The sequence below is a fragment of the Cajanus cajan genome, chromosome 11 (genome assembly GCF_000230855.2).
Source record: "Cajanus cajan strain Asha chromosome 11, NIPB_CcT2T_4, whole genome shotgun sequence".
Taxonomy (NCBI): Eukaryota; Viridiplantae; Streptophyta; class Magnoliopsida; order Fabales; family Fabaceae; genus Cajanus; species Cajanus cajan.
The window spans coordinates 43,259,940-43,331,186 of NC_138527.1; the positions used below are offsets into that span (position 1 = coordinate 43,259,940).

Genomic DNA, 71,247 nt, shown 5'->3' on the forward strand with positions numbered 1-71,247 from the left:
CTTCCTTGAATTAAGGGGAAAACATATAAAATGATATCGAAGGGTGGTTCTACATTCTAAGTTGGATTATACTATCAAGGGTGCTTCATTCAAAACATTTTGCTCAAGGACTTGCAGTTTGCTAATTCAACATATATTTAATTACTAGGAAATAAATTTCATGACATCTAAGTCTAACCAACAATAATAAATTAATACATATAATGGTCCCTATTCAGTCATTCACATGTGTCTCAATGCAATCAGCTCAAGTGATAGGGAGTGACGTAGAAGCTAGCAACCATATAGCCCACCAAGTCCAAACCCATTTTTTGAAACCTGAATTTGGTTACGGTTTCGAAATATTAGATGCAATAACATGGCACCATGCAAAACAATAAAACTCTCGATAATAGAACAACAATGGTGGTGAGCAACTCAATGCGAAGTTCAGGCTTGCCAAAATTATTAGTGGCTGATTTTATAATTAATTACGTATTTGTTATTTTTATTATTATGTTTTAACTTCTCATTTAGTAGTGACCAATAATGTTTTAATTCCTCATGTTTTATATTTATTTTAAATATTTTATTAATATTTGAAAAACAATCATACATATTTATTCTAACTTCAAATTTGTCGACATCATTAAAGTTAACCACATATGAGATATTGTATATTTTGATATTCATTAAATAATAATGATTTTACACTTGAAAATACATTTTGATGGATTAATATATAGTAGAGTGTTTATAATTAGCTATATAGTCTTAACTTCAACTACTAGCAATGTTAATAGACATTCAATTGAAATATTAATAATAGAGGGTCTAAATCACTTTTGTCCATTAACTTCCATTGGATATAACTTGTTTTAATAACTTAAGAATCTCACATCTCACATCCCACATCATTTAATAGCAGTCAAAGTCAATTATAACTTATAAACATCATCCTCTTTTTGAGACATATTTTCAATGATAAAAATATAATATTTTAACAAATATTAAAGTTGACAATATAACTCTAACGATATTAATAGATGTAATGTTAAAATAATATTAAATTAAATTTTTTTAATGAACATATAGATTATTTTCACTTAATTGCGCTGATTGATAAACATTTATATAATTTATTGATAAATTTTTAATTAACTATTAGACAAAGGGCATATCTTCATAGTTTCAAAATAAAAGATGTCTGATCCGAATTTTTAAATTCAATTCTAATATTTTAAATTCAATTCTATAGCAACCTTATTTATGTTGATCCGTAATGGGACTATGTATTTTGGCAAGATTGTGTGTGTATGTTTAACTTGAAGACCATACGTAAGTTTTTTTTTCAATCATTTTTTTACTTCATAATTATACTTATAATATATATTTTTTATTGATATGAATTATTCATCAATTTTATTAATGTATAATCTTATAATATAAATGACTCACATAATAAGATTTAAATTAAGATATTAATTTGCTATCATATTTTAACATAATCTTTTTCTCATGTATAACATATCAAATCAACTTGTATCATTTAAAATATTTATAATTTAATAAAATTCGTTTGTGATTTTCTACCATGCAAATTTAACATAATATGAGAAAAATTAGTCTAAATAAATAAATATCCAAATAATTATAAAAATTATTAAAAGCTTAAGTTACTTAATTTTAGCTTTAGCTTAATTAATCTATGATAAAAAAATTTAAAATCTTTTTTTTATAAGCCAAATAATTAAAAATAAAGGAAGTACAAGGGGTACTCCAACCCATTACAAAATACTACATGTGAACTAAAATTACCGTTCCACAACAAGGAACCTAAGCTAGACCATCACAACCAGCCCACAACATTGAAATAAAAATTGTAAAATCAGATTTCTCTAATAAACTCGTTTACCACCTGAATACATTTATCTAGGTGAGGCAAGCTGCTGGATTCATGGACCAAGAAGCAAAGTCGTACCTAAAATTTTTATATCTTGTCTTTAACCAGTTCCAGGTTCTAATTTTAACCAAATCTACCATCTCCATTGCAGATATTTGAGTGGAAGAAAAGACCACTTCATTCCTAGTCAACCACACTGTCCATATGATGGCTAACCAAATAGATATCCAACAATCCTTTTTCTGAGAGTTACAAAAAGAAAGACCAAAGAATTGTTCCAAGTGCATTCCACAATTATTATGCATAACTAACACCTAACCAGTTAAAACATTCCATCCAAACTCGATAAGATTCATGACACTCAAAAAACTAACATATATTGTAAATCATATTATTTATGAATAAAAAATTATATTATTTAGATCACTTTTATCAAATTCATCCCATTTTATCTAACAAAGATTGATTTAATTGACAAGAAATAAATCCATATCTCCAAAAAGATGTGTATTTGATTTTTACTATCGGTGTAATAACTTTGTTAATATTGATTTATAAATATTCACAGTCTTGAGGTCTGTTTAATTTTGGTGAGTTTTCGAAATCTAACTCATCTAAAATTTTATGTATAAAAATTTGATCTCATTTTGACACCTTATTTCTTGTGGGCAGTGTTATTATCTTTCAGATGAAAATCAAAACAAAATTCCAAACAATGACATCTCTTTCGTGTTAGGTCTTATAATTGTAAGTACATTTTGATATCTTATTTCTTGTGGATAGTGTTGTTCTCTTTCATGAAAATCAAAACAAAATTCCAAACAATGTGACATCCCTTTCGTGTTAGGTCATATAATTGTATGTTTGACAATATAATAGATTTAAATAATTAATTTTCATTCATTTAGTCATAAATACAAGTTTGACAATCTCATTATACTATATGCCTGTATATATGGATATCTAACTTGCCCCATGTATCTCACACGGAATAGGTGTCAATTCACACGGATCGTAGCTGACACAAACGGAATAACTTAGCTTTCTTTTTGCTTCAGTTTCTATTTAAATTTAATTCCATCGTGATGATTTCTTATTGTTAAAAAAATGTTTTTTTTTTTTTGTATTAATTGGGAAAGTATTTTATTATTATAATTGATAAATGATCAACGAGTCTAACCAAAAAAAAAAAAAGAAAAGAAATACAATATTAAAAACAAAAAAAAAAAACCAAAATAATTAGAATAACTACATACCAATTTTTCCAAATTTAAATGCTAAAAGGTGCTAGAGTCAAGACGTCAACTTCAACTTGCGAATTTTTTACTGGAATAATATTTTTTTAAAAAAAATTACAAGAATGATCACTGTGCAGGATTATTTATCGAGATAGAACCATTTATTATTCAAGCTCAGAATTCGGTTCCTGGGGAACCGAATTCTGAGCATCAAAATGTAATTTTTTTTACTTTTTCAACTCAGAATTCGGTTCCCGGGGAACCGAATTCTGAGTTGGTTTTATTTTTTTATTTTTTTTCGTGTCTGGGGTAAATGTGGGCTGATGTGGGAAGCGGAACGGCCCGTTCCAAAAGCAGAACGGGCCGTTCTGCTTAAAGAAACAAAGTGCAAATTCTGCTTTTGGAACGGGCCGTTCCGCTTCCCACATCAGCCCACATTTACCCCAGACACGAAAAAAAATAAAAAAATAAAACCAACTCAGAATTCGGTTCCCCGGGAACCGAATTCTGAGTTGAAAAAGCAAAAAAAATTACATTTTGATGCTCAAAATTCGGTTCCCGGAGAACCGAATTCTGAGCTTGAACAGTAAATGGTTCTATCTTGGTAAATAATCCTGCACAGTGATCATTCTTGTAATTTTTTTAAAAAAAAAATATTATTCCAGTAAAAAATTTCAACTTGCAAGTTGATGGAAAATACGATTTTTCTTTTAACTAATGGAAGTCCGATTGGGCCAGCTTAATTATGAGCCTTTATAGGTGGGTACTTCAAGTTCAAATCCTAATTATTTTATATTTTATTAACGTTGGCAGTCAACAGTATCAGATAAATGTTAATAAATGTTTTAAAAATATTAGCTAATGATAATAGTAGTAGTAATAAATTAATAATAATACCTTCAAAAAAATTAATAATAATACAAAAACAAGTATTCATTATTTTAAAATAATAAAAATGTATTTGATATTTATTAGTTAATATTTTTTAAAGCCTAATTCACAACACTTTATTTTGTATTTATATAAAGATTTTGGGTTCGTAGAATCCTAGTTCGTACTTGATAAGGCATAGGCAAAAGCAGTAGCTGATCTGAAGCCTTTCCCTGCTCCACCTCTCCGTTTTTCAACAAAAACGAACACCTCATTTCAAGTAGTTGAGTTGACCTTTCGTAGCCACAGAAATGGATTTGGTTGCACTCTCTCTTTCTCCTCCTGCCCAGTGCGGAAGTTGTAAAAGACTCGAATAAAATAATTGAAAATTTACTATTTAGTTGAGTGTAAGCAACCTAACTCCTCCCCACTTGCCTTCCACTTTTATCGTAATCTTTTTTCTCTACGTACATATCAATTTTCTCCACAACTTGCATTTATTTAATATGTTCAAAATTGTTATATCCTTCAGTTGGATCAACCGCTACCATATAATAATATATTCTTGGAGTGTAAAGAATTTTTATATGATTTATGTCTAGTTAAGAATATAAAATTTTATAAGGTCTAGGACGTGAGCCCATATGGAAGAGGAGCAATAGTAGCATTTTGAACTTTCCGGCAATCGAATAGGTCTGAGCGCAGCGGATAGCTACCGCTGCCGGCCACCGACACGTGGCGAACAGCCTTTAGGCCCAAGCCTCTTATTGGACACAGGCAGTAGTGATTAGTGAATATTAAAACAAGGCAATAAATAAAATAATAAACAAATGGTGTGTGCGGTGAGGAACCGGGGAATAAACTAACTCCTATGCGCATTGCACACCACCTCACGACAAACGCACCGGCTCCGGCGACTTCGATGAGTGGCGGCGAGAGACAAGTTCACGCGCTCCGCTCTCTCGCGGATCGGTGCCGGAGTTTGGAGGAGAAGCAGGCCAAGCTCAGGGAGGAGTTCGATGAGCTGGTGCAGGTGAGCAACAACCTCACAGTCGGGGACGATAGCCAGGCCGTTGCAGATTCAACCGTTGGTTTTCTCTCCGGTTTCTGCTTCTCCGGAAGTCCGTATGCAACCGTGTTGAAATGCATGGGACACGCCGTTCACGTCCTCAGAGTTCCCTCCGCCGAGATCATATACTGGTATAGAACTGTGTGCATCGTAGATGCTTCATTTTTTCTTTGATTCGTTTTTTTCTTTCTCTGAGTCTGAGAATGTTCACGGTGCTTTAATTTTCGATGAAACAGTTTAACGCTGTAGAGAGGGATAGGGGAATGAATAGGATGTGTTATCTTAGAACTAGTTTCGAGTTTGATTGGATTTAGACCTGCGCACGATGTGGTTTAGAGTGTTAATTGAATATGTTTATTTGGTTAAACGTGTTTTGAATGATTGTGAAGCAAGTATTCCCAATTCCGCAACATAGAAATTAAGAGAGGCTCATGCGGATTACTGTACTGAATCATTTTACAGGATATATTTGAACATTTCAAGCTGAGAATGGTGGGGCTAGAAAGAAGCCTTGGGAATTGGAAGACCCTGTGTGTAAGTCTTCCTTATTAAAAAGGACACAGTGTTCCACTTTTTGGTTCTTTGTTGAAATTGGGCATTCTATTGGGAGTCCACAATTCCACGCTGACACTGTGTTGCATTTTTTTCACTTGTTAGTGGTAGGCATGCTTTACTTAACAAGAGTGGATCACTCTAACACCCTGTTCCTTGAAGTTATGTCCGTAAGCATAGATCTTATGTATTTGGGTGGAAAATGAAAATCAGCGCAGAATTGATAGGAGCTTATTTGTCAGAACACATCCAATCCGTTGTGCAATTAAAATCATGGACAACCTATAGTGTAAAAAATAATCAATCTAGAGAGATTAATGGTTAGAGAGAGCTAGTATAAAAATCTCTAAATCCTCCTCATGCAAAAGCCTGCTAGTCACAAGACTATCTGAAACTTTGGCATCAAGCATCCAGTAAATAAACTTTGAGCTGGTAGGAGAGGGAAGAAATTTGGCTATTAAATAGTCATAAGGCTAGTATGTGCCCTGCACTTTCTAATTCACTGGCAATCAAGTCCAATCAAGTCTAATCTCAGTTAATAATATTCCATTTATTTGTTTGTTCAATTTTCGAAATTTACCTCTGCAAGTTATTGTTTTTGTTTTTCATGTTGCTTTTGAGCCAAACCTAAAATTTTGCATTTCAGGAATCAATCAGCGGAAACTTTGTATGGGTGGAAGGACTATGAAATAATTGGCCAAAGAGTAGCTAAAGTTTTAATTGCTGAAGAAAATTATGCATCTCTACAAAAAATTCTGGAAAGGTTGGTCACGGGAGTTCCATGGTCTGGGCAGTTTCCTTTCAAGAAGAGATCTGGTGAAGTCTTTATGGCAATGGTAACAAAAACTCCTCTTTATGAGGATGGTGAGCTTGTTGGTGTTATAACTGTTTCAAGTGATTCAGCTATTTTAAACTCTAGAAATTCAGAAAATCAAAGGACTTACCAATCTGGTAACAATGGCCTACCTGGAGTACAGAGGTTAAACTTCAAAAGGATTCAGTGGCCTCCACGACCAACGATTGCACCAATGCCACAGATTGCTTCATGTGTTTCCAATCTGGTTGTCATTACTACTGTTGTTCAAAATTTCTTTTTACGTTTTTGCTCTCGTTTATTTGGGTTTCATTTAATCATTTGCTTAAATTAAATTATAGAACCCGATTTTTTACATTTAGCAGGCATCAAAGTTTCTCCCAGCGCATACTGATAACACAGTTTCCAGGAATACTTCAACAGATGTAGAAGATGAAAAACTAGAGAAGCGTAACATACATGTATGTCTCTGTTCGGCTTGAAGATTTATCTGAGTAGGCATTTCAATATGAGAACATTTTAAGTTTTTTCCCCCTAATTTTGAATTTCAGGAAACAAAACCTCATTCCAGACATCACCATAAAGAAAACACAACTTTCACAGAGGCCTCAGAGAAGGATGAGTCTACTACTGAATTTGGTCAACCTTCTAAAATTGTAAATAAATCTCCTATTTACTCTAATTGCCTTGTTCGTGCTTCAAATCAATACTGGGAATACTTAAATTTAGTCAGACACGCGTCTGTATTTATTTTGGTTTGTAATTGTATTAATAAAGTGATATTTCATCTGAAATCATAAGTTGGGAGGCTAAACCTTTCTGGGGCTCTTCTGAAGCTTAGATACCAAACTAATGCAATCCACTAGCAGAAACTGAGCATATACTGTAGGTCAATATAAATTTGTAAATTATGCATTGTTTTTTTTTGTTTTAATCCATCGGAATTACATTGACAGTAATATGATTTGAACTTAAGACTTAATGTATACTATCTCAACTTTCCACTACCAGGTCAACCTTAGTGATTTCAATTATGCATTGGTTTGACATGCAGTACATAATATTTGTTTAAAAATTTGTGTGTTTGTGAACCTTCTGTGTTACTTTTGATCCAGTTAAGATATATGATCATCTGTATGGTTAAATGCTTCAGGCAGCCAGAGTCCTTGCCAAGCTTCAAATTGGGGCACGTGCAAAATGTGAGAAGGATAATGGAAGTATCAAGAATAATTGTACAGCTGATAATTCAGGAAGCAATAGAGTGAATAATGAAAATGATTCATCTGGAGGTTTAGTGTCATTAACACCATATCAGGATGTTGCTAATGGAGCAGATAAAGAAGAAAATCTTCATAAATGTAATTCTTTATTTGCAATGAAGAGAGCAGATACAAAAGTTTGCTCATACAGAGCATCCAATGTTTTCAAAGATAGTTCTGGTAAAACTTTGTCAGGGGAGTGGTGTGAATGTTTTGGTTCTCCCATTCCCCAAGATCCATTGTTAAGATTACGCTGTCAATTTGATCAGAAGAAATTGGAGCCAGAGGCTACAAATATGGTGGCAGGAGATGAAGTGCAAAAGCAGCAAGAAGGGTCGCAATTGCCAAGTTCGAGGGAGAGTAACGGCAGCCATGAAAGTTCATCAAGCAAAGGGGATAACGAGTCAAACTCTGTTTTGGAGTGTGAAATCCATTGGGAAGACCTTCAATTAAGGGAGGAGATTGGACAAGGTAATTAATTCAGTTCTGCATTTTATAATTCCTCTATGATAAACAACTAGAGGAAAATATTTGTCTCAAGATAGGTAGGACAAAAAAGTTCTAATGGATGTCTTTTAAAATAATTAGGTTGATCTACCTGCATTTTTTTTATCGTAGAACTTGAAATATTTCTGAATTTTAATTTTATTTCAACAAGTGATTGTTGACTTCTTTATGTTTTACTCGGTCTTGCAGGTTCTTATGCTGCTGTTTATCATGGAATTTGGAATGGATCGGTATAAATTTAACATATTCTTTTATTGTATTAATAGTATCGACTAGCCATCTGCTCTAAAACTTATTTTCTTCTTCAGGATGTAGCAGTCAAAGTTTATTTTGGGAACGGATACACAGAAAATACTTTACAAGACTACAGAAAAGAGGTATCTTATTATTATTTGCTTTAGATAGAAAGCAGCTGATCACTGAATCTTTTGTGTGTATTCTTCAGATTGATATAATGAAGAGATTGAGACACCCTAATGTATTGCTTTTCATGGGAGCAGTATATTCACAGGAAAGGCTTGCCATTGTGACAGAGTTATTACCTAGGTAAGATTTTCAACATCTTCATCTTAGAACTTGTTATATTAACAGTTATAGGAGTTGCACTTAATTTAGAACACAAAATATAATGCATCATGCGCCTATTGTATTTTTTGTGCCATTAGATAACATAGATCTGTGTATTAGTGAATATGATCTCTCACCCACAATTTCCACATTTATTTTTCTTTTTGAATGGAAATTATAGGGAACCATCTTAAAATGATTTTATTTTGCGTTGTAGGGGAAGCCTTTTTAAAAACCTGCACAGTAACAATCAGACATTAGACATCAGAAGGCGTCTAAGGATGGCTCTTGATGTTGTGCGTGTCCTCTCTCCACACATACATATGTTGAGAGCAAGCTGCTGGCTTGCCGAACCTTCATCCATTGTTGCAATGTTATAAATCACATTGTTGTTTATTGCAGGCTAGAGGAATGAATTATCTTCATCACAGAAATCCACCAATAGTGCATAGAGACCTGAAGTCTTCCAACCTTCTTGTAGATAAAAACTGGACTGTAAAGGTGATCGATTGCTTGAAAATGCATTCAGTTGTCCCGGGAAGGTTCAGTATAATGAGTTTTGATTTTATTCTCAGGTCGGAGACTTTGGCCTGTCTAGGTTAAAGGATGCAACTTTATTGACTACAAAATCTGGGAGAGGCACCGTATGACAGCACTCACTTTTTCACTTTTTACTTACAAAACATCTGACCTGAACAGCTAGTAACAGTAAAATCTTTATTTTGTTTTTAGTAAATGAAGTTTTATTTCTATCTCCTGCTAACAAGTATATTTGTTGTCAAAATGCAGCCTCAGTGGATGTCCCCTGAAGTCCTCAGAAATGAACCTTCAAATGAGAAGTAATTCCTTGGAACTGTGACTTATCAGAGATTGCGTTCAGTCTGGACTTTTTTAAATATGGAGGATATTCTGAAAACTTTGTGAAAGTTTCCAAATGGTCCTTTTGTTTAACTATTTGCTAACTTGTCCTAATGGTCATGAGGAATCGATCAATCAGCTTTAAATGTCCTTCTATGTTGCAATCTTTGATGAGAAACTTCTATATAAATGAAACAAACAAACAAAAATCTATATAATAATAACTACCTTTGAGTCTTTTCAATCATTGTCCTACCTTGTCCAGTTACAAAATATAACGACTTTGGAAGTTATTCTGTACTTGCAAGTAGTGCCTACAGATCATATTAAATTGGTAATGCAGTCTGATGCTTTTGAAGTAATGATTTTTCTTTCATTTTTCTAAAACAGGTCTGATGTGTTCAGTTTTGGTGTCATCCTCTGGGAACTAATGACTCAGTCTATCCCATGGAAAAACTTGAATTCCTTGCAGGTCTCTCTTTCCCTCTGTCTCTTCCTACACACTTCATATACTTTTGTACTTAACAATATAATGTATGTCAGATTTACGCGCATTACTCCCCACATCACTTTGATTAACCAATTAACAAACTTTACAATTGTGCTTTACTATACGTAGTTAAATAGTTAAGCATATGCAGTAAATGTTTAATAATTGATTAATTAAAGCAACGTGAGGTAATATGTATTGAGCGGCATTGTACATCTTAAGCGTGGAGATACCTGAGCACCGTAGTCTTTTTGTTATAATCATTGTGTTTCACTTGAAAGGTTGTTGGAGTCGTAGGCTTTATGGATAGACGACTAGACATCCCGGAGGGGCTTGATCCCCATATTGCATCGATCATAAATGACTGCTGGCGAAGGTGCTTCTATACAACAACCATACTTTGGTTTTAGTTGCCTTCTAAGTTCTAACTCAAATATACTTGTGTTAAATGTGAGCAGTGATCCAGAGCAACGCCCATCTTTTGAAGAGCTGATACAGAGAATGATGTTCCTTGTCAACAGAGTAACAGCAGTGTCAATTAAAAGAATTTCAGAATCTTAAACTAGCTATATGGTTTGGGTTTTGCTTTCTCAAAATATACTAGTTAAAAACAGATTATGAGAAGTACAAGCCAACAAATTGAGTGGCAAACAGCAAAACATTCCTTCCTTCGGAAGTTGGAACGACACAAGGGAGAGAAATGAAAGAGGTAAAAGTAGGGATAAAAGGCTGGTAAATTATTGGGTTTGGAGTCATGGACACAAGCGAGAAATGAAAGACGTGCTCCTTTTGTGAGGAATGGCTGCTGAATAGCTGGCAGAACAGATTTCATATCCGGGGCGAGCATTCAACTAGAATCCATCTTCGTTGTTGGATTTGGATCCAAATTCAAATTCTTCGGATAAATGTTATATACACCTCCTCTTCCGCTTTTAACATAGACACGGATACACCTCTCTTTTCTTCTTCCTCTTCTTTTTTTTTTTGCAAAAGTTTCTTTAAATAATATTTTAATTTAGTTTTATAAATAAATTTTATTTTAAAAAATATCTTCACTTCACCATTGGCTTCCTTTTCTTCCATTTTTTTTTTGGCTGCTTCGTCCTTCTCCAACTACTTTTTTTTTTTTTTTTTTTTTTTTTTTTTTTTTTTTTACTTTTGTAATCTTTTCTCTCTAACGATCAATACACTCATCTTTAATATCTTTTGAACTCTATTTTTTAAATTCTTAAATATTTTAAATCCTAATTTTTTCACCTCGTCGAATACAAGGCTATAAATTTTTTAAAAGCGTCATATGACCAAGTTGATTTTACGATTAATTATCAATTAAAAATTATATATTTCTTGTGTGACTATTGCGCACTACCCCTCGCTTCAGGGCGAGGAATACTTTTTTTTTTTTTTTGAGTTTCAATAAAATCATTCCCACTTCTCTCTCTCTCTCTTTTTTTTTTAACAAATAACTAATTTCACTTTATCCCTTCTCTTTTCTCTATTTATCTTCTACTTTTCATCCTACTAAATAAAAAATAATTATTTGAAAATGAATCTCTAAATGATTGTATATCAATTTTCATTGAGATATGAATGTATTATTTGTTTTATCAATTGAAATTTTCATTTAATTGACTAAATGAGAAAGTAAGTGTTTTCTTTTTTTGTTGATTTTTTTCTAGTTTGATATGGAGTAAAATTACTTCAAGTTAGTTCTTATAAAAATAAAATAATATCTTCAACCATAATTTCATCATCTAAAGTAAGAATCGAAATCTTGTCTTTTTTTTTTTTTTTGGTTCGTCCCTGGAGTATCCACCGCCGACAGCAGTCACTAATCTCCTCGCTACGTTGGAGCCACCTCAAAGGGTGAGATAGCTGGCTCCAAGATTTAACGCGGCTGCATACACTAGTAACACTAGTAACTTTTGGTATGTTATAGTTGATTTAGTCAATAAAATTAAAATATTAATTAATTATTTAATAATTAATTTAAATTTAAATTTAAATTATTTTTTATTCTCTTTTTTCTTTTTCTCTTAAATCAAAACTCTGATTTACACTTTCTTTATCTCTTTCCAATCTCTTTCTTTCTTATTTTTGTTCACCCTATTTTTCATTTATTTATTTTCATCCTACCAATCATACTTTTTTTTTCTCAAAAGAAAGGAACCGTGAAGGCTTAACCTTCAACAAAAATCAACGGCTACCACACGTGCATATGTATTAAAATTTATTCTCTTAATTATCTAATTAACTATTGAAATATCATTCTTTTCCCTATTTTATTTTCTCTCCACCTTGAATTATCTTTGATAATGACAATTCTTATTCTTTTTTAATTGGATAATTCTGAGCAGAATAGTCAAAGAAAGAAAAAGAAAACACATTTTTTTAAAAATATTTCTATTGCTTCGGTTTGATCCGGCCAGGCCTTGGGTCCATATTCCATGACTTAGGCCTAATGGACGACGGTCTAGAATTGGAAGGGTCCAAAAAAATTAATAGTTTAGTAAAAAAAATATTATTTCATGTTATTTTTATAAATAGATTGAAAATGTAATTTTTATTTTGTCTTCTTTTTATATCTAAAATAAAATGTGGCATACAATTACCATAATTCTAAAATACAACTTATACATTTATGAATTAAAATATTATTGTATAAAAATGAATTTTTATCGTATACAATACATATATTAAATACTATTTAAAACTAAAAGATAACTTTAATATGTGTAAGATTTAATTTAAGGTTATTTTGTCGATAATAGACCAATAGCATATAAACATATTGAATGAAAAATGTTATTGTTTCTATCGTAAGTCTGTTGTCATCGTTAAGGTTACCGCATCCGAGGTGTTATCTGCTTTGGCACTCGTTGAGTTATCACAGTTTTATCCCTTAAAAGGTATCTTGGTGGGTTAAGGAGGGAATGTGTTTATAAACTATCCCACCATAAGTCTGCTGTTATCGTTAAGGTCACCGCATCCGAGGTATTGTCTGCTTTGGCACTCGTTGAACCGTCATAATTTTGTCCTTTAAAAGGCACATCGGTAGGTTAAGGAGGGAGGATATTTATAAACTACTCTTAGCCTCGATTCGATTCCTAAGCGATGTGAAACAGTTATATAACTTTTTTATATTTATTGAAATTATATTATTCATTTAATGTAATAAAATGTATTATTTTTTATTAAATTATGCATTACTTCATGTAATATATTTATATTTTAGAAGGAAGGCACGTGAATTGGTGGGTTCATATTAAAATTTCACCCTTCAAGTGGGGAGAAAGGTAAAGGAATGAATGTTTTATTAAAAGAAAAAGGTATTTGTCTTCTATTTTTAATATTTTATTCCTTTATAAAAGATATTTATATTATTTTTTTACTTTGTACACAACCAAATAAGATAAAACAAAAAATGTTTACTTATCTTTCTTCTATTTATTTTTTGCTACGTAACAACTTCAAAGATTATGTTACTTTCTTTTTCTTTCCTGAATTAAACATCATTAATGTCTGTTTAATATAAAGTTTTGTAAAATTGATTTTGATGGAACTAATCTTAAAGAGTTGAATGTGATTAACATACATATTTAAGTTGTATATTTATATTGAAACGTTATTTTGTTGTTGTTAACAAGTATTAAGAAAAACTGGTGTCAAAAAAATAAACGAGTATAAGTTTATTTTTGGTTAAATAAATAAGCTTAATTGGGGCACACCTTGGGTTCATGCTACATAGGACTCTATTAACTGATAGGCTTGCAGGCCTGTACCTCTGCCAGTTCATATACCTGTCTCTGATTCTCCTTCTCTGTACGAAACTATGAATATTAAAAAGGTTTCCAATTCGGCATGTCCATCATATATTATTTATGTTTTTTAACTCATTTTGTGTGGTTTCGGTATGACTCATGTCGACTTCGGTGACGTGAATTATTATTATATTTTGCACGAGTCGAATTGTGTTAATATCATTACAATTAATAGTGACTTTATGAGGTTATTATTGGTTATAGTGACTTGTTAAATACTATTATATATAGTGATTTATTTTTTTTTTATAAGAGTTACTATTTTTTTTTTCGGTATTTATCGTTGATACAAGGCAGGATTCGAACTCCTAACCTTGCTTAAGCGTGGATCAACCCCTACCACTGAACCACACGCTTAGAGTTTTTATACGTCGGTCAAAAAATTTCGGTTTGATTGATGGAGAACACCACGCAGGCTTAGGAATGTCCATAGAGTGTGAAGAGAAGGTCCCGTGGCTTGTCCAGACCAACCAAGGTGCGCTAGGTTTCTGCTGAGACACACTATAAATTGTAGTGTCTCTTTTTTGGTTGATATAATCCATAATTATACTATTTTTAAAATTAAAAATTTAATTATAGATTATAACAAAACAAAATAATCATTACAATCCATAATGACTCTCACAAAAAAAATTATTATAAATTCAAAGCATGTATTTTATCATTTTATTATGTAATAAATTGATAATTTAATTTTTAAATTGTTTTCCAATATTAGTCTAATATTTTAAAAATTAATCATCATAAAAAGCACCTTACATTATAAAATTGATATCTAATTCAATTTTTGTACATCTAGATTTTTAAAAATTAAATAATTGATGTAATTTTTATGCATTACATAATTTTTCACAAGGAAAATTTAATTTTATAAATTAAATTTATAATTTATCCTAATTCAATTCTCTACAAACTTGGAGTCAATTAACATAATCTTTTATTTTGTGAAATGTTTATTTAACATACTCATATGTGTGTTCAAGAAAAATTTACACATGAATATATGAAAATTTTCCTATCATTTATATATAATATTACTTGTTTTTTTAGGAGTCATTATGATTTTCAGTTAAACTCTTTTTTTTCTTTCTTTTAAATATAGTCATCATGAACTATAGTGATCCTAAAAAAACATAACTAACTTGAATCAATAATGACTAAAAGTAAGTTATGACTAATTTCAGTGACTAATTTTTCATGTCTTAAAAAAGAAATTACACATGTTAGTAAATCACTATAATCCATAACTACATTGTATAGAACAGTCTTAAAAATATAAATAATTATATGACAATATCATTTATGTAATTAATTTAAAAAACTATATTAGAAGGGTAAAAACTTCACCATATATGTACTAATAAATATTATAAAACGTGCATTCTTCTTGCTAGCAATATGAATGGAAAAATGTTGGTTGAATAGTAAAATAAGACAATTAAATGATGACTCTTCTTATTTTAAAGAGTATTTTTTAAATACACAAAACTCCTCATAATAATGTTTAGTGAAACATAATTTTTATAAAATTTCTATAACTCATTTTTTTGAAAGTTTGTTTACTTTTATGTGGTTGAATTATTTACAATTAAATAACTTTGTTAGATATATTTGTGTGTTTATTTGATTTAATATTTGTATTTTGGCTTCTAACTTTTATATTTCCTCTCATTTCAACATTTTTATATATATTAGGTGTTGTTTGTAGCATTAGTTGGATATTATTGACATGAGTTAATAGATTTTAGATAATGTTGTCTACTTATTCATTTGGTTAGATATTAACTTTACAAATTAACTCTACGATGCTTCTTCTCATGAGAATAAGGATAAACTTCAAGACTATATGAATATCTATAAAAGTACTTATAGAATATCTATTAATAAGATTCTTACATTGGCAAGAATTGAACTCAATTCCCTTTAAAAGACAAGTATATTTGTTACCAACTGAACTAATCTTTGTTTAATGTTTTAACTCATACTTGCTAGACTTTGTTATGTTGCATTCCTAAGTAAAACTCGATTATTCCCAATAGTTACATTAATTTTTTTCCTTTTGTTCTAAGTGTTTTCAAATGTATAAGATGAAAGACTGTTCTCACTTGTAATATAGTAATTATGATTGAATCAACAAATTTTCACACATAGTGACGAACAAACATGAATTCTCTATTAAATACATCATCCTTGTAATACTTATGGTTTATTTGTTAAAAAAATAAAAAGTATGATGAATACAAATAAAGAAAAGAAAAACAAATAAATATAAATAAAACATGAATATGTTTTTAGTGCTTTAAATATCAAGTAAAACATCTGATATCTTTCTCTTACATGCACGTAAAAAAAAATGTTAGACAACCCAAAAAATAATAATAATTTACATAAACAAATCTCTGTTAAACAACAAAAATCAGATATGTTGTTAAGTAACCAATAGGTAACCATTATCTAACCAAAAAGAAAAGATCTCACTAAAACAAGATCTAGTCTAGTGATGTTGAAGCTGCAGACAAATCTAAAACAGGGTCTAGTTGTCGGTTTGATTTCTTTCATGGCTCGGAAGAAACACTCGTGCTGTGTTTCGTTGACTGCAAATCCATTGGTCCAAATTCCAAAACCGAGTCTTACACACCTTCTCCTTTTAATAATATAAGGTACACAAAGGGTGACTAGTGCTACCTAACCATCATATTTGACCATTTCGATTCACAATTTCCAAACGCATTTCATGGACAGAGCCCCAACTACTCCACTTCCACTATGACACATTCATAACGACCATACACACAAGTAATTCTTTATAATGTCTCTGATCAATTCATTCTATTTTAATTTTGGATGTCAAATAATATTTATGAAAAATTATTTCATAACAATCGTGCGTAATTTTATAAACAATACTATTTAAGAAAGTTGGTGAGGAAATGCCGAAAAATATTTGGGCAGGTTTGAGAATTGAATTTGTGGTAGTGTGAGTCCGGCAGGAGTTGTTCTTGCTCCGTTGTTAATTTCGTCAAATGTCGGTATTGTGATTCCCATGCCAACCATGTTCTGTACTAATTTATTTATAAAATGTATTTAAATAAATTACCAAAATTTATTGATAAACTTATTTTTTTAAAAGATAAATTTAAATAATTATATTATTAGTATAGAATATTTATCAATTTTTTAATAATTAATATTTATAAAAAATCTAATTGATTATTATTAGCCAAATATTTTCTTTCAATCATATTTTTCTATTTATAAAACTCAAATCGATTATTTAAGATTTTGTTTATACTATGTCTTATTATATTTTTTAAAAATACATGATTAGAGTATAAGAGTGAAATTGAAAAAGGAAACTGTTATAGAATATAATATAAAATCAATGTTTTGTATTTTGTATTTAATAATCATTTTCTGTTTTATACTTTTATTTGTCAAGTGTCTTTTTTCTTTTATCCCTTCTAAACATATTACAAAAGATTTATTTAATTTCTTTGGATAAACATGAAATCGTTCTTGTTTGCTTGCTTGTTGTTGTGTAGGATCTTTCTTAAAAAAAAAAAAAAAAGAAGAAGAGATTTGTGCTACACTAAAATTCAATTACTCATCCTCTAGGATATTTAATGACATACTTAACCACTGAGGCAATTTATATGTTATGATTATTTATAATTCATCTTTAATATAAATTATATATTAATTCATGTGGTTAAAAAAATTTATGTGACTTAATTAATTTATATAGTATTTTTAATTTAAAAATATTTTTATTATGTATTTTAATAGACTAATAATTTAGTTATTTTGTCAACATTATATTGACTACATTTTTTTGTGTGTTTCTTTTAAGATATGATATGAATTTATTATAATTTATAAATATGAAATATATGATATTAATATTTTTTTTTTTATAAAAATTAGGTTATATAATTTAATTAATGACTTACTAGTTCAATTTTTGACTTACTGATTTAATGTCTTAATAACTAATTTGATAATCAGTTTAATTTTTAAAATATTATTTTTTAGATGTCTTGAATTTTATATTTAGTCCTCTATTATTGAGAGAAACATTGAACAAATAAAATAAACGAATATCTAGCAGAAAAATATACTAGAAAGAAAACTTGCAAGAATTAAATTGTAATTGTTTATAATTAAAAATAATAAAAATTGTTTCTTAAAATTGTTTAAAAAAATACTTGAGCCACAAAAATTGATCAAGATTCTTGAGTGACGGCTAGGTGAATGGAAAGAAAAGTATGAAACGATACTTTGCTCTCAAGTAGAAAATGAATAAAAGTGCTTGACAAAGGTGGGGACGTTTATTTAGGTGTTGTCAAGAATATTAAATGAAGATAGTTCAGCAGAGTATATAATTTACACAATTTATCTATACTACTGATGAAATATAATTGCATAATATCTCTTCTTAAGATGGGTTTCATGGTCGCAAGGGTATAATCACTTAACTTGTTTGTATTGTCACTTCTTATATTTTGCACTTGCATTGGACTTTGGAGCATTGGTATTTCGCTATTTCAAATGTCTATTCGTATATATGTACCAGAAATTGTATATAAATGTTGTATATTAATTAATTCTTCCCAACACGTTAACTCTCTTATTTATACTTAATTAGTTATTTAATTTAGCCTCCTACATTTGTTTATAAATTATCTTTTTTCAGACATTTTCTATTTACAATTTCAAATATATATAATAAAATTTATAAATGTTAGATTAACAAGTAACTCAAAATTTGAGGAAAAGTAAAAAAAAAACAAAAAAACTTGTATATCGTAACTTATTTACTTTTTGGTTTATTTATAATTTTATTTTATTTCGGGTACATAATTGTAGTGAATTATTAAGTAATCATACTAATTTTGTCTAAGACTATATTAAACATTCCAAACTAACACTAAATCAAATTGGCATTCAACTAATGAAACGGATTATTCATAAGTATATAATGAGTTATGAAGGAACTAGAAAAGAATAAGTATAAAATAATGAAAGGGACAATGCAAGGGGAGGGAATTTAGGAATTTGCAATATCGACGTGGGGCAATTACTATTTGATTGTATTTACAAGTGGGTCCTCTACGATGATCTAAGTACTTTTTAGCTCGGATCATGAGCCCTCTTATTGTCTTGCGTAATAATTAATAGATGGAGTATAATAAATATAAGAGTGTACTTTGTGAAAGAAACAAAGAAAAAAGAATTGAATGCAGAGGAGAGAGACGTAGTAATAGTATTATGCGGACAGCTTGAGTTTGCTTATACCAAAAGCCAAAAGCCAAAAGCCACACACTCTCTCTCTTTCTTCTTCCCAGTTCCGTAGTTTTCTTCAAAAGCGAAAGAATTAGCTTCATCTTCATCTGATGAATGGGTAAGGCATCGAAATGGTTTCGCGGCCTTCTCGGTCTCAGAAGAGCGGACTCGCCGTCAGCCACCGCTCCCAAGGAGAAACGGCGCTGGAGCTTCGTCAAGTCTTACAGAGAGAAGGACCGTAATGCCACCGTCCAACACCACTCCTCGGATTCGGAACACATTCCCGACATCGCCGGAGAAGAATACGCGGCCATTAAGATTCAAGCCGCCTTTCGAGGCTACTTGGTTAGTGTATGAACTTGTGTTTTTTCTTTGATATCAACAACGTTAATCAGTTTGTGAGTTTATGTTATTTTTCTTTGTTGAGTGAGTCGAAATGGAAAGCGAACTTAGGGAGTGCCTTGTATGCAGATTTGGCTAATTAATCTCCTTTTGTTTTGTTATGTGAGTTTTTGGTCTAAACTCTAAACTCTAAGGTGGTGTGGTGTGCCTAGAAAATATGCCTTGAATGTTCTGAAACAACATTAAATACAACTCTTTTCTTTTGCTGACAGCTACTAGCTAACGCCTACCGAGGTGCGTTCAGCGTCACCATCTTCACCTTTCCCTTTAACGCGTTACCTTCCTTTTCCCTCTGTCTTGCCATTTTCACTATTTAATGTCACTCTCTTCACCACTGCTTCGGTGCTTCCTTTCTTTTATTACTCTCTACTCTCTAGTTATATGCATGTCTTTACTTCAACACTGGTAACTATAAAAATCTCACTTTTTTTTTCTTTTCATTTAAACTGGCTACATTGAAAAAGAATAAGCACAAAATTAGAGTTTATAATAAAAACTACCAATGAATTTTATATACGTACGAGAGTATTAGGAAGTAGGAACACACTTATCCTTACATTCCTATTCTTCATTCAGTAAATGATATTTGCTCAACAATTTGTGCATTTATTTATTTATTTTTCTTTATCACATCATTTATCCCGTTAATTAAATATAGAGAAAAATATGAAAAAAAAATTCATGTATCATTATTACTTTTATGTTTATATATATATAGGAATTTTGGGAGAAACTTTTATGAACAACTGGTAACGCTGGTACTTTGATGTAAGGATAGATTGGCAGATTAAATGTGGATTGTATAGATTCTAATTGTAGAAGAATTTATGCGGGTACTGTATTGTGAGGTGGTTTTTGAAACTGATTTGAACATTCATCTACTTTTTCTGTGGTAAAAGAATCATCCTTGGCTTGTCTATGGGTTTTGTGGGGACAGAAACAAATATAAAGTAAGGAGCACCGCCACCCTGTAATGTAAGATACGTTTCTTTTGGGTGGACTTATTCAGCACATTAAAGTTGGGTTAGTTGAGACACTATTAATTACTAATACGACTAATGTTTCGATAGGAAGACATACTTCAACAAATAATGCTGAATTAAGTGCCTGTAACTCTGAATTCAACCATGGTGAAATCCAGATATTAATTGTGCACATTTGCTATCTTATGTTGAAATTGTTAGGCAAGGAAAGCCCTTCGAGCGTTAAAAGGATTGGTGAAACTACAGGCATTGGTGAGAGGTCATATTGAAAGGAAGCGCACAGCAGAGTGGCTTCAAAGAGTGCAAGCAATCCTACGTGTGCAGGCCCAAATCCGGGCTGCCCGGGCCCAAATTTTTCACTCCCCCTATTCCAATGCAAAGTCTTCTTCACTTGCCCACCTCTACGTAAGCATTTTCATTTTCATTTAGTTTCTCCGCTCTTTTTCTTTCATGTTTTTTTGTTAAAATAAATTGAAATAGACTGTTAGTGTTAGAAGAAGAATGACAACTTGAATTGAGAATAGTACTGGTATGGTATGTAAAATGAAATAGATAAAGAATGCTAACTTTTGTCTTGTTTTGGTTTGGTTGCCTTTAAATAACAGTTGAAATAGCATCATTTGCAGTAGTTAACCAATTACATGACACGCAGAGCATATTTTATAACATGTCAATCAAATTACGGATGCTGCTACAAATACATTAATTACCCTTAGTATGATCCTTGGTTATTTAATCTGAAATGTCTTCTATTCACAGGGTCCAGCAACACCAGACAAATTTGAAAGCCCCATCAGATCCGAGAGCATGAAATATGATCAGTCACCATCAGTACTTAAGGTATTTTCTGTACACCCCTTCCCCCAAGAGGCAACTAGTGCATGATTAAGTTTAGTGTGTCTATTTATGCAAGCATTCCTATCAATATCATTGTAGAGAAACAGCTCCAAATCCCGTATACACAATGGCAACCAAGAGAAAAGTGGGAACAGATCAGAAAGTCGTGTTGAGGAACCACCATGGAATCAACGAAGATCATGGACAAGAGCTTGTAGCATGGATGAAGAAAGAAGTCTCAGGATTTTAGAACTTGATTCTGTAAAACCACACATGACATCAAAACGTAGAAACCTCTTTTACTCCCCTAGCCAAGATTTGGTTTCGGATCATCACAATCAGTGTTTGACCTCCACAATATCTTATCAATCGGGTCAAAGTCAATCTTCCTTTGAAGTTCAGTCTTATAGCCCTCTAAAAGTCAACGGGGTTGAGGATGCTGGCGATAGTTATAGTCCAAAAACTTTATCTGCCTCTTCTAAAGATGGTGGCCCCAAAATAGGTCCCTTAACTCCTACAAGGAGTGATGGCTCAAGAAGCTACCTAAGTGGTTATTCTGAGTGTGAGTATCCAAGTTACATGGCATACACCGAGTCTTCAAAGGCAAAGGTAAGGTCTCTGAGTGCTCCTAAGCAGAGGCCTCAGTATGAGAGGTCTACTTCCTCTAACAGGTACTCGCTGCATGCATTTGCTGAGCCAAAATTGGCCTCACAAAGGGAAAAGGTATCTGCATTACACGCAAACTTCACTAGCAAAGCTTACCCTGGTTCTGGTCGTTTGGACAAGCTTGGTTTGCCTGTGGGGTATAGATACTGACGTAGTTTGAAGAATGGATTCTGGACCTTATCTTGAGTGTATTGTTATTACTATTATCTAATATTGCTAACCTGTTGTATTTAGTTCTAAACCTTTACTGTCCAAGCTGAATGTACTTTTTGTGTAACCTTTAGAATTCTATGATCCGTTTCAAGTGTTTAAATCAGACTTGTCAGTGGGTTCTTCCCAACTCTGGTATGTAACAGGTATCTTTTGTCTAGTGAATATTTCACTTTTTTTTTTTTTTTTGACGATTTAACGTTTCTACACTACACACACTTTGTATGAGATTGAGATGTGTTTGGAGAGTACTTAGCTTGGCGATGATGCACTGTAGAAAGCACAAAATTTGTTAGGCTATAACTCAATGGAGGAAAAGTAGAAGAGAACTGCTACTAATATAGATAGTATTAAGAATTCAGAAAAGGCAAACTTCGCTTCATGTCCGCTCAAGGATCAAAATACAAGCTTAGTTGCTTAAATAGCCACAAATTTGTAACAGTCAGAATATTTGCACACTCTACGTGGTCAGGTTTATAGGAATTATTGAATTATAAACTAGGATATTTTTTTTTTTGAAATTTAAATAAACTCCTTCAGCCAAGTGGACTTGCAAATGATTCTACTGGGCTTTGGCCCATTGTGGCTGTTGAGCTCATAGTCCATTGGGCTGTTAACAAAATATGAATAAAATAGGTATAATTTTTTATTTAGTATATAAGAGCACACAATAATTTTGTTTTCTATATCTTTTTGATAATTATGTTATTTATATAAAATACTCATTGATTTCATTATGATTAGTTTTCAGTTTTCACCGAAAAATCTTACTGGCTATCTCAAACGAGGTATTCTCTTCATCCTAATTCATATGCATGACCTTTCGCTGTCTGTCATCCACCTTATCCTCAGTTATTTTCATGGCTTACTAGAGTAATGTAATAGACTAGTATTTCTTTTCTTCTAAAATAATATCAATAACGATAATAAATTAATAATAAAAGGTAATATTTTAACATAATTAAAAATAAATGTTCAAATTAATTATTCAATTGTTTTTATCTTTATAGTTTACAAACCACAAATATTTTTTTTTATCGGAATCAATTTTGTTCAGTCTACTAACATCACATTCAATTGTTTGTTTGGATTACAATTTTTTACCCCTTATTTATTGTTTTTGACTTTCTTTTTTGTACTTTTATCTTTTTTATGATAGGCAATTTTTGCCCTTTTAAAGTTTTTGTTTAAGCCTAGTTTACAAAAAGGTATAAAAACAATTAAACTAATATTATGATTTTGAGACAATTTAATTAAAAAAAGAACTACCGGGGTTGACACGTGTAGTTGGGTCTTCCAAGTTCCACCCATACACACTAACTACTAACAAATAAAAAGTCACATTGCAAATGAAGATGAAGAAGATAGTATTGCAACAAGAACTTGGATCCTCCTGTCTTTCCAACAAGAAACATACAGATGAGAGAAGAGAAAACAAAAGAAATAGATCTTGGAGTTAAAAATGGAAAGAAAAAAAAAAAGAAGAAAAGAAAAGATAAAGATAGAGAGGCAAGAGAGAGCTGGAGAAAGATGTTGCTGGAGAGATACAAATCCCTGCAACAACAGTGAAGGTTGCAAAGGAAGATTTAGACAATATTGTTGATAAAGGTTTAACATCTGACTAAAAGATAAAAAAGTACTTTATTTAATGGTTGAAATGAACGTTGTAAAAATGAGACTTGAGAGTTATATACATAACAAAATAATCACTTACAAATAAGGGAGTCTAGGTCACTGTAATGTAATATGACCTAGTGTTTGTCTATTGTTTATCCTAAATGATTCGAAGAATTCGAGATGATGCGATGGTGGAGAACCAGTAAAAGGGTAAGAAGTTGCTTCCAAGATTCTTGAGATCGAGGGCTTTTCAATAAATGTATATACGGAGCGTAGGGAGCATTAGTTTTTTTTATTTATTATTATTTATTTATTTTTTTACGAGATACATACAGTAAGAGAAAAGGATCTTGAATGCTTTGGTGATAATATTTCAGTTGTTGACTAAACAAATTCAAAAGTAATTCCTCAATGTAAAACTAAACACGTGAAGAATTATCTAAAATTACATTATCTAGTATTTTATATGAATGTGCATAATCTAATACAAATTTAAACTCACTAACTATAGTTTTTTTTACGCTCCATAAGCTACTATTCCATGAAACAAACAATTTTTTAACTCACTGTTAAAATATTACATCCAGACAATTTATTTTTTATTCAAAATAAATATAAAATTTAAAACAAAAAGCATAAGAATTAATATCAAGAGTGAAAATAAAATTTTCCATCACAACACTCGGTAACAAAATATATTAAAATCACGCGTGCTTATTTTTAAACTCTCAAAGCTCTGTTTGTGCAATGGAAACATGCTAGTTTTTCTTAGGTTCTACTAAAAATGATTTTAAACTATTAATTGTGATAACAATGTGTTAAAATTCAGTTTTTTACTAAAAAAATTGTTATAAAAAAACCATTTTCCCCACAAATTCTACATTCTAACTCATGTTATAATATATGAAATTTTATTCCATGTACTAATTATAAAATACGTAATATTCCTTGAATATATAAAAAGTACTATAATGGAATGAATGTGAAAATGAAATTTAAAATTGCAAAAAAAAAATCTTGGGGGCTATTTTACACTTAACCATCCTTTTATATTTTTTCTATCACGTGTTTTAATTAAAATCTATAACTAAAATTAATTAAAGTAGACATTTCTTAATTATATCAAAAGATTTAAACTAATTTATATCAAAATTAATTCTCTCCACATGTAATAATCTATCAGGTAATTACATTTTACGATTTAACTAGTTATAATGAAAAATATTATACAACTACCTAAGATTAATATGCAAATAATTTCTAAAAAATATATGCAATAATATATGTATAAGAGTAAAATCAATTGAAAGTGTAAATGTTCCTTAAAAGAACTACAGTACATCTTGTCTCCATATATGTACAAAGAGTAATCCAAAAATTGAAAATATAACCTAGGTTATTGGTCAAATAACATTACCAACTAATTACAAAAAGACAACACTGAATTACACTACCAATCTAGCATGACTTTCAACTCAACCTCTTCTAACCTATCCCTGTCATGAATTTGAACACTTAAGGAAGTCAAAAGAGAGAGAAAGAACCATCATATTCAATAGGACTTCTATCTAAATTATTTCTCTAATTTTTTTTAAGAATGAACTTATAAAGCTTAAGTTTTAAAAAATACCTTATATGAATTAGAGCATGTTTATATCATGGTCTAGTTTTGTTCAACAACAAAGCTATAAAAAAGGAAAATTATGTTCACGTGACTTTAAAATTTGAAAATAGAGTAAAACAAAAACACACACTTATTCTTATATGTACAACTTGATCTCTATTCATCCAAAACAATTAAAATTCTTGAAAATCTTTAAATTCTTCGAATTTTTCAATAATTAAACAATAAATTTATACAACAACATATATATTCTAAATAAAATCAACAAGTAAAAAAGAAAATGCATAATATTCCACTCCGATTTTAGAAGAAATCAAGTGAATTAATCAAACTTTAAAATGACAATCATCGTTTAAAGTCAATTATTAGATTCTAAAACAATGGTACTAAAGTAATTAGGAAACATCAAGTGGTAATCTTTGTGGTCGTTAACCAGTAGTTGCAAAGAAATCCAATAATTGTTCTCGTCAACACGACACTAATGTTTAAGAATCTATTCATACAAACAAGTAGCTATGAAGAGTATCTCTCCTGTAATCCTTTATCGGGCAAAATCTAGTTTGTACTTCGTGAAACACATCAATCTACAGTCAATCTGCACCTATTCAATTCAATTCATTAACCCTAACCGTAATCTTTCTACCAGTCACTAATAAAAGTAAAATTACTTTAATTGCAAAAAAGAAAAAAAAATCCACTCTCACAATTTTTTCCTTTCCAACGTGCCAAAATGCCGAAATAAAAAAAATTAAAAATATTTTACGGTTTGGCTAAAAGACTACTTCAAATTTAAATAGACAAATCGTAAACTTTTTTCCCCCAAGAATATACATTTATATAAATAATTTTTCTCCGTTTTTTCAATTTTATTGAAAATAAAAAGCATTAATATTTAATTGCTTTGTTAGTCTTTTAGCTATTGTGATCGAGCAATTTTAGTCATTCATGTTCGAATTGTGTTACCTGAGTTTTTCAAATTTTCTCTCATTTACAAATTCTAATCAAGTCTTTTAATCCTAATTTTATTTAATATTTAAGTCATTAGTTTGAGAAAAAATCCCTTTATTCTATTTCTTTTTTGTCATAAAAATAATGATTTACTCACAAATATTTATGATATAAAAATTTAATTTAATATTAATAAAATAATTTTTAAAAAACTTAAATATGATTTTAGTCCTTCAAATTAATTAAAGTAAATTTATTTTTAATTTTTAAAATAAAAAATTGATATTTTTGATCTTGTAATTTTAAAAAATATTATTTTAATCTTTATATTAATATTTTGTTAAAAAATTTATCATATACTGTCGTATAAATTAATTTATTAGTGTCTCAATTTGTCGCTTTTAAATATGTTATTAATAACTTGAAAGGTTAAAATAATATTTTTAAAAGTTATCAGGATTAAAAATAATCATTTTAAATTTGAGAGACTAAAAATAAATTACCCTAAACTTAAGAAATTAAAAATATATTTAAATATATTTTTAAATTATTTACTTTAAATCTTATATATATATTTAAACTAATACACATATCATTCTTATTTTATTACATAAGTAAATTTTATTAAATATTAATTAAATTAAGATGATATAACCCAATTATAAATAAGGAGAAAATTGAAAGAACAAAATTACAATGACAATAAGTGGTCTCCACATATCAATTTCTTCCCCTAATTTTTCAATGTAATTAAAAACTTTGTTTGCGAGTTTGGATTGGGATTTGTTTGAAAATCGGTTAAGTTGAACTTAATTGAGTTTGAAAAAAGTTATACCGATAAATTTTAATTGGTATCCAAATATATATTATGAGTATATTTGGTTTATTGATGAAATCTTGCAAAAGTCTTTTCAATTGAAAAGTAATAAATTGTTATTTTTTATTTTAGTGCATTGGGAAGAGAAAATGTTCGTTTACACTTCTAAATGATTTTTCAAACATGCACTATGTTATCCAAAATTTAAGGAAAATGACACTTGTATATTAAAATTAGTATTTTAATATTTTTAATAGATAGTATTTTAATTTATACAATATATAAATAAATATTTATTAATATAACTATAATTTATAATAAAAATATTTTTAATTTATTAGTTATATTATAAACAATAAGTATTTTTAAATTTATAAGAAATAATTTATATTTTAATACATTGTTATTTTTAATTATTGATATTTTTATAAACATTAAGATTTAATCCAGAACGTAAAATAAAAAGATAAAGTAAAAAAAAAATGTGAAATTGAAAAATTTTCTAAAAATGCTTCTAATAAAAATTAAGTCAAGAAAATGCTCTTTGTTAAATAATAATCCTAAAAATAGTATTTTAATTTAAATATAGGGAAATGCTATTGAACTTGTTAATATTTTTTATAATATTGATTAAAATTTATAAATTTCAGTAAATTTTATTATTAAATTAAAAAATATTATTTCTTTCTCATAATAATTGTAGTTTTAACTTTTAAAAAATATTTTAAAAGGAATGATATTCTTATATTTTAAAGTAATATTAGTTAACTTTATTCTAATTTATATTATAAATTATTAGATTATCACAATTAAAAAATATATTTATTGAGAGAGTAGGTTATTTTAATAAAATTATATAAAAAGTAAAATATTTATTACTGTCTTTAACATGTATATAAAAACCTGAAACTGCGGTTATTGTAAGACAGAGAAAATGATATTGGTATATCGATTGTTACAACATTTTATTACATTTAGCAATAAAAGAGAGAGAAAACGATAATATACCAATTGTTATGAATTAAATTTTTATATTTAAAAATAATTTATGAATAATTAAAAATAAATTTATAAATAGTTAATTTTAAATCTAAAAGTAGTTAAAAAGTAAATGTAAGAAAAATGATAGCTAACATGTGTTATCTAATGTTGTTTATGGTTACTAAAGTTGAAATCCTCTCGGGTTAATCCGAACGCGCGAACTGGACAAAGGGCACCGGATGAAAGGAACTCTGAATCTCAATTCTCACCCCCACTCGTAAGAAAAAAAAGAAGAAAAAAAACATTTTTATTTTTATTTTTTAATTTTCAATTCCCATAGCATTTTCAGATAGAGCTAAGGTAAGGTAAGGTAAGGTATCTCTTCGCCTCTACAACAACAATATTCCTTTCCCATGTTCTGAACCGAGTCAATAGTGGACTCAGCGAGTCACGCTTTCCGATTCGGCTTTCCAATCTCACCCACCATGGCCACCACCCGTTCCTCCGAGGACATAGTTGATTCCACGCCGCTGCTCGCCAATTCCGGCGGCTCCACCGACGACCTCACCTCCGGCCGCCGATTCGCACGGCGCCAGCGGCTCCGGCAGGCGGTGCGGTTCCTCCAGCAGGCCAGCGGGCGCCGCATGATGCGCGAGCCGTCGATGCTGGTCCGGGAGGCGGCGGCAGAGCAACTGGAGGAGCGGCAGGGCGATTGGGCGTATTCGAAGCCGGTGGTTGTTCTCGACATCGTTTGGAACTTGGCGTTCGTTATCGTGGCGGGGACCGTGTTGGTGCTGAGCGTGAGCGAAGCTCCGGGAATGCCTCTGAGGCTGTGGATTGTGGGGTACGCTTTGCAATGCTTCCTCCACATGGTTTGCGTTTGCGTCGAGTATAGGAGAAGGAGGAGGCACCAACGTGCTGCGTCGTTGAACTCTGTGTCAGCGCAAGACAGGGTTGGTGACAGCAGTGGGAATTTGAGTGTGTCTTCCAGGGAGGGTTCTGCTTCTGGCTCTGCGCAGTATGTGTCGTTGGGGCAATTCGATGAGGAGGGTACTAGGTGAGTTTGTTTCTTCACTTTTTTTGTTTACCTGGTACATTGTTACGCAAACGAAATTTGCTGTGTGTTTCTGTGAATGATTACACCAGATTAAGTGGCTATGTATCAACCGTAGGCTTTTAGTTAGTCGAGGGATACACAGTAAAGGTTTTGGTTTTTATACTTGTCCAAAGCTTGTTAAATTTGAAGAGCTGCCAAGTCTCTTCAACCGGATTAATGAGTGTGATTGAAAGGAGCAGATAATGCAACTTTCATGGTGATAGAGATTGCCATGTTATCTAGTTTACTTTCCTGTTCAAGGAGTTCTTTTATTCAATTCTCAAAGCATGAGTGTATGTGTTAAGATCATGTACACCAAAAATAACCATTTTTGAACCATAAGGGATGGGACTAAGTGTATTTCGGATTTCTGCCATGAAATTAGGAAATAGGCTTCTTAATTTTAAGTATCATGTGCTTGCATGTGATGGAGAGCCTTGGCACAATGATAAGGCTGTTGCCTCTTCACTTGGATGTTATGGATTCAATGTTCCCTAGAGACCCCATTAGAGGGGAGCTTCATTGTAAAGATCTCACTTCAGCTGTGAATGGCCAAAGTGCATTTATGTGACTTGGGCAATCTTCCCCTTTTGAGCTAGGTTTTTGCCTAATTCATTTTATCATTTCTAAAACTTGTGCATTGGATTGCCTAATTTCCCACCACACTTTGCAGCCTCAGTGCAGCTTGTGTCCAACTGAGAGATATGGTGAAAGGCTTTGTTACCAAATAATAAAAAAACTTGGGAGAGTTACACCACAAAAGCTAGCCATTGTAGTTGAAGAACCCAAGGCCTTATAAACCTCACACTAGAATTCCATATTTCCAATGTGGGAATAAAATTCTTATTTGGTGGACCAATTTTCCATTTGTCCCAAACATAAATTTAAGATTCCCAGTAAGTTGCAATTATGTTTAATTTGAAAATAGGTCATACTATAATCTTACTTCCATCATCAAATATACTCTTACTGTCAATACAAGATAGTATGGTGCAACTGAGCAAGTGCACTATTCCCTTGATTTCATTGCCAAAAAGGTGATGTAAGTCATTTGTTAAAGATTAGTTTGCCATTTTTATTACATTATTTTTACTTTAAATTAACCTTTTGAACTTCAATGAATGAGGTGCTTTCTAGTTTTCTGCATATAAAAAAGTGTGGGTTCAGGGTTGAAATGATATGTTCAATATTTATTAGCTTCTTATTATTGATGAAAGACAAGAACAATTTTTGTCATACATTTTGCATCATGTTATCCATTTTTAAATTTTTTTATTTTTTATGTTTGTCCTTTTGTACCAGCAGTGTTGCAAAGCATTTGGAATCAGCCAATACTATGTTTTCATTTGTTTGGTGGATTATTGGATTCTACTGGGTATCTGCTGGTGGTCAAGCATTAGCCCAAGAGTCTCCTCAGCTCTACTGGTTTGTCCTATCAGTCTCTCTTATTCAAATTTTTCATATGCCTATTATTATTTATTAAACGTTTCACTTGTAATTTACTCATCTTTTGCAAATCTGCTGATATTTTCTTATTTAGTTCAATACTCCTGACAAATTGTACATGATTTGCAGGCTATGTATAATCTTCCTTGGTTTTGATGTTTTCTTTGTCGTTTTCTGTGTTGCACTGGCGTGTATCATTGGTATTGCTGTTTGTTGTTGCCTTCCATGCATCATTGCACTTCTTTATGCAGTTGCAGACCAGGTAAGTCCTGTTTGATTGGTCATTACCTGGTTTTGTTTTGAAGTCTTTAAAGCTATGTGAATCTAGTGTATCAAAAACTCCAATTGAAAGCACTATATTCTGTGTAAAAATGGGTGGGAAGTTGCTAAGCATTAATGATCATTGAAATTTGAAGTGACTTTGCAAATTTAACCATTTCAGCACAAGTAATTATAATTTTGCACAGGTTCCTGCTAATCAGTACCCTGAAGAATGAATAAATAGATTTTTTTTTTTTGAAGATTGTGTTGGGGTTGCATTTGGAAATCATGGAGGAGAACCGTGTCACACTTTCCAATAAAAAACTTTTCACTTTAATTCCTTACGTAGTTTGACTTGTCCTACTACTGTACTATCGTTCTAACATGCTGAGCATGACTCATTCTTACAGTATAACAAAAACATAATGGATATGACACACATGCTCCTGATATTGGGGTGCTCTCTCTTGGTCCTCTATTTTTCTGCACAGGGGAAAACCTCGGAGACTGTTTATAAACTTGTATATTTTATATTTTAAAGTGTTGAATGTGAGGCAACTTATAACATTAATATCTTACTGTAAGTTAGAGAGATGGGATTTGAAGACAAAATCCAATTATTGTAAGTTGGAATTTTTCTGGCCTAGGATGGATTTTGCAACCAAGACCTAATTTGAGAAGCCAGAGAGGAGTGTTGGAAAGATTTTCTGATGTAAAATTACAAAAGATATAAAAGGGCTGTGTTCTAGGTGTCATATAAAGTATAGCCTGGACCACGTGTGCCAGAATGAGGAATTTGCAGTATTGTCACTGGAGGAAGATTTAGGAGTGGTAGATGGTGGCTGCTTGGATGGGGTAGGCTGCTGAATTTCATATTGAGGACACTACCTTGAGGACAAGGAGAAACTTTGGGGGAAGGGGAGAGGGGAATGGGCATTGTTAGGGACCACATGTAATTAGAAAAAGGAGTTCAAAACTATTCACATATATAATTAGAAATAAAAAAGGGAAATGGATAGTTAGGACAGTTCTTGATAAATCGAGAGAGCAAGTTAGAGGAAAGTTCGTATTTACCAAATACCTAGAATAGGAGGCGGTTCTTAATGCAATTGTTATTCTGCACTATCATTGTATCTTCATTTCCTTGTCTCATATGGTATATCCCATTGATGGAGACCCAGAGATAGAGGCCTCGGTAGTTCTGTCAATGAACAGTCCGTTTTCTTTCTGTATTCTGATCCAGTTCTCTTACAAACTTTGCCATTTAACTTGATTTTCTATGACTTCCTAGTTGATTTTCAATTTATACTAATTATGGACATGATGAATTCAATCTTGTTGGCTACAAGTTGGTTGATGCCAGCATAAATGAAGTGTATATCTGAATGAGTTTGTTTTTTACTAGTAATGGTGACAATGTTGTGTAGCCTAGGACTATTGGGGGATTTTTATCGTTATTTATTAATTATCCGTGTCTGTCTATAAAAGCAGGAAGGGGCATCGAAGGAGGACATTGAACAGTTGTCAAAATTTAAATTCCGAAGAATTGAAAGTAATGAGAAGCTTAATGGTACTATACAAGGACCTGTAGGAGGAATAATGACTGAATGCCAGGCTGATTCACCTATTGAACATGTTCTTGCTGAGGAGGATGCGGTATGTCATAATTTTTTTTTTGTATTGTTTGGGCTTTACTTTTTTTTTTCTCCCTTTTCTGGTGGTCTTTTTGTTCTGTCTCTTATTTGATATTATTTCACTATGTTTCAAGAAGAAACCCATGTTTCAAATAGAGACGTTGTTGCACACTGTTTTTGGTGTTAACTATCACAGTTTTGAATTTTGATATGTAGCTATTATGAACCTTCCACATCAGTAGCATACAAATTGAACCTACTGAACACATTCTTACACTGAAGGATGCGATTTGTAAATATTTTGTTTGTGTGTGTGCTTGGCCTGTACGGAGTTATTTTACCATCACATGAGAGACAGGAGGAAATTGACATAATAGTTTGGAAGCGTGCTAGATAACTTTGATATAGTAACTCAGTGGCTTTACAATAATGGCCACATCCTCAGTCACTCTGCAAATCTGATTTTTTTTCTTCTTTTGGGTGGTATACTGTAGGAATGTTGCATCTGCCTTTCTTCTTATGACAATGGGGTTGAGCTAAGAGAACTTCCTTGTGGTCACCATTTTCACTGTGCCTGTGTGGATAAATGGCTGTATATTAATGCTACATGCCCCCTCTGCAAGTATAACATCTTAAAAAGTAGCAACCTCAGTCAAGAGGAAGTGTAGAAGGTGTGAGGAAGGTTTTTAGCTTCCATGTTGAGGAATCTGCATACTTTTGATTCACAGTATAATAGGCACAACATGTTAATATACTTTGATACACAGGCTCATACCGTTGCTGCTGTTGCTGTGTGCTGTTATCGTGTAGTGATAGCTGTTTTGATTATTTGTAGTTATTGTATCTTGTAACTGGTTGTGTATATCAGTGTTGTGTTGTTCAGTGCATACCGGCTATATTTATCTGAAGAGGCAATTTGGTTGTCATTTTTTTTTTTTTTTTTAATGTATTTTATCATTGTCTTTATTATCATTATCATTATTATTATTATTATCATTATTATCATCATCATCATCATCATCATTATCATGATCATTATTATTATTATTATTATCATTATTATCATCATCATTATTATTGTATATAGTCATGATGTCTCGTCTAAGCCACTAGAATGGTTTGTCATGTTTTAGTACTTTCTCTGTTTTTTTTATAGTCGTTTTGACACTATTTTTTGTTATTTTTTTATTGTCACTTTTTTAAAATCAATGACTTATTAATTTTCTTTTTTATTTTTACTCTTGATAATTAATGTATATTTATTGAACGATGTGTTTATTTATTTTTAATATATCTATTTCTTCATTAACCACCTAAAAGGTATAACAGGAAAATAAGTAATAAATACTCTAAAAAATTAAAATATTAATCAATTTTTTTAATTGTTGTACATAAACCTTAAATGTTAAAAAAAAAAAAAAGCAAAGGGAGTATATGTTATGAAACTTCGAGTCTAACTCTTCCATGTGTTTCACTTGATGAATTGTACCCTATTTGAGTGTATCAAGAGAGAAAATAAATGAGAAAGAGGGAAATAAAATGGAAATATCTAACTTTTTCTAAAAAGACATTTGGCAGTCGTTTGGTACTTGGGTGGATAATTTTTTTGAAAAGGGTAATATTATATCTTGTATTTTTTTAAATTTTTTATGAAGAAATTATTAAATAAAAATAAATATATATAATGTTTTAAAAATTTTAAAAACATTTAATTATTTGTTTTTAAAATAGAAAGATTTATATGAAGATTTTAAAATTACACACTTGATGTTTGCGGATGACTGCCTCATCTTCTTTCGGGTTGGGCTACTGGTAGAGAAACAAATGTTGTTTCCAAGATATTGAAGGTGTACGAGGTGGCATCTAGTCAAGTTGTCATCCTGGACAAAATAGGAATGTTTTATAGTAGGAACACGTCTAACAGCCATAGAGTGTTTATCAGGAGATTGTTAGGGTTGAAGAAAGAGAGAATACAGGGAATTAACTCGGTCTCCCTACGCTGATCAACAGGAATAAAAAGGAGGTTTTTAGTTATATTAGAGATCATATATGGAGAAGAATTCAATCTTGGAATAGTGAGTGTTTCGATTATAAGTCTGCTGTCATTATTAAGGTCACTATCTTTGACGCTAGTTGAACAGTTATGATTTTATCCTTAAAAAGATGTGTGGGTAAATTAAGGAGGGGAGATATTTATAAACTATTTTTAGTCTTGATTACTAAATGATTGAGATTTTTTAAACATATCGAAACAAATTTCCTAGTCGAGGTTAATCTTTTTAGTGTTAATGTTCCAACCATAAGTCCACAGTTATCATTAGAGTCATCGTATTCGAAGTATTGTTCGCTTTGTCACTCGTTGGATCATCACGATTTTGTTCTTGAATAGACGTCTCGATTGGTTAAGAAGGGAGGATATTTATAAACTATCCTTAATCTCAATTCTTAAGTAATGTGAAACTTTTTAAATATATCGGAACAATATTCAACCTTGACAACAGGTAGAGATGTCCTAATTAAATCAGTATTACAAGTCATCACCTCTTAAACAATAAATATTTACTTCCTACCCTAGAATATATGCAAGGATCTAGAGAGTTGTCCTTACGTTTTTCTTCTATCCATAGTTGACCGATCATTACACCAGGACAGTCGGGTGGGGGCCCTTGGATTGATCAGATTTGGCGGGCGGGTATTTCGGTTTGCATAAAAGGTTCATCAGTCAAGGTGGGGCGGAGTGAGGGAGTGGAGGTGTGGGATGGAGCAGTAGTGAAGGCGCAAAACAGAATACTCAACAACGTAAAAGAAGGAGTGGAGAGAAAAAGAAAACTAAGAATAAGAGAAAGAAAGACCAACCCAATTGTGGAGAAGAAGCAATGGAGCGACGAAAAAGAAGAAGTGATAGAGAGAAGAAGAGAAAAAGAAAACTGAGAAGAGAAAGAAGGACTTACCCAATAATGAATAAGAAGAAGTAGAACAACGGAGAAGAAGAAACAACAAAGCGACAAAGAAGAAGAAGCGAAAAATAAAATTGAGGAGAAGAGAGCGGTCGATTTCGGATATCAACAGTTTTATTTTTTTAACCCAAAGCCGACCACATTTAACCGCATTTATCACTTTTTTAAAACCATTCAAATCCGTAACTTGAATTCTAAACATGCGATTTTTTTTTTATATTTTACTTTCGGATTTCACAGGTTCGAGCGAATTGAGAAATTTTTGATCAAACCTAGGTGAAGGAAGGTCATTGATGAAAGGCGGGTAGTGGGGATCATATTAGTGTTGGGAATGATCCCTAGTTAAGGAACTTTGAGGACAGTTGTGTGGTTAAAACGAGAGTCAGTGAAAGGGTACATAATCTCAGAGTGAGTGATCTTATAATTAAGGAATCAAACTGTTGGAACACTGAGTTGATCAATGCTCTATTTAAGCTAGAGGATAGGAAGGTTATTCTTAGCATTCCTCTTTCAAACATAAATCATGAAGACCAGTGTGTTTGGCATTAGAGTAAGGATGGTAGATTCTTGGTTTGATCTGCTTATAATAGTTACATGAATCAAATGGTAATTCAAATCATATTAAAGTGGATGGCTCCTAGAATAAAATCTGGAATCTCTAAGTGCCTGCAAAGGTTAAGTCATTCCTTTGACGGGTTTGTAGAGATGTGCTCCCCACAAGAATTAACCTTCAGCGTAGATGAGTGAACTACTCTAGCTTGTGTGTCCTTTGTGAAAAACACTCGAGAATGCAGGGCATCTATTTTCAGATTGTAGTGTTGTGCAACAATGTTGGGATGCTTGTTCGTTCAAAATTCAAGTGAATACTTACAAATAAAAATTTGATAGTCTTATAAACTTTATTTTTGTAGTGTTGCAACTTTGGGACCCCAAGTAGGCAGGGGATTTGGTAATGATTATTTGGAGTACCTGATCTTGTAGAAACCAGAAACTTTGGGAAGGCAAGGATTGGGATAACAATGTAGCGTTGCATAAAGCGAAGGATTCTCTAACAGTTTGGTCGCAAGCCAGCCAATCAACAAAGATCAATGTATTTCCATACCTTTCTCAATATCACAGTGGACTCCTCATGTCAGGGAATGCTAAAGTGTAACCTAGATGCTTCCCTCTTCCCTTCAGATCAAGGATTCAACATTGGAGCGTGCATTCGAGAACATGATGGCTCTTTCCTAAAAGCTAGAACGAGTAAATTTCCTTATCTCCCTTCACCATTTAAGTGTGAAGCCCTTTGTCCTTCATGAAGCTCTTACATATAGATATTGGATCAACAGCTGGAAGACATAGTTTTTTAATCAAATTGTAAATGGGTTGTTGACTGTGTTAATGGTTCAAAAATGGTTGTTTCTAAGTTCGGGTCAACAATTAGGAGTTGTAAGCATCTATTGAGTAGTTTTAAAAATTGTGAGGTGAATTTCATTTTTAAACGAATTAACTCAGTTGCTCATAATTTAGTTTAGTTAGTCGAGTCACAAGCTGGTCATTATGATTGCAAGCATATTTCACTTTGTATTGTTTACCATATTGTTAATGATATGAGTTAATTTGGATTTTTTTCAAAAAAAAAAATGATTATTATTATCATATCATATTATATATAATAGTGTTCTAATAGTCTGACGGAGACTTGTGTGATGTGTAATGTATATAAGTAAATGTAGCAAAAATTTCAACTTCTAGATTACGGTGGAACTAAGGAAATGTTTTTTTAAGGATATTTCGATATCATATTTGGATACTAATTTTCTTTATAAGTAGGATATTACTAAAAAATGAGTTTTGTCTCTCAATAAAATTTTTCTCCATTTGCATTATCAGAAAATTAAACTCTACTTAATCAATAATAATAATAATAATATATAAATAATAAATCTTTTGTTTAAATTTTTTTAAGATAATTATAATGATCTAACTCCTATATATATATATATATATATATATATATTTCTTTACCGCTTAACTTTACATAAGATATTTTTATTTTTATTTAATAAATAAATATATAAAGACAGGATTTATTTAATTTATGATAAAAGTGCTAAACTGGTGAAACATAAAAAAGTGTACTGTAATCCTAACTGTTCTTCGTCTAATGCAGACACTGATTGGTTTACTATTAAAACTTTGTTTCGTTGTTGAAATGTTCATATACCAAATTTTCCACATTGTTGCTACGCTCACACTCCTTTCTTTTATTACCAATTTTAGAATTAATAGTCACATGTCTCCATCTTCCCCTCTGTATCCGCCGTTTCTGTCATTTTCGTATTTATATAAAGAGACAATGCAAGAAGTTTATCATATATAGTATTTTTATTTTATTTAATTGTAATCATTTATTTTAAAGTATACATTTTTTTTTCAGATTCCCATATATTTATATTGCCCCATCACTCATATAATTTTTGGTATTTAGTGATAATGATTAGGGGTGGAGCCGACACTTTATTTCAACATCATAAATAATTTTTTATTATTGATATTTTTTTTTATAAATTTAGTATATTATATCAGTCTTATATATTTTTTCTTTTTTACAAATATAAACTAATATTATAATTTTGATCTACCATCTTATAATATTTTATTATAAATTTAAAAAAATTAAAAAAATATTTTAAAATAATTTTGATATATTTAAAAAAAAATAGGAGGAGCATGACGCGTTCAAGTTCCCATAAGGCCATAAGTGTCGTTCGGTTACGTGTTATTGTCACTCGTGAATTAAGATGATAGTACTTACACGTAAGAGTATGTTATTAAATTTAACATTAGCATGGAGACAAACAATTATTTCTATTGATTATTTGATATAGACAACAGCTAAATGAACCCAAATTTACTCCACGAGAAGAGAAAAATAGTCACAAAAGGCGATTACTATATTTTATCGTTTCATCAACTGAGCTTCTTGCTTATCTTAAGAGAAGCGATGATTTATTAGTCCACTTTTGTATTTTTGTTTGGAATTCTGCCCCGTTTAGATTAAAATTTACGACAATTCCTGCAACTAAGTACGTGTTTAGATTTACAATAAATTGTTTAAAATTTATCTTAAAATGTTAGTTAAAATAAATCACTTCATTCAAAATCAATTTTATTATCAAAATTTGTTAAGTTGACTCATTTGATACTTATGTTTCTTAGTTAAGAATTATAGTTTGATTTTGACTTTAAATATGGAATTGTGTGCGAAGATTTATACTTTATTCTTATAGATATCGAGTTAATGAAAAAAAGTTATACCTTTCTTTTTTTAAATTAATTTTATAAAACTAATATTATGTTGGCATGGAGATTTACAATATATTCGCTCTAAAAAAGATTTAGCATATCAAGTTTGAAGATTGTAAGATTAAACATTTGCATGTAATCTCTAATAACAACTCAATAATAGGTGATCAGATAAGTTTGTTAATCATTAATAGTCGCTAAAATAAATTATGTTATTATATTAACAAAGTGAATTTATAATTTAACTTAACTTTATAAAATTGATTTGTAATGTAAGGATTATTTTTCATTAATATGTATCATTATGATCATCTCACTAGCTGATTTAAGATCTTCAACATAAATGAAGTCATTTTTCTTTTAAGTTGGTATCTTTTATTCATTTAATTTAAAGATATCCTTATATAGTTATGAAATAATAACATAAGAAAATGATTGTTTATTAGAGATTTAGTTAAATTATACTAGTATCTTTTTTTAAAAAAATGTTTCAAAAAATTTATAAAATTAATTTTAACATACTCTTATATTAAGTGATGTAATTCATTTTAATTATTAAACCTATATAAATATTTTTTATTATTACTAATTTGGGTTAGTGTTAATTATAAAAGATTTACGTCGTTTAATCAAGTAGTCAGCATTCAAAATTTGACTATTGTGAATGCAAAAAAATTAGACTAAGAAGAAATATCCACCTATTTGATGTTTATCAACCTCCTATATTTGACGAGAAATATTTCTTGATAATGAATAATTTTTTTTATCTATTATTTATCTTAGTTTTTAAATCTTGTAAACAACTAAAAATCATATTTCTTTGATTGAGAGTTTGGTAGGGGGGGATTTTAATATTTTACGTTATGTTTGGTTGAAAAAAAATAAACAAATAAAGAAGATAATTGAAGAGAAAGATAAATCTAACATTTTGGTAAAAGAAATATTTTTAAAAAAATTGTGGGAATCATGTAAAAGAAAAAAAAAACCTTCAAATAAATTTGAAAAACATCCCTTGTAAATTACATAAATGTCAAATGTCCTTTTATTTATTTATTTATTTATAAATTACACTTCTCATTTAATAAATTTGTATCTTAATTTAAAATTATGATTACTAAAATTTATAACTTTTAATAAACTTTTATCTTTTAAAAATAGTGAAAAGAGTATTGTTAGAATTTAAGTATACATTGAACAAACCGTTCTAACATGAAGCAGTTCAATCAATGTCTCATCCATGAGGCAGTAAAATGACTTGCAATAGCATGTTTTCTAACTTGTTTAAAATTGTAAAATAGTCCTTATATTATGTGCAAAGACACAATGGAGGCGAGGTGGCAGTGGAGGCACGGTGGCAGCGGAGGTGTTGTCTCCTTCCATGGTGGTGGCAATGGAGGCCCAGACTCCTTTGAGTGGTGGCAGCGGAGGCACGGCCTCCTTAGCGCGATGACAGCGACAGCGCGACTTCGTTCGCAAGGTGGCAACGGAGACGTGACCTCCTTTGCACGATGGCAACGCGGAGGCGTGAGCTCCTTTGCGCGGTGGCAACGGAAGCGCGACTTTGTTCGCGCGATGGTAGCGGAGGCGCGAGCTCCTTCTCCTCGATGCCATCGGCCTCCCCCTCCCCCCTATGCTGCTACCACCCTCTCTCCGTCGTCTGTGGCATTCAACTCTCCAAGGCCTTTCCTAAACCCTAAACTTCACCACCTCCAAATCCGACCTTCCTTGCCTCTGACTCGCCCTTGATGGCCTTGCCGTCATACTCGCCGATATCGTCTTCCTCATCCTCGCCACCCGCTGGCAGCCAAAACAATAACTCTAAACAGAGACTAATATGCAAAATGCAAAAAATTCCACAAACAAGTTACAAGTAACAAATCTAAGCCATTGATTATTTTATTATTAAATCTAATAGTTAAAAATAGTGTTTCATTGATGTACCACTTTTTATATTGCTTCATGTTAAAATTTTTATATTAAACTTGAATTTAAAACTCTATTAAGAGAAGATTCAGTTATTTAATAAAATATATAGTTAACATTCAATAAAATACTTATAATACAGGTTCTATTAAAATAAAAAAAAGATACAAATTTGTGAAAAAAAAGTTTCTTAAAATGGGTGGAAAGCTAAAAGAAAGGGGACAGATATGAGGGATTAAGCGACAGGAGAGTGTGAGAGCTTTCCAAATTCCAGAGTCCCCAGTTGGATGGATAGCTTGATGTGGTCCCACATTCCAACTTGTGTTTCACATTTTTCATTAATTTATTCAAATTCCGTGCCACTTGCACTGCTGCTACCGCCGGTGCCAAATTTCCGAACCGCCGTGACGGGTATCCCAATAACAGGTTGACAGGTGTGGAGATCCGGTGATCCCCGGAGGCGGATGGAAAGGTTGACGATGACGTGGCTCCTGGAACCGTCTCTTGCCCGTAGCCGGTAACTGAGGTAGTTTAGGGAATCATAGGGGAGGAGAGCAATGTCGGAGGGCGGAATCAGACAGGAGCCAAGCTGCGTGGGCCCCACGAAGCGGCGTTTGTTGAAGAGCTGGAGGTGTAGGCGCGAGTACGTGTCGGAAAAGAAGGTGGGATCGAGTGGGACGCGGAAGACGTGGTCCCCTGTTCCCCCTCCCTCGTGGTGGTAGACCGCTTGTGCTGGGAGCTTGGTGAGTGTGATGAAGGGTGTGATTTGGTTGAAACAGGAGGACCGTTGGTTGAGGCCTTGGGCAGACACAAGGCTTATTTCCAAGGTTGTCATGCTACACCATGAGCTTCAGAGCACAGTTTTCTTATTTTGTCTGTTACTTACAGTATTTAGTTAAACTGTTTCAGGGCAATTTCGTGGCTGCCACCGCTGGAATTTAAACCTCACTCACTCTTAAATCAGTCCTAGATAGACTTCTTATGGAATTTTTCATTTCCCGCTTTCACAGGTCAACATAACTAAAGTCTCTTTAGTTTTCTCATTTTCTTTAGTGCTTCCCTTACAACTTAGAGTTACAGCCCTATAAGAGTTTAACTTTTAATTTATACTATCTATGCCCTCATACAAACATACTGAATTTTGTAACTTTACACAAATGCCTTCTAAAATTTCATCAAATTACATCAATATTTTCTATTTTTCTCTACTTTTATATTACTTCTCTTAATTATTTTAAAAATATTACACTAATAATATATAATCTATCTTAATTATTTAAAAATATTATAAAGTGACTCTCTTATTATTATAAACATTGAAAAAAAATAGGAGCTATCAATACAATTTTATAAAACTTTTAAAAAGTCTTTGTATAATTATTCTCTCCCTCTCCTTTTTTTATTTTTTATTTTATCATTTATCTTTCTGGGATCACTTTTTCTTATAACTAATTCTCTAATTACAAATCACTTAGTATTATATAACTTCTATTATTTTTATTAGTTTAAAAAAATACTTTGTATATTTGTGTATTTTTATAAAAAGAAAAATTGAGCAGTTCATAATAAATTTTTGAGTAAATATAATTGTAACTTGTGAAGGTTATTTTGAAAAATAATATATGGAGAAAGAAAGATTAATATGAAAGGTTGTTATAAGAATAAAATTATCTAAAAAAAATATGTAATGAGATTTTTTTTAATAGTATAAATTTTATTTTTATTTTTTTAAACGAACATACAAAAGTAAGAATCCTCCTCCCAATAATAATAATAGATGAATAACACAGTAAATAACTTTGACATGTAGTTTGTGATACACTACTTTTATTCACCGGCAGGTTCATGTCATCCATACATTTATTAATTAGTGCATCTTTTTGCACTATATTTTTTTTTCTTCCTCTATTTTCTCCTTCTCTTTCATCTTTAAATTTTAAAATATAATTTGAGTGTTCAAAATATTTATTTAATACCAATTTTAATTATAATATGTTATATATTCAATAATATTTATATAAATATTAATTTTAAAAAAATATTTAACATATATGTTGCACATAGTCTTTCAAAAAATAATAATAAAAGAGAAGCAATCATTAAAAAAAAAACCTTGAAATTTTTCACGAATGTCTTTTTCTATCCAAACGATGACTAGGTCATGATAATATAAATAGATGAAATTAAATAGGTTATTATTTAAAAAAAAAAGATTCTAGGTTTATGTAAGTCTTATTACCAATAATAAGTTTATTTTTAAGTTAATTTAATCCTTTTAAAATTCAAACTTGATTTAACCTATTAATCTATGAATTAATGTTAAAGTTTTAAAATAAATTTGTCTTATTTCTAAATAAGCTAATCAACTAATAAGTCAATAAGATTTTTTTATGCACAGTAAATTATAAAGTATGAAAAATAAACTACTACCACTCACTGCATTCCAAAAGAGTGAAAATAAGTTAAGTTTTACGAGAAGCAAAATTAACTTATTTATATGATATAAAATTATTTTAAAGGTTTACTTTAACCTTCACGACAACTTATTTAGAAACGAGACATCTAAATGAAACACAATAAATTTACAGGCTTGATATTTATATAGGTCAATATATTTAATATTTTAAAATATAATTAAGTAAATAAATATATAATTCTAATGTATTATGAAAATTTAATATAATACTACTACTAAAAATTATTTATATTTATTAAAATAAATGGACCTATCAAGCTTAACATGTTATTGACCTAAAGTCAGACTTTTGCAACTAAATTAATAGACTTTTTTAAAATCTCATCATAATTTACTTTGTAAAATACTCTATAACCTAAAGTCAACTTAATGTAGCAGAGATCATAAAAACTTTTTTCATTGGCAGCTTGATTTATTTTCATCCTCAGTCATATGGCTAATTCTCAAATGAGAAAATAACAATTTTAGAATCAATCTGTTTGCTTCAATAAGAATTTGCATTAGTATTTAGTAATATTAAGATTTATAACCATTTTAACGTGGAACTGAAAATTTAATTCTATGGAATGTTATATAATGTGTAAAATAAATTATAGTACTTATATGTAGTTATGTATAGAAAATTGTGCGGAGTAACGGTGTAGAATTATTATTCTTATTATTCTTATTATTTAATTATATTATTTATATGAAATATTTATCATATTTGTTGATGATTAATCTCTATAAAATAATTCGGTTCACTTTCTTTAGTAAAATTTATCTTTTTAATTATGTTTATTTTTTTTACATAAAATTCAAAATAATAATTTATTTATTTTTATGTGAACTACCTTTAGTGAGTAATGGTGTAGAATTATTTTACTTTTATAATGTGATAATATAAATTTCAATAATCCACAAAGCTTGAAAATTATAACACCAAATTAACATACAAAAGTATAGTAATTTGTAGTGTTTGGCGGAGTCTTTGTCAGCGCATGAAAATCGTGCATTTGGAAGCATGTTGATGCTTACACGAATTTTCCATGCACAGCAGTTTTCCTTGAAAATTCATGTTCAGTTAATCAATATCAGATACTCAGTGGCAGAATTTGACTTTAAAAAGTTTCCAGGGGCTAGCTCAAATTTTAGGACAAATTCTTATAATTTAAGGTCTGGATCATCATTGTAAGGGGAATTTGTCCATTATAGCTTTAAAACACAAAATTTCCGTCCTTCAGTAATCTATCATTTTAGAATTAATTTGTTTTTGTCTTTAAAATTTCTACAAATTCTTAAAAATGGTGTAGAGCAATATTGTTTTTGATAAGTTTAAAATAGTCAATCAGGTACCACAAGGAAATTTGCCCAAGCTCTTATTTAATTTGTCTCTAGAATCGTAGAAATGCATTAAATTGAATGCATCCTATTTGGAGTTTAAAGTATCAAAAGCAACCAATACCTACACAAAGTTGAATCTCAATCAAGAGAGGGGTTGAAGATGGGATGAAGAAGATAAAGATGATAATAAAAAAAGAATCAAATTTTTGTTTCATAGTTTATTATATGAAAACTTAATGATGAGGAAAGCGGAAATGTGACAGGTGACCAAATACTTGACAACATCATTACAACTTGATATTAAAAAAAAAAATAGATTGGATGATATTTGAGTTTTAAAACGAAAAAGATAAAAAGTTGATCACAACGTAGGGCAGACCACAAAGACACATGCCAGACGGAGAGATGGACAGAATAAGTTGAACAAACAAAACCAAATCAATGTATTGTTTAACAATAAATTATTTTTTACTTTAGTAGTGTCATATTAATTTAATATCACTATAACATATGTGCGTCATTAGACTAATAATAGGGGATTTGTTAAACTAATATACTTCTAACATTCACACTAATTTTACTAAATGACATAAGTCTATTCTTTACTAATAATATAATAAATCTGTTTCATAAATTTTTTCATAAACATTTAAAAAATAATTTTTAACAAGTTAAAATTAACTTATGTATAATTTAAAATATTTTTTTTATAAAATTAATGAGAGTTTCTACAAATTAATTTATACATAAATTATTTAACTTATAGATAAATTTATTTAATTTTTTTAGAATTGTTTCTTTAAAAGTTTATTCAAATTGATCCATTATTAAATTTCACCTACTAATAAAAAATATTGAAAGGAATATATGATTAAATTTTTATAGGGATTTTCTGTTTCATTTCTATTTTTGCCTAGAATGATTTCGACTTCTGAAAAAAATAAAGAATGTACACTATTTTGTATCCGTACACGGGCCTTGTTATTTTGGGGTCTATTACATGGGCCTTTTTATTTTGCTGTCTAATAATGGGCCGTCTTTGTAATACATGAATATCATATTATTGTGGTTGTGGACGTAAGACGATCTAAAGTGAATATTCATGACAGCTTGCGGACCGGACACTGGCAAGTTTGTTCTTTACCCTAACTGAACTGCGAAATTCAATTCATATCACCCTTTTTTTCGTGGTAATTTTTTTATATATATTATTGAAGTTTATAAAAAACAATTTTAAAGACTAATTTTTTAAATGTAAAAAAACAAGCGTGAGGAAAAATAAATAGAAAAGAAAGCACCTACGTGTCTCGAGGCTCGTAATCCATCAGCGGCCCAATAGTCATGTGAGGGGTTTGGATATTGGATTGAAAACTCAGATATGGTCCAGAAAGTTACCGCCAAATTAGAAATAAATAAATAAATAAATAAAAGGCTGCACTTCAATTAAGGATGCTTGATAACTGGATAAAATAAATTTTAAAAAAATCAAATTCAATCACTTTGATTTTCTTAATTTATCGTTCAGTGAGTTTCATTTAAAATATAAATCTGATTCGCTCTAATGGATAAAATCGATTTTCGATTTTAACTATACATTTATTTTTCTTAAAAAAATTATTAAATAAATCGAGATATATAATAAACATGATAAAAAAAACTTTAAAATATAAAAAAAAATCATTTAAAAATAATTAATGTAGTCAATAAAAGAATAACTCTTTAAATATATAATATTAGACAATTTATGTAACTTGATAAATATATTTATATACATTTATTCAAATAGTTACTAAAAATTAGATTTAATTAAATTCTTTCATATGTAAGTTATGTGATAATTTTACAAATATATAAGAGGAGGAATTTTACAATTGTTAGACTTCGTAAAAAATAGACATTAACAAATCTTATGCGTATAATGTTCATACCAGTTATATTATATGAAAGACTTCTAACGAAAATGCACTAGTTAAAGAAACATTAAAAACAAAATTACCGTATCCCATTAAAAGAACATGCTAGTGTTACAATTATGAATCTTAAGAACACACTCGGTTCAGATGATGGAAACATTACAATACATGAATGACATTCGAAATATTTTATGATGTCGGACACAAATATTTACACATTTTGCTGTATCCGGCAGATACAAATGTTCCTTGCAGAAAAAGGAGACGTGAATATTTTAAAGGGAATGCATTTTCCTTCTTCAGTTACTCCACATTTTGACGTGTTGATTGTTTTCAAGAACAGGTATGAACAATATTTAGGATGGTTAAGCACAGTTCTTCAGAGTGACGTGATGCAGCGCTACTAGGTGAGCAGTGTGCAGCGTTAGTGGAATGTGCAATGCAATGCATACCGAGTCACGTGCCTTTTGTTATTTCACCCAATGAGTCTGTATCAAGGAGGAACATTATTTCCCAAGCTCAAGCCAACGTGGATCCTGATCATCCGAGTCATCGCCATCAAGCGGTTCAGATTTCACATCTGAACCGCCATCAGGTTCTTGCGACGATTGTGATTGTGATTGTGTTTGTAGTCGCGTGTGCGTGTGCGTGTGCGTTTGCGTTTGATTCTGTCCTTCTCCCTCGGGTTCATTATCGCACTCTGTCCTACAGCGTTTGAGGCCAATGGAAACCCCAAAGAGCTTGGGAACCTCAGCATTCGGCGTGGCAAAGGGCGCGGCGGCAGCAACATGCAGGGCGTCCTCAGCTGAGGAAACATGCTTGGCAGGCAAAAGGTCGAGCGCCTTCCCTTCCGGCACAGGCATGGTCCTGGCAGCGCTGGTAGACGATTCTAACTGCTGGCGGCTAAAACCAGAAGCATAATTGGTCATCAAAGAGAGTATGTTATTACACAAGCCCTTCAATTGACCCAACTCGTGACTCAGTTGCATGTTCTCTTTCCTAAGCCTTTCATTCTCTTCTAACAGCTCGGGCGCAGTGGTGCAACTCGTGGTGCGGTGCACTGTATTATTATTATTCCCACTCCCACCAATCGGAGATGAGTTCGAGGACAGTACCTGTTCGTCGCCGGAAGTCGTCGGGGACACCGTTCTCACCGCCGGTGCCGCCACCGCCACCGTTACCGCGTTCGCTGTGGTTACTGCTGCCGCCGCCGGTACCGGCAATATTTTCCGGCGCTGTATGTCGCGGAGAAGACCTCTCTCGCCTCGCCGGAAGCAGTCGTTAGCGAATTCCCAACGGTCAGGGACAACCTTCCGAAATCCCTGCACATGAGAAAACGCACATCGGTAATCCGTTTTCTGCGCTGAAAAAAAGAGGAAGAAAAAAAAAAGGGGCTGGCGGTGGTTTACATAGGTGTTAAGCTGACGGACGAAACTAGAAAAGTTGTTGTGCTTGAAGTACTTGGGAAGCAAATCCCGTGCGAATTCGGCGGGTCGCCAAACGATGAAGCTGGTGCCATCTTCGTTCCAGGAAATTAGGTCATCCGCGGCGGGATCGTCGACGAGCTGGTAGGTCTTTGTGAGAAACGGCGTGGGAATGGATCTCTGGGAGTCGGAGGGCGCTGATTCACCGGTTTGCTCGGCTGGTAATGGCGCCATCAGATCTGGAAGTGAACCTAGGTAACTAAGCAGTTTTGTCCGGCTCCAAGTTTCATTAGAAAAAACTAGTTGCTCTAAGTGTTGTAATTGGGTGGGTTTGGTTGGATCAGGTAGATTACATACATCTAAAAGTAGGAAATAAGAAAGGTAAGGTATGTATCAAAAAAAGTATATATGGTGAAAGAGAAGAATATTAATAAGCGAAGAAGAAGAATTATTTGGTTACCTTGATCTGGGTGAGGGTGAGGGTGAGGCGGCGAAGGGAGAAGCGGCGGTTGAGATGGAGAGTTTCTAGAAGTTTCGAGTAAAAGGATGGAGAGGATGGATAGGTAAGAAAAGGGGCGTCCGTGGGTAGGAGAATGAAAGGGAAATTAGAAAAGAAAAAAGAGAGGTGGGGCCCAGCCCACATAAGAAGGCGCTAGAAGAAAAGAAAGGGCGGAGCTGTGATCCAGCCGCTGCTTCATCCGAATATGGCTTTCTACCGTTGTTTTCCTTTCACTTTCCAGAACCTTCCTTCTCCTTCCTTTCTTTCTTTTTTTATTTTATTTCTTTCCCTTTTAATTTTCTCCAACGTTATCCGATTAACACGTGTTGCATTTCTTTATCACCAAAGGGTCCCACATCACGCACTCCCATTCCCACCTGCATTCTGTTTTTTTCTCTTACCTTTCAAATCGTCTACGCATTTTCATTTTCATTTTCATTTTCATTTTCATTTTCTTTCTCTTACTCTGCATCATTCGCACAACTGCACATCATCTATTCTTCACTATTAAAGCTTTCATAATCAAAACCTAAAATAAATTACTTTCACCAATATTAGATTATTAGATTATTAAATATATATTTCTTGTGGTTCAAAAATAAAATCTTAAGGAATCTATCTTCTTTTCTTACTTCTTACAGGTGATATTAAGGATCGCTAAGGGATGGGTTATTATCTTTATCCTTATCAAATCCGAATTTTTAATCTGACTATTTTTTTTTTTTAAATTTGAACTCGATTCAATCAGGCTCTGAAACATTGATGAGATAAGACTTGATAAATCCAAATTGTCAACGTAATACATGTATAGTTTAGTTTTGAATAATCTAATTTATGAAAATTAATTAATCTAATTAATGGTAATAAATTTGTTTTATTTTTATTTATTTTTAAAATTATTGTTGTACTATTTCTTTCTCTCTTTTAATTAATACTTATCTCTCTTAATTAATTAAATTAAATGTCAATTAATTAAGAGAACATATTTTAATAAGGAGTATTTTAGTATAAAAATAATTAATAAATCAAATACTATGAATTGAATCTTTATAAAAAAAATTATTCTAGAATTTTATAAATAGGAATTAAAGTAGTAAAAAATATATAATTTAAACTAATAGACCTTTTATAATATATTTTAAAATAAAAAATATAATAACATTATACAGTATATTATCAATTAAACATAAAATTTTATAATAGCGAGGTAATTCGGGCCATAACTCAAACATGTTTTTTTTAAATACATTGGATTTCAATTCATTAAAATCCCATTACCAAAAATAAATAAATTCTCACCATTACTAAAGACAAATTCATTAAAATCAATCTTATGTTGGAAGAAATTAATCAGTTGGACCATGTTTGTTCTTAAATGTTACACATTTATAAAGTAATTAATTTTATTTTGATGATAATTACAATATATCATAGATGGTTGAAAAAAATAAATAAAGTCATAAGGTTGGGAATTGGGATGAAACTCAATTGAAATGAATTTGTTTCAAATGTAAGCAAGTATGTTCTATTTTAGAAAACTAATTTTTGGTGAAAACAATTATATTAGCAAAACGTTCTAATTTTTCTCAATTCCCCACCTTACTTTTAACTTATTTTTAATTAATAAAAGTTTTACGTCCACTTGCATTCATTTCTATGAATTTTTTTCATACCACTAAAAGTACATTTTTTTATGTTCTTTGAAAATATTGGGTGATTTATGGATTATGTCTTTCAAAGTTTGTGTTTTCCAGTTCTTACGTAACCAGTTCGTCCGTGTTTCCTGCAATTTGCAAAAACAAGTGGACCGCCTGCCCACAACTTTTTGTATGCATTATTCAGCTAAACCATAAGCCTTATGGACCAAAGCGTTTTTGGATTCTTTAACAGTGAAAAATGCCCAAAGTAAAATTTGAAGTGCTACAAAACGATGGTTTAGGCCCAACTGCGTCATTGTTGGATTCATTTTTCTTCCAACAAAACGAAAGAAAGACAAACTGCAAGAGTGTTTAGACATTTCCACCAACACACGGAAAAACCTCACTCTAAATACTTGAATGTCAAAGTGTCACTACACGTATCTCATCTGACCAGAGAGAGCTTGTAGCTTGGCAAGGAAGAAAAAAGGTATCATAATTTTAACTGATACATAAATGTAACATGAAAATGTTTGTAGTTTCTGAGAAGGTTATATACCCAAAAAAAAAAACTGATCGCAAAGTCTGAAATGTCAAAGGTTATATGTCTAAAATAATAATAAAAAACATTTACCACATAGTGCTTAGATCAACCGATGACGTAGGTTGTTTTAATTTAAGTAGAAGTTTTAAGTTTTAGTACTGACTATTAAATATGTAAGAGCACCTGCAGCGGCAGGTGCTTAGTGCGTTGCTTATTGTTAAGCAACGGTGTAGAAATTGCCATTGGAGTACGTGGCACTTGAGTTGCTTAAAAATTGGTCAGCGTTGCTTCTACAAGGGACGTTGCTTAGCATGGACGAGAGAACTCTGATTGGCTAAAATGCATCCACCTGGAAAATGGTTCAGATTTAAGAAAATAAAAAAAAATTGAAAAGAACGTAGCTCATGTTCGTCTCCTCCGACACCCTCCGCGCATGACCAGAACGGCAGCCGGCGACCACCGCGTGACCAGAACGGCAGCCAGAACCACCGCAACCACCGCGAGCGCCAGAACCCCCGCGTGCGACCCAGATCCGCTCCGCGTGCGATCCAGAACCCCTCCGCGTGCCCCTCCGCGCGCGACCTCCTTCCCCCATGCGCGCAGCTCCCACCAGACCCCCTCCACCTACGCGCGGCTGCCGACCGGAACCCCCTCCTCCTGCGCGTGCGGCTGCCGACCGGAACCCCCTCCCCGCGTGCGTGGCTCAGCAAATAGAGAGAAAGGGAGACGTTCCTTTGAGAATTTGAGAGAAAGACAGACGGAGGAGAAAAAGAACGAGACGTATGACAGAAAGAGTCGTTGCAAATTTTTTATTATTGTAATTTTTTATTATAATTTTTATTATTATAATTTTATTATTGTAATTTTTAATATTATTTTATTATTGTAATTTTGTAATTGTAATTTTTATTATTGTAATTTTTTATTTTTTTTTATTATTTTAATTTTTTAATTATGTAATTTGTTTTGTTAATTATTTATATTTATATATTTTTTATAATAATTAATTTTATAAAAATATCATAAAATGTAATGTGAGTTGTCAAAAAGTGTAGTATGAGTTGTAAAAAAGTAGGAGTGCTTATAAGCAATTGCCATTGGAGCAAAAATTGTAAAAATATAGTATGAGTTGCTTATGAGTGACGTGGCACAGTAGGACCCATTTAAAGTGGTTGGGAGTTGCTTATAAGCAACTCCCGCTGGAGATGCTCTAAGTGCATTAAAAAAATTAAATAAAGAACTTATCGTACCTGACTCAAACAGAATTAATTTCAATGAAAAATATATTTGGTCTTTAAAAGAAAACGCATTTGAATAAAATTTAGCTGCATGTGAAATATTACAATTGATACTCATCAAAAACAAAATCTATATATTTGGTTAACGAAGGAATGAAATAAACCCCTTATTCAGTTCTAAATTATCTAGGCCAGTAGTAACACGTTCCGTTTCAGGAGTACAGACGATGACTCTGGAAGGTTTTTGGTGACTGTCACGATAGGTTGCCTTCCAAGGAGTCCTTTTCCTTATAATAGAAGGAACATTCTGATAGGTCATTGCTAAGCTTCTTAGCACAGTTTCAGGGCTGATATCGCCTATGTAATTCCTGAGTATAGACGATGGGGGAGTACAACCGTTATTATCTGCACATGCCATGTGTGTTTTTGGACTTAGACATCCACTGAATACTGTGGGGAGCACCAAATCTTCCACCGGGGGATGTTCAACAGGAAAGTAAGCATATTCATTACGTATGTCATCTGCAAGTCGCATACTGTTGATTTTGTTGTTGCTTCCCCATCCTTCTTGACCTTTCTTCTCACCCAAATTATACTTTGCATCTGAAAAAGAAACCATTTGCCGTTTGCGAGATTTACAGGCCTCGTATGTAACAGTACTTGCAAGAGGTAAATAATCCAAATTTGATGCAAGCATATCTGGAGAATTATCCATAAACGAGTCCATATGATTAATTGTGCAAAAAAGGTTGGCTGCATTGTCTTTGCAACATGTAACATGGTGAATCTCATTTGGTAAATTATCCAATCTGCTTTCAACACCTTGTCTTGAGGCCTTAGGAGTCTCCCCCTCAAAACAGTTTTCTTCGGAGAAAGATTCCTCTACTGGAGTATTTTGAAGAATCAATTTTGTTGGAAAGTTATCAACACTGCGCATTTCGTTGAAAGTTTGACTCTCGACTTTAACCAAAACATGTGCTGGCTTTATTTGAGAAGCAATGAAACTGGAAGTGGTAGCATTTATGTCACACCCAAATGGTGATGCATCCAATTTCTTCTTCATTGAGCAGTTCCAATGATTTTTTATAGCATTGTCAGTCCTGGCTTACCCAAAAATATAAGAATAATTATCATGGTCATAAGATGACAGAAAGGCTTGTAGCACTTCGGAAATGCATGTACATTTTTTTAAAGGGGAAGCGAGGTGACATAGACAAGTACGACACAAATGAGCAGTTGCATAAATATTGAATAAACTCCAAAACTTCTATTTTAATCCTTAAGTTAAGTGTAGCCTGTAGATTACTTTAGTATTTATCTTCACAAAATTCTTCCCATAGTCTTTAACTTTGTAAACATCGTTTACTTCAGTCCTTACTATTGTGGAAAAATACGAAAGTGAAGATTTTTATAAAGTCGACACTTTAGTCCTTATTGCAGTAGGAAATGTAGCCAAAATATTTGAAGTGAACATCATTTTGTAATGTCGGATTTTGAATCAACATTTGAGTCTCAGGAAGTAAAGTGAGAGACTAGTTAGTTTTTAAAAATTGTTTAAAAATTAGTTTTTAAAATTAAAAACAAAAATAAAATCAAATATGATTAAATTTGATTTAGTCCTCTAATTAAAGAACTTGTTATTTTTTATCTTAAAATTTTAAAATTGATCTTTGTCATTATTTTATAGTAACAAGACATATTTAGTCATGACATGATAGAGGCTATTCTAATATTGCATATGGTATGACATGTTTAAATGTATTATATTATTAAAAAGTGATAGTAGGAGTCATTTTTAATCATGAGAACTAAAACTAATACAAAAAATTAAGAACTATAACTAAATTTAATCATATCAACATGATTGAAAATATATAGTATCCTTAAATATTTACTTATGTTTTGAAGCCTGGATAATACATTCAGGTAAAGTACCTTCCGGGAAGAAGCCTTGCAATTTCTGACCACTTAGTGCCATATATTTGGTGACAGTAAGCAAGTATTTGTTCCTCCTCCTCTGTCCATGCATCCTTCTTTATAGCCGGATCAAGATGATTGTTCCACCTAAAATGATCACTAATTAAGTACCAGTTCTTTAACGTATATTATAGGAAACATACAAAAACTGATCTTCCGAATATAAGACCTGAGGTTATCTAACCTATGAAGATGATCAATTTGATTCAAAATTCAATTATCTTCTTGATGAGCCAGTAACATATGCAGAGTTAGAGACAAGCAAAAAAATCTAACAGCAAAGTCTACAGAAAATGGTTCGTGACGAGTAAAATTATACACCAAAGTTGACATTGGGTCACAGAAGTAGTAATCCATCAAATAAGCCAACAAGACACTCACAGTATACACAAAAATGGCCACCCTATGCTACAAATGTAAGGACACTTAGTAAGGTCTATTGTTACATACCTCTCTCGGCATTGCTTTCCAATCCGACCTGGTAAGTATTTGGAAATAACGGACCACCTCTTGATACCATACTTTTTGACTAGTTCAATGAGGCAATCATCTTCCTAAAAAGTTTAGTGGAGAAGCAGACCGGAACCAGAATCAACATATGTCAATGAATGCAAATTAGAACATTAACAAATTGAGACAAATATACTAGAAAAACACCTCCTTTGTCCATGAACCCTTTACAAGATTAGGATTTAAAACCTTTTGCCAGCGATGCAAGCATTGGACGTCAGTTCGCCCAGGGAGGTATGCAGCTGCAGAGGACCAGTTTTGCAACCAGATTAGCTTGAGTGAGCAATGAACCACAAAGCATATATGACAATTAAAAGTTCTCAATATGTTGTTCTAGCCTTTTAAGCTAAATTCAATTCAGAGTTAAACACTAGCAAATTGTTGATGAACAAATTAAATATCGAATCATAGTTCAAACTGATACAGATACTGCCACGTCCACCTATTTTCTTCCAGTTCCTTCCGTTGTGCTTCTTGACCGTATCAATCAAAAGGTTGTCCTGTTTCCAAGTTAGGGAGCGTTAACATTGGCAAATTGTAAGCTAAAAAAAGAATACTGAGAAAAGATAACTAAAAAATGTGTAAGAGGGAAAATTACAAATTCCATTAACAGGAAAAAAGAGAGGGTTAAACTCAAACGACAAACCTCTTCCGCTGTCCAACGTCTAGATTGTGCTTTTTTTCTGCTATTAATTTGTGAAAAATTAGTAATGCAATAGAATAAAATTTGCGAGGCACAGGCTATTTCATGAATTAGTGGGAATTGATATTCCATGATCATGAATTCTGTTTCACTAGTAATGGCATAAGCCGAGTTGAAAATTATTATTTAGACAGAGTAGGTTACCTTGCACTAGGGGTTGATTCCAGAAGAAAGGTATTGCTATTGCGATAATTGAGCGAAGAAAGACGACACAAATGGAGTCCATCTGGATGAGGTGAATCAAAATTGAAATCCATGAGCTCCTTTTTAATCTCCAACATGATTCCTTTTTTTTATAAAAATCAAATCCTACAACACAAAATAACACGTATATGAACATTGAACAATGATGAGGGATAATAATAATTTAGCAACACAATGATAATGGATTCAAACTAACTTGGCAAACATTAATCATTTATGTTATGGAAATGAAATTAGGAAAACAAAATGAAATATCAGTTGGAAGTTGGAACGTACTTGAAAGTAGGAGTGTGAAAGAAAATGGTTGAGAAAGTGAGTAGAGTAGTGTCTAGTGTGGAATTGGAAACGAGTAGAGTAATAAGTGGTTTGGGCGGTTTTAACGGCCTCTTTAGTGTGCAGCAGAAGCAGCTTGTGTTGGAAGCTAAACAAATGGAGAGAAGAGACGGCTATTTTTTATTTATTAAAAGGTTGACGGTTTGCTTGCACTGTAATTTTCTTGTTATGATTATGAAAATGATTTTCTGGGCCTGGACCTGCTACAGATCGCTGCAACTAAAAATAGCCCGTGTTTCTTATTATGGGCCTTCAATCCGTGAAACCCAAACTTGTTCGTTCCGCCTGCTTTTAGGGGGGTTGGACTTGGACTTTTCTAATCTCTCGTTTGCACGCAAGTAAATATGTCATGAAACTTCAAGATTCACCAACTCTAGAAGAAGATCAGGATGAAAGAAACGTATTTTCATTTTTCAATACTTTCGGCCATGTTTTGCAATTTGACTTTTATTTATACTCTACCTCTATTCACCATCCTCTTTTCAACCTTCAGCTCTATAAAAAATTCAAACCTCATTTTTGACTTTCATAGTTCTTTTTACCGCGTCCATCCCAACTAGTTCATTTACAATAAAAATTATATGATAATAAATACCATATCTACAGGAAGCAAAATGAGACTTCAAACACGAATTGAGAGGGCTTCATTTGACCCCAATTTTTTTTTCTTCCTGTTTCAACAATTAAACTAATAATCGAGATTATATTCGACGGTATATATAGCTATAGCTCAGATTATTAGATTAATATGTATGATAAAATTAATTTCATAAAAGATGGAACTGAAAATATTATGCTTTCAAGATAAATATTACTCCTTCTGAATCTGTATACAAAGAATTAAAAAGATTTAGTTAATGATACTGCGTCAATTACGTTGTGATAGCCATTTTACAGATGTTAGTAAAGGGCTATGAAATCAAACTTTCTTGTGTGATTGATATACGCGTTTTTTGTAGACTCTTAATTTTTATTCTTATTTTCAGTCTCTTTATTTTATTATTATGTTTATGTTAACTACGTCGTACGTAGATAGGTTACTTCTTAGTTCTTACGTGTTGAAATTAGTTATTGCCATGATTGTTCCATCCTAGCTAGTTATTTCCCATTTGCATATTTCTATTTGCCAACATTCAATTAGTCGGTTGTTTATTGTCCTCGTGTTTAAAGGATTGACTAACTTATCAGAAGATTAAACAACAACAAAAAGTATGTAAAAAAAATTAAAAAAAACTAGAGTTGTTTAAGCTTAACCAGTATTTTCGAATACTGTAACTGAAAATCCAGTTCGAATAGGATTCTGTCATGTAAATGTATATGTTAAAAAAAAAGAATGGTCTCTGGGTTTATTTGCATTTGTAGATTAATCAACATGGTTAAATTACCAGGTTTCCACAATCACGGCTCAAACCACGTTTGAATGTATTAACGTGACTTATTTTGCTAAGCATCTACATTTTTCTACAAATTTAGTTATTTTGATTTCAAATTGCACGACTAGTCTCCGAGTCAACAATGTATATGACATCACCAGATGAATTTTTCAAAAAAGAACCATTTTACTACCGAACCCACCCTATAAAAATAACACATAAACCCAACCTCTTGAAACAAACGAATTCACAATGGCCGCCACGAAAAGCCTCTCCATCTTCCTCCTCATCGCCGTAACCTGCGTCGCCGGCGGGCAGGCGGCGAACTTCAACATCACAAACAGATGCAACTACACGGTGTGGGCAGCCGCCTTGCCCGGCGGCGGCGTAAGGCTGAACCCTAACGAATCATGGAGCCTCAGCGTGGCGAACGGCACGACGGGAGGACGCATTTGGGGCCGAACAAACTGCACCTTCAACAGCACGGGACACGGCAAGTGTCTAACCGGTGACTGCGACGGTGTGCTCGTGTGCAACAAAACGGGTACACCCCCGAACACGCTGGTGGAATTCGCGTTGAACCAGTACAACAACCTCGACTTCTACGACATCTCCCTCGTGGACGGTTTCAACATTCCCGTGCAGCTGAGCCCCACCTACAACTGTAGCTCCGTCAAATGCGCCGCCGACATCCTGGGAGAGTGTCCGACTCAGCTGCAGGTTCCCGGCGGTTGCAACAACCCGTGCACGGTTTTCAATACGACTCAGTATTGTTGTACCTCCGGTGTTGCTGGATGCGGTCCCACTGATTATTCAAGGTTTTTCAAGGAAAAGTGCCCAGATGCCTACAGTTACCCTATGGATGATGCAACCAGCACTTTCACGTGCATGGGAGGATCCGATTATAGGGTTGTATTTTGCCCTTAATTCTTCTCATTTATGTCTCTCTACTCACTTTTATTTTATTCTTAATTTCCTCATTCCTATTTGTGTTGTTATTGTATACTTTTATATATGTATCACCAAATAAAGATCCAGTTCATGGGCGCGTATGTGCTCTCTTTCTCCTAAAATAAATAATAACATTACATAACTAATTGCCCCGACTGTAAACAAGGGGTTCTCGTTATTTGAGTCGTCCTCCACTCTTGATTTATGATTCATTACAAAAAGTCGGATACATGGATGATCCAGCAAGTGTGTATTAATTCTAAAATGAGTTATAATATAATCCTACGTTTTACTTTTGTTACAATCCTTCTCACTCTATTTTTTTTTATCATATTATTTATAACATTTATTTATTTATCTTTTTCATCTGAGTCTTTTCCTTCAGCTTATACAATTATACATCCAATTTTACACGGGTTGCATGGAAACTTTTTGAAAATTTAGTAGAAAGAGTGAAAATATGGTTGATGAATAAAATTATGTTTGTTTGGTATTATAGCAATGAGAGACATATAAAGTAATTGGTGGTTTCATTCCCACTAAAATAATATTACCTTGTAGATTATTTGGGTCGACTTTCGACTCTCAAAATTAATTTTCATCGAAAATTATATTTTGTAACTGTAGATTAATGTTTGATTATTAGTGTGAAATAATGTATATCAGAGAAAATAGAAATGTGGGAGGAAATCAGTGTTACACCTCTCCATTCGCTTTCACATGCCAAAACTCATTGAAAACAGATTAAAATCGAAATTTAATCGATTAAATTTTTAATTTAATAATAGATTGAAATGTATTTTTTTTTAACTTTTTTTCTGTTTCTTTTTTAATTCTCTTAATTAAATCAAAGAATATATATAAAAGATCAAGTAAATCTAGAGTATTCATTATAACTATTAGAGTAACTTTATCTTTCTTTTTCAAAATAATACCATAAAGTTATATATAATTTAACAACAAAATTTACATTTTTATATAAAGTTATTAATAATATAATAATCCGTAAAAGTTATAGAGAGTCATTTGATATCTCCCAAATCCAAACTATATCAGATGAGGTTCAGATTACCGAATAGGTTTCAAAATACCAAAAATATATTCATATGCATAATAATTAAGGTTGAGAGGGCTGAGACGCATATGCAAGACTAGCTAATATCTACATCTCAAGATAAGCACATTTTAGCATGTGGCCCAAGAAATCAGGCCCATTAATAAGATCCAAATCTATTACAGTGATATTAGATGGGGTAAAAATTACTATTGATTCGCATTTATTTTGCTAAGCCGATACTTTACTTGAGTGTCAACAATTATAAGAATCTCACTCATTAGAGAACTTGATAGCTTAGTAATCGTTGACATTGTCTTAGAAGTGAAATCAGATTTAGGAAGGAGAAACTACTAAAGTACCCTCAAGTAGGTACACGAACTGTTAATACAAAACAATCTATAATATTAATTTGAAAAGTATAAACAAAATATTTTTATAGTATTTCCAGTAAAAATATTAAAAATATAATATTAATTTGAAAATATATACAATATATACTATATCGGATCTTATACATATGTAATATATGGTCGAAAATATTACTCATGTACTGTTTTCATCTCCATTCACAAAAAAAAAATGTAATATATGATGGAAAATATTAATTCACTGAACAAACGTATATTAATTTATATTAAAACTTATGTATATGTTTAATTATACTACTCTATAAACTATTACAAATTAAATTGTTAATTTATGTTAAATCACAACCTTTAATAAAAAATAATTACACAATAATTTTATAACTTTTTTATCTATTAAAAATATAATAAAACACTAAAATTCGAACTTAAAATGCGTATTATTTTAATTTTCTATCACCAGGTAAACCTAGTGATTCTTCTTTGCATTTGTATCATTAAACAAGACTCATCTTTGAATTATTATTGGACCGTCTCGGCTGTATGCCGATTGATATCGCCGACTCGGCCGTAGGTTGATTGGTATTGCCGACTCGGCCGTAGGCCGGTTGGTATCGCCAACTCGGTCGTAGGCCGATTGGTATCGCGGACTATAAGGGCTACTATGCATGTGAGGTCGACTATAAACCCGTGCATTGCCCAGGCCGATTCACGACCTGATCTCCCCTCATTTGATCACCCGATTGTAACCTTGGCCGACTCACCCTCTTAGAGTCAATCGGCATATAACCAATTTGGGCCACGTCAACCAGATACTGATCTCACTCACCCATAAAGGCCTACTCGGTCATTATCCGATTGGACACTCGGCAATGGAGAGGTCCCACCTTCACTCACCAAGTATTTCCAGATTGGAACGGCTAAAGAGATCCCTACATTCTCGGGGCCCTTAAGGCCCGTGAACAAGAAACTATAAAACCCAAAAACCCTAGAGTTGAGGGGGCAGTTTACACTTTTGAATGCTCTGGCTCTAAGGCACGATCTAGGAAAAAACCCTAGTCCACCCTTTGGCCAGAACATTTTGGCGCCCACTGTGGGGCTACGGTGAAACTTTTCCTACGCCCCAAGTAACACAGGAGAACCCGCACTTTACCATGGCGAGAGGCGGCACATCCAATAGCGACTCACAACACCCTACCATGGAGGAGATGATGGCATTGATCAACGGTTTGAGGGAGGAGAATGCGCGATCTAGGGAGAGAGAGGAGGCTATTCAACGAGAAAACGAGGAGATTAGGAGGCGGGCGGACGAGATGCAAGCTATGATAACGGCCAACGCCAGGACGGTGGAGGAAGATGTCATGATGGAAGTCCCCAGGGATTTTCGACCTTTTTCGGAGGCCATAGAGGCCGAGACCATCCCGAGGGATCATCGGATTCCCCAAGTCGAACCTTTTGATGGAACTCAGGATCCCAGTCAGCACTTGACGAATTTTCGCGCTCAAATGTTGATTTGTGGAGGAAGTATGGAAGTTCGATGCAAACTATTCATGGGTACACTCAAAAAAGCAGCACTGGATTGGTTTAGTGGTCTCCCTGACCGATTAATCATCGACTTTGATGTCTTTAGTCGGCTCTTCATGACACAGTTCGCCGCTAACAAGAAGAAGCCACCGATCACATCGGACTTGTTCAATCTCTAACAGCAGCGGGAGGAGTCGTTGAAGGACTTTCTGCAAAGGTTCAATGAGGTCGCCTTAAGGATAGCGTCCTTGGAGGAAAGGATGGCAGTCATCGCGTTCCAGAAGGGCTTAAGGTCTGGAGCTTCCAACATCGCGCTGGAGAAAGCGAATTGTCAAACGATGTCGGAGGTGAGAGCTTTTGCCCTGAGTCACATCAAGATGGAGGAGGGACAAATCAACAAAAGGGCAGCTGAAAGCCGAGAAGCTGGGGTCGTCCCAAGAGATTTTTATTCCATATAAAAACGTGAAAAGGTTTTTTGCCGAGAAGGTTTTTAACGAGACACCACTAACCAATAATTCCAACTTTATTAAATACCATCTCTTTTATCTTTCCATGATCGACAGGTGTGTTATTTAAAGGCACCAAACTCGTGATTGTCGGCAAAAGTCCGACTGGGCGAGTATAAATAACTCGAAGACCAAACTCGTGATTGTTGGCAAAAGTACGACTAGGCGAGTATAAATAACTCGAAGACAAACTCGTGATTGTCGGCAAAATTCCGACTGGGCGAGTATAAATAACTCGAAGACCAAACCCGTGATTGATCGGTAAAAATCCGACTAAGCGAGTATAAATAACTCGAAGACCAAACTCGTGATTGATCGGTAAAAATTTGACTGGGCGAGTATAAATAACTCGAAGACAGACCAAACTTGTGATTGATAGGTAAAATTCTGACTGGGCGAGATAAATAATTCGAAGACCAAACTCGTGATCGATCGGTAAAAATCCGACTGGGCGAGTATAAATAACTCGAAGACAGACCAAACTAGTGATTGATTGGTAAAAATCCGACTGGGCAAGTATAAATAACTCGAAGACCAAACTCGTGATTGTCGGCAAAAGTCCGACTGGGCGAGTATAAATAACTCGAAGACCAAACTCGTGATCGATCGGTAAAAATTCGACTGGTAGAGTATAAATAACTCGAAGACAGACCAAACTCGTGATTGATCGGTAAAAATCTGACTGGGCGAGTATAAATAACTCGAAGACCAAACTCGTGATTGTCGGCAAAAGTCCGACTGGGCGAGTATAAATAACTCGAAGACCAAACTCGTGATAGATCAGTAAAAAGCCGACTGGGCGAGTATAAATAACTCGAAGACAGACCAAACTCGTGATTGATCGGTAAAATGCCGACTAGGCGGGTATAAATCTGGAGGGTCGGCTTGTCCCCATTCAACCCTTTCAATCGGTATATTGACGACAAAATAAGAACTTGGTTACTCATACATAGTCAGATATCGGACGACCCTCTCATATGATTGATTTTTAAACTTAGATGATTTTCCTTACCTCGTTCAAGTCGGTATTTTGGCGACTAAATATGAAACTTGTTGCTTATTTCAGTCGGATTTTGGCCGACTTCATTTAATTGATTTTAAGCTTGGATTTTTTCCCTTATCTTGTTTAAGTCAGAATTTGGATGATCAAAGGTGAATTTTTATTACCAAAATGAATCAGAAATTGGGCGCCTCCTACGTTATTGATTTTAACTTGGAATAGTGCATTTACGTCCTTGAGTCGGAGTCCTAGCAATCAAAGATGAATTTTCTCACCAAAATGGAATCGGGATTCGAGCGACTGTAAGTACGGGACTCGGCATTTGGCCGAGTTTACTTGGAAAACTAATAGAATTTTGAGTACGGAACTCGGTGTTTGACCGATTGTCTATGGAAAACTTAGTTTTTAAACTTAGAAAACTTTTGTTTAAAAATCGGCATATGGCCAATTGTATTTGGGAAAAATACGTTTTAAAACTTGGAAGATTTTCATTGCATCACCCGGAATTGTGGCGATCACTTTCTGTTTGAAAACCTCAAATGTTACAATATATTTTGGGGTCATTGGTCATTGCAATCGGAGATTAAATGATTATCTTTGGTTCAAAAATCCCCATTTTTAACTTAGAATTTTCCTATTTGTCGTGTGCTCTCGGTATTTGGGCAACTGAACAACGGTTTTCGAAAACAATTAAGCTTGTAACTTAGAATTCTTCTCACTGGCCATTCGAGCTCGGTAATTAGGCGACTAAATGGTCTTCAAAAAATCCTCAAGTTTCATAACTTAGAATTTTTCTCATGGATCAAGTGCGCTCAGTATTTTCTCTTTCTTTAAATCAGAATTGGGGCGATTTGATTGTCAAAACTTAAAGGTTTAACTTAGAAAATCTTTCATCCTTCACTAAGTTAATGTCTCCTCATTCTGATCGGTAAATAGATGATTGCTAAAATGAAAGGACATCTCTTGTCAAGTCTCGAGGGATCAAGAATCGAAGCGACAAACGCCCCAAAGACTACACCTTAAGCCTTTTCGCCTTATAGGCTCAAGGCCGGAAGGCAAGTGGACCGTCTCGGCCGTAGGCCGATTGGTATCACCGACTATAAGGACTACACCTTAAGCCTTTTCGCTTTATAGACTCAAGGCTGGAGGGCAAGTGGACCCTCTCGGCTGTATGCCGATTGATATCGCCGACTCGGCCGTAGGCCGATTGGTATCGCCAACTCGGTCGTAGGCCGATTCACGACCTGATCTCCCCTCATTTGATCACCCGACTGTAACCTTGGCCGACTCACCCTCTTAGAGTCAATCGGCATATAACCAATTTGGGCCACGTCAACCAGATACTGATCTCACTCACCCATAAAGGCCTACTCGGTCATTATCCGATTGGACATTCGGCAATGGAGAGGTCCCACCTTCACTCACCAAGTATTTCCAGATTGGAACAACTAAAGAGATCCCTACATTCTCAGGGCCCATAAGGCCCGTGAACAAGAAACTATAAAACCCAAAAACCCTAGAGTTGAGGGGGCAATTTACACTTTTGAATGCTCTGACTCTAAGACACGATCTAGGAAAAAACCCTAGTCCACCCTTTGGCCGAAACAATTATGCTACGATTGTTAATCGAATTCAGTACTTATTAGACAAATCCCTTTTAAACTATTTCTTTATGTGATCACCTGTAAAGAAAGAAACAGGTGCACCGACTTGTTAGCTAATTAAGCAAAGTTTTATGTTTAAAGAGAGTTTTAATATTTATAATTTTTGTTCTTAATTGCTTTTGTCTTATATTTGACAAATACAATTATAATTTCCTTTGTCAGACTGTGGTGTTTGCTCTTATATTTCTGAATCATAAAAATTATATATATAAAAAGAAAACTAAATCTTTAACAAGACACAAAAGAAGAAACTCAACTACATAGTAGAGTTCATTATTTAAGAAATTCCTTTAGAATCCCTTTCAAATAGGGATTTTTGGCATCCCTCATGATATTTGTCATGTGAATTAATGATACAGGACATCTTTTGTTTTAAAATATTGATCGAATTTTTTTGTTGAACTTGAATTTACGGATATGGATAATGATTAAAACAAAATCCGAACTATGTGTCTGCTTGGATCTCTTTGATATATTATTTTTCCTTGTTCATCCTATGTGATGGCATCCTTACTTGCATGAACTTGAGATGATGAGCAAGGAGGAGGACGCCTTCTCCAAGAATCAAATTCTTCAAAGGTGGACCAAGGTTTTAGGGTGGATGATGATGGAATGGACGAAAATGAAGGTTGGGTAGAAGGTGTTTGAGGAAATGCTTGAGAATGGTACTCTAGGGTTGGCTCACTTCATGATGATGAAGGCCACTTCTAGGGTTGTTTCTCTCAAGGTGGAGATGGTAGGGTTTGGCCGAAAATAGCCAAGGGTGACTAAGGAAAGATATAAAGGCACTAAAGGCTCTCTTTATATTCAATATCCAAAGTATTTACAAGGTGTGGGGTGTTGGGTATTTATAGGAGGGAAGACATCTAGGGTTGCATTTAGAGTAGGCAAATGCATTCCAAATGAAATGCAAATGAACCCTAGATGCAACTTGGTGGCCAAGGATGGAATCTTTGGGTTTAGATTGGCTATATCTAGGTGCATGATAAGACCATGCAACATTTGCCCTCCACTTGGGCCTAAGCTTTTCTAACACCAAAAATAGATTCAATGAATACCAAAAAAATGCGTCACCCTTCTAGCTAACACCCTAGCCCAAAATTAAAAACCCTAATCATCTAGAGCACCCCATAATACAAGGGTAAAAAGGGAAATACAAGGAAAAATAAATTCTAAGTCCTAAACACCCTAAAATACAAGGGTAAAATTGGAAATACAAGTAAAATAAATTCTATGATTAAAAAGAACTTAGGAGCTAAGGTCCAAAAGTGGCCTCACTAACACATTCCTCTTGCCTCCTTTAATATATCACCTCTTGGTCTTTTCGGCCTTAGTGTTATTCCATCACTATGGTCCTCAAAAAGCAGTGTTCCGTTAGCAAGAAATCCAGCTGCGTTCTTGCGACAACCTGGACACCGATAGACAGAGGAGGAATAACATGAGGGGTCCTCGGAGATTCAGACCTGAACCTCGCCAACGAGGGGCACCAGAACCCCTCTTTAAAAGGATTTCAAAGGAATTTCCCGTTATTTAGTGGCTTCCATTTCATGCGATAAAAGTAAGTAAATGCAGATAACTCATTTCCGAAGTTTTATGTTCTCAAAATAACGGCAGTTATTTGGGTGCTTCAAATCAAGTTTTCTTTTGTTGAATCAGCTCTCACAATGCTCCACGCGCCTTTTTACTTTTGAAAACTCAAGTAATTGCGTTTTGAAATTCTCCTCAAACCTAAAAGAGAATTGAGAGACTAAACGACCACCATCGACTCCTAGTGGTGTAGTACGTAGACCCAGAATCATATATATCATATATAGATCAATATTTGTATAAATATTTTATAACCATTGACGATGGGTTATAATCCTGTTGCGGTCTACGGATTAAAAGAAAATTTCTAAATATTTCATTCAATTATTAATTAAAATATGACTTAAATATTTTTAAATTATCTCGAATTAGGTCGATTTTCAGATTACTATTTTTTTTAAAAAAAATTGTTTAAATTATCTGACTAATATTTCTTTTTCAAATTAGTACTTGACATTAGTTTTCTCAATTAAATGATGACGTGGCAAACAGACTGCCACGTCATCGTCCAATCATGTTAGCACACAATGACCACCTCATTTTTCACGTAAATTGCCACGTCAGATTTGTAAATTTTTTAAAAAATTAGTTTCGCGTATATGTTGGAAATTTACGAACTCAGAAACCCATTCTCTCATTCATCTCCAACCTCATGTTTGAAAATTGTTCCTTTTTTTATTTTGAAAATATTGAAGTTGTAATTTGTTTTGATTTTCGTTTTCATTCCCCTTTTTTCGTGAAACTGCTCCGTTTTGATTTTGGGTTAGAAGTTTGGAGCACCGTTCTTCAATGACCATTTGTGGAGGTGAGATTTTGTAGCTATAAATAGAGGTAGTTGTTGTCATTGTTGAAGCACTGCCAAAGTTGTTCTGGACGAAGCCCCTTGTCATTCTTCGTCTATGTTGAAGGTAAGTGGTTGGTTATGTTATTAGGGTTTACAATTTGATAGCCTTTAACTGTTCTGTTGCTAAGGTTTTTTGACTCAAAGATTTGGTTTCTTTGCAGTTGTGTTAATGGGTTTCAATTCGAAACTTTATCACGGGGGTCGTTTTGAGTTAGACCCCGTGATGCATTATGTTGGAGGCAGTGAGCCAGTGCATGTGAAGAATATGGATATGGATAGGTGGTCCTATTTTGAAGCCGTGGGAATTGTAAAAGAAGACTTGACATATGGAGAACATTTTGTTAGGCTATGATGGAAATTTGGTCCTTCTGATTTCAAAGAGATTAATTGTGATAGTGTTGCATTAGACATGACAAACTTTGCAATTACTAACAATGTGGAAGTGAAAATGTTTGCAGTTTGTGATGGTGGCAATGAAGGTGTTGTTGGGGACAATTTATGTAACAGTGATGATGACTCTGTGAGGAATGTTCGGTTGGATGATTCAGAGGAGGAGAGGGCTGCTGGATTAGATGATGAATTTGATATAGAAGTTCCTCAATTTGGTCGAGTCAAACGTACTCAGACCCCTCTTTCAGTTTCTTAACCCACGAGAGAGTTCTTTTTCTTCACCCACGAGAGAGTTCTTCTTCTTCTTTTAAGGTTTTTTCAATTTGTTCTCAGACCCCTCTTTCAGTTTCTTATTAAGTCTCAAACGTGAAAAATGAGATGGACATTGTGTGCTAACATGACATACAACGTTGGACGATAACGTGACAGTCTGTTTGCCACAACTAACGTCAAGTACTAATTTAAAAAAAAAATATTAATCAAGTAATTTAAACAAAAAAAAATTAAAAAATAATAATTTAAAAATCGACCTAATTCAAAATAGTTTAAATATATTTAAACCTTAAAATATATAATTTTTATCTATTACAGTAATTGAATATAACATAAACTCATGTAGACGAATAAAAGTTAGATTGCGTATAACACGTGTGTGATTTCCAAATTTTCCTTTTCCACCTAAAACGTCTCTCCAAGGTTAGATAATAGATAACCTCTCAGCCGAACACGAAACAAGATCCTCCGTGAACGTGATGGACTTGACAAATGACAAAGGGCAGTATGGACACGAGAAACTTCAACAGAAGTTGCTTGTTTCATCAAATAACTCAAGTCTCAATTTTTTGTTATTGAATAACTTTGACGTGGCAATATGAGTTATTTAAAGAAGAGATAGGGTTATTTTTTCAAGCAACCATTTCTTATCAGATTTCAAGTAAATTTTATTGAACATATTTGAGAACGTTTCGAAAATAATAATGATGAAAATTAATTTCGTATAATATTTATGTATTTACTATTATTTTATTTTATTTTTAATATCTACTTATTGTATATTTTTTTTCATAATTTATTTTCTTTCATTGTAATACAATTATCTTTTTTAATAAAAATTTAATTTTGATTCACAAGTGATTAGAAAAAAATTCTAAAAATTAAATTTCTTAAAATTTTTTATTATTAGAGTAAATTTGTATTTGAGTTATTTAATGCTCACATGACAAATTAAAAACTTTTTTTTTTTTTTTCAATATATGAAACAACTCATTAAAGATGTCCTTACATCTTACACATTTTGTCATAATGTACGACAGATCAAGAACCATTCATTTAGATTACTTCAAAGTCTTCTCAGACCCTCTAATGGCAGCGAACCATTCTATTTTTCAAGAAATAAAATTAAAAGAAAAAAGTTGTTTTTAGTGATTAAAAACAAGTGAGATCCATAAGTATTCTGACACTGTTGCATACCGTCAAGCCTTAGTTAGATCCAGCCGCCTCTATTTTATTGCAATAATGGAATATGCAACTGTGCTAGTTGACCCAACATTATTTATTTATTTATATCAAACAAGTATTTTTATTTTGAAATTAATTATTTCCATTTCTTTTTCAAATTTACCTTTTCCTTCTAAGTTAAGTTTCTTATTTATCTATTTGAATTAATTATACACATATCTCTTATTATTTGAAATATTTTTATTTTTCTAAATTTTACGTGAAAAAAAAAATGTTTAATTCGTTCAACTAGTTAGTTTTACTCTTACACGAAAACAGCTTTTCCACTAATGTCTCCCCTCTTGTAGTACAATGTTTAACGACAGTCTTACGTACATTAAGATCTTCCACCACTTAAAATTTAAAAAAAAAAAATCACACATGAAATTAAATAATATTATACAAATCCTAACACTGAATCTGTATAAACATGATCTTGATCAAGACGTGTAGCCGCCTGGAAAGAATGATTAAAGCAAAAGCACTACTTTTCCACAGATAACTACTAAAAAATCTGTAGCTGCCCTCTCTCATTGCATCTACACCATAAAACTCTATATAAGCACCAATTAGCAACCTTCCAAATCACACAAGTTACAAGAATACAAAATGGCTCAAACAACAGTACTCTTCTCCCTCCTCACCCTCGCCCTATCTCTGGCCGCCACATCCCACGCCGCAAACTTCGAGATCGTCAACAACTGCCCCTACACGGTGTGGGCGGCGGCGAGCCCCGGCGGAGGACGGCGGTTGGACCGCGGGCAGACGTGGAACCTCTGGGTGAACCCGGGCACCGCCATGGCCCGCATCTGGGGCCGCACCGGGTGCAACTTCGACGGCAGCGGGCGCGGGCGGTGCGAGACGGGCGACTGCAGCGGCGGACTGGAGTGCAGCGGGTGGGGCGTCCCTCCGAACACGCTGGCGGAGTTCGCTCTGAACCAGTTCAACAACCTGGACTTCTACGACATTTCCCTGGTGGACGGGTTCAACATTCCGATGGACTTCTACCCAGTGAACGGGGCCTGCCACAAAATCAGTTGCACGGCGGACATTAATGGGCAGTGCCCAGGCCCATTAAGGGCCCCCGGAGGGTGCAACAACCCTTGCACTGTTTTCAAGACGAACGAGTATTGCTGCACCAATGGGCAGGGTAGCTGCACGGCCACTAACTACTCCCGTTTCTTCAAGGATAGGTGCCGTGATGCTTATAGTTACCCTCAGGATGACCCTACAAGTACCTTCACTTGCCCCGCCGGTTCTAACTACAGGGTTGTCTTCTGCCCCCTCGGATATCCTCATGTTCCTCTTCTCATGCCTACTACCACCGCCACCCACTAATCCATCCATCCATCCACTTTCCGCTCAATAATATAATTCTATCACCCAAACACAAGTGCAGTTTTTTGTTAAAACTTCATTATCATCATTATCAATAAGCTCCTTTGTCACGTGTTTAAGAAGAAAATGAAACCTTGCAGGAAATCACTCGTCAAGATCTATGTGGTCTATATATACAGTCACTGTCTTTCACTTTTCTCCTTTTCTCACTGTTTTACTTGCCCAATGCAAGCATTTTATCTTAAACTAGTGGGACAAAAAAATATTGTTAATTAGTCAGAAATTTACAATAAAAATAAAAATAAAAAATAATGAAAAAGAGATAATGAGAGAAGGTAGTTTAAAATTTGTTATATAAATAAAATTGTAAAAAAATAAAAAAAGGTATATATACTAAATCAACTTATCGTATTTATATATTATATTCACAGTGCAACTAAATTATTACAATATGGGTACGCTAATAATATTTAATTTTTAATAAAAAAAATGTTTGTTTTAATTCTTTCTCGGTGTTGGGATTTGCCTTTTTCTTTAGCGGCATACGATTGAGGTAATTTAAATTAACGATTAGTATTTTAATATGTTTAATTTACAAGGTAAATATTTATTATTTATAATTAAAATGTATAATATTTGAAAAATACTTTCACATAAAATAATTATACATTTTTAATATAGAGAAATTAATTTAATTAATAAATAGATATAATAAATAAAAAATTACATTAGATAAAAAGTTAAAATTATCCTTACGAATGTTTCCTTTAAATAATAATTCATAAAATATTTTTACACAAAATAATTATTTGCATTTAATTATAGGAGTTCATGTGAGTCTATTTTTTTTATTTAGAAAAATCATGTTAATATAAGTTTCTCTTAGATATTTTTAGATTACTGCAATATATTAGAGATTGTTTGGATAAAAATAACTTATTTAAAATTTCATATAATAAATTCTTATGTAATTAGAATTTGTTATAAGTACTTAAAATTTAATAAGTTGTTGTATTTAGATATAAATGTTAACAAGTACTTGTACAATTTTAAATTATTTGAATGTATCATTATTTAAGTACTTATAAGATGTTATCTTATTTTAAAAATTAAAAAATTATAAATTAAATTTTAATTAAAAGTAAGTAAATAATTTTACATCACAATAATATTAAAAATGATAAAAAAAAATACTAGTCATCTAATTTTAGTTTATAAAAAAATAATAAATAAAATATGAGAATTGAAGTGTAATATTACGGAGTCATTATCTCCCTCATTTTAAACCCTGTTTGAGTGATACAATGTCTAAACTAAAGTCTTTTAAGTCTAGTTACCAACCAAACCAATTTCAGATCATTTGAATAAGTAAAACGAAAGTTATGAAATTTTTATTTAGTCATATGTTCAATCTGGATCTGGGCTATATATAAATTTTTAATATAATTTCACATTTTTAATATAGAG

General features: G+C 32.5%; 7 protein-coding genes and 1 long non-coding RNA gene across 14 annotated transcripts; 6 read left to right on the forward strand and 2 right to left on the reverse strand.

The window, feature by feature from the left end:
• The first annotated feature begins 4,178 nt into the window (after positions 1–4,178).
• On the forward strand, positions 4,179–11,255 carry LOC109801414 (PAS domain-containing protein tyrosine kinase family protein). Of its 5 annotated transcripts, XM_029271833.2 has the most exons (16): positions 5,053–5,190; positions 5,522–5,593; positions 6,258–6,672; positions 6,788–6,886; positions 6,977–7,081; positions 7,579–8,155; positions 8,381–8,421; positions 8,500–8,568; positions 8,637–8,737; positions 8,976–9,054; positions 9,161–9,259; positions 9,334–9,402; positions 9,548–9,597; positions 10,007–10,088; positions 10,388–10,482; positions 10,565–11,255. In XM_029271833.2, the coding sequence occupies exons 3-16, from the start codon at positions 6,439–6,441 to the stop codon at positions 10,665–10,667; spliced, it is 1,803 nt and encodes a 600-aa protein (XP_029127666.2). In that variant the 5' UTR covers positions 5,053–5,190; positions 5,522–5,593; positions 6,258–6,438; the 3' UTR covers positions 10,668–11,255. The 5 variants fall into 5 exon arrangements, 4 of the variants coding, with proteins under 4 accessions (XP_029127667.2, XP_020218060.2, XP_020218061.2 ...); XM_029271834.2 differs by lacking the exons at positions 5,053–5,190; positions 5,522–5,593 and adding an exon at positions 4,179–4,397; XM_020362471.3 differs by lacking the exon at positions 5,522–5,593 and having other exon boundaries at positions 4,421–5,190.
• A 7,888-nt stretch (positions 11,256–19,143) lies between these two features.
• LOC109801079 (protein IQ-DOMAIN 22) lies at positions 19,144–22,497 on the forward strand. Its single transcript, XM_020362064.3, has 4 exons — positions 19,144–19,555; positions 20,797–21,000; positions 21,355–21,435; positions 21,532–22,497. The coding sequence occupies exons 1-4, from the start codon at positions 19,325–19,327 to the stop codon at positions 22,246–22,248; spliced, it is 1,233 nt and encodes a 410-aa protein (XP_020217653.2). The 5' UTR covers positions 19,144–19,324; the 3' UTR covers positions 22,249–22,497.
• A 6,045-nt stretch (positions 22,498–28,542) lies between these two features.
• LOC109801491 (E3 ubiquitin-protein ligase At1g12760) lies at positions 28,543–33,658 on the forward strand. Of its 2 annotated transcripts, none has more exons than XM_020362573.3 (5): positions 28,543–29,352; positions 30,694–30,816; positions 30,967–31,099; positions 32,590–32,754; positions 33,227–33,658. In XM_020362573.3, exons 1-5 carry the CDS (start codon positions 28,781–28,783, stop codon positions 33,398–33,400), a joined length of 1,167 nt encoding a protein of 388 aa, XP_020218162.1. In that variant the 5' UTR covers positions 28,543–28,780; the 3' UTR covers positions 33,401–33,658. The 2 variants fall into 2 exon arrangements, with proteins under 2 accessions (XP_020218162.1, XP_020218163.1); XM_020362574.3 differs by having other exon boundaries at positions 28,547–29,352; positions 30,697–30,816.
• A 7,433-nt stretch (positions 33,659–41,091) lies between these two features.
• Positions 41,092–41,946, forward strand: LOC145953230 (uncharacterized). The gene is made up of 2 exons (XR_014430784.1): positions 41,092–41,730; positions 41,813–41,946. It is a non-coding gene; the product is annotated as an uncharacterized LOC145953230 (long non-coding RNA).
• A 4,736-nt stretch (positions 41,947–46,682) lies between these two features.
• On the reverse strand, positions 46,683–48,890 carry LOC109801404 (heat stress transcription factor B-2b). Its single transcript, XM_020362460.3, has 3 exons — positions 48,500–48,890; positions 48,025–48,398; positions 46,683–47,937 (listed from the first exon to the last, which is right to left on the reverse strand). Exons 2-3 carry the CDS (start codon positions 48,271–48,273, stop codon positions 47,122–47,124), a joined length of 1,065 nt encoding a protein of 354 aa, XP_020218049.2. The 5' UTR covers positions 48,274–48,398; positions 48,500–48,890; the 3' UTR covers positions 46,683–47,121.
• A 3,115-nt stretch (positions 48,891–52,005) lies between these two features.
• On the reverse strand, positions 52,006–55,785 carry LOC109801107 (uncharacterized). 2 transcript variants are annotated; one of them, XM_020362097.3, is made up of 8 exons: positions 55,628–55,785; positions 55,292–55,456; positions 55,091–55,127; positions 54,887–54,944; positions 54,592–54,686; positions 54,385–54,488; positions 53,893–54,021; positions 52,006–53,057 (listed from the first exon to the last, which is right to left on the reverse strand). In XM_020362097.3, exons 2-8 carry the CDS (start codon positions 55,426–55,428, stop codon positions 52,100–52,102), a joined length of 1,518 nt encoding a protein of 505 aa, XP_020217686.2. In that variant the 5' UTR covers positions 55,429–55,456; positions 55,628–55,785; the 3' UTR covers positions 52,006–52,099. The 2 variants fall into 2 exon arrangements, with proteins under 2 accessions (XP_020217686.2, XP_020217685.2); XM_020362096.3 differs by having other exon boundaries at positions 54,869–54,944.
• A 1,489-nt stretch (positions 55,786–57,274) lies between these two features.
• Positions 57,275–58,109, forward strand: LOC109801292 (protein P21). Its single transcript, XM_020362325.3, has one exon. It carries the CDS (start codon positions 57,310–57,312, stop codon positions 57,982–57,984), a length of 675 nt encoding a protein of 224 aa, XP_020217914.1. The 5' UTR covers positions 57,275–57,309; the 3' UTR covers positions 57,985–58,109.
• Positions 58,110–69,008: 10,899 nt separating this feature from the next.
• LOC109800556 (thaumatin-like protein 1) lies at positions 69,009–69,935 on the forward strand. Its single transcript, XM_083066265.1, has one exon. The coding sequence runs from the start codon at positions 69,052–69,054 to the stop codon at positions 69,778–69,780; it is 729 nt and encodes a 242-aa protein (XP_082922391.1). The 5' UTR covers positions 69,009–69,051; the 3' UTR covers positions 69,781–69,935.
• Positions 69,936–71,247: the final 1,312 nt, after the last annotated feature.

Bases quoted from the DNA above. Each gene is read 5' to 3' on its own strand.
- LOC109801079 (XM_020362064.3), top strand. From the start codon at position 19,325: ATGGGTAAGGCATCGAAATGGTTTCGCGGCCTTCTCGGTCTCAGAAGA. The intron at 19,556-20,796 runs GTTAGTGTATGA...TGAAATTGTTAG, and splicing joins CCGCCTTTCGAGGCTACTTG to GCAAGGAAAGCCCTTCGAGC. The intron at 21,001-21,354 runs GTAAGCATTTTC...TTCTATTCACAG, and splicing joins CTTCACTTGCCCACCTCTAC to GGTCCAGCAACACCAGACAA.
- LOC109801404 (XM_020362460.3), bottom strand. From the start codon at position 48,273: ATGGCGCCATTACCAGCCGAGCAAACCGGTGAATCAGCGCCCTCCGAC. The intron at 47,938-48,024 runs GTAAACCACCGC...TCTCATGTGCAG, and splicing joins TCCGTCAGCTTAACACCTAT to GGATTTCGGAAGGTTGTCCC.
- LOC109801491 (XM_020362573.3), top strand. From the start codon at position 28,781: ATGGCCACCACCCGTTCCTCCGAGGACATAGTTGATTCCACGCCGCTG. The intron at 29,353-30,693 runs GTGAGTTTGTTT...CTTTTGTACCAG, and splicing joins TTCGATGAGGAGGGTACTAG to CAGTGTTGCAAAGCATTTGG. The intron at 30,817-30,966 runs GTTTGTCCTATC...CATGATTTGCAG, and splicing joins GAGTCTCCTCAGCTCTACTG to GCTATGTATAATCTTCCTTG.
- LOC109801414 (XM_020362471.3), top strand. From the start codon at position 4,862: ATGCGCATTGCACACCACCTCACGACAAACGCACCGGCTCCGGCGACT. The intron at 5,191-6,257 runs GTATAGAACTGT...TTTGCATTTCAG, and splicing joins TCCGCCGAGATCATATACTG to GAATCAATCAGCGGAAACTT. The intron at 9,403-9,547 runs GTATGACAGCAC...GTCAAAATGCAG, and splicing joins CAAAATCTGGGAGAGGCACC to CCTCAGTGGATGTCCCCTGA.
- LOC109800556 (XM_083066265.1), top strand. From the start codon at position 69,052: ATGGCTCAAACAACAGTACTCTTCTCCCTCCTCACCCTCGCCCTATCT.
- LOC109801107 (XM_020362096.3), bottom strand. From the start codon at position 55,428: ATGTTGGAGATTAAAAAGGAGCTCATGGATTTCAATTTTGATTCACCT. The intron at 55,128-55,291 runs GTAACCTACTCT...AATTAATAGCAG, and splicing joins GAATCAACCCCTAGTGCAAG to AAAAAAAGCACAATCTAGAC. The intron at 54,489-54,591 runs GTGTTTTTCTAG...TAAACTTTTTAG, and splicing joins AGGGTTCATGGACAAAGGAG to GAAGATGATTGCCTCATTGA.
- LOC109801292 (XM_020362325.3), top strand. From the start codon at position 57,310: ATGGCCGCCACGAAAAGCCTCTCCATCTTCCTCCTCATCGCCGTAACC.